Source organism: Cajanus cajan, chromosome 7, assembly GCF_000230855.2.
Source record: "Cajanus cajan strain Asha chromosome 7, NIPB_CcT2T_4, whole genome shotgun sequence".
Lineage (NCBI taxonomy): Eukaryota > Viridiplantae > Streptophyta > Magnoliopsida > Fabales > Fabaceae > Cajanus > Cajanus cajan.
The window spans coordinates 57,767,268-57,838,135 of NC_138523.1; the positions used below are offsets into that span (position 1 = coordinate 57,767,268).

General features: G+C 30.5%; 8 protein-coding genes and 1 long non-coding RNA gene across 20 annotated transcripts in view; 1 reads left to right on the forward strand and 8 right to left on the reverse strand.

Annotated features, from left to right (window-relative positions):
- LOC109813068 (uncharacterized) overlaps positions 1 to 1,782 on the reverse strand; it is a 6,986-nt gene extending 5,204 nt beyond the window's left edge. Inside the window, exon 1 of the mRNA XM_020377186.2 lies at positions 1,689 to 1,782. Within this exon, the coding sequence (XP_020232775.2) occupies positions 1,689 to 1,782 (94 nt within the window). The remainder of the gene's footprint in view (positions 1 to 1,688) is intronic.
- Positions 1,783 to 2,031: 249 nt separating this feature from the next.
- Positions 2,032 to 9,023, reverse strand: LOC114915748 (uncharacterized). 4 transcript variants are annotated; one of them, XR_014428025.1, is made up of 3 exons: positions 8,705 to 8,963; positions 6,653 to 6,703; positions 2,032 to 3,647 (listed from the first exon to the last, which is right to left on the reverse strand). It is a non-coding gene; the product is annotated as an uncharacterized LOC114915748 (long non-coding RNA). The 4 variants fall into 4 exon arrangements; XR_014428024.1 differs by having other exon boundaries at positions 6,653 to 6,692; positions 8,705 to 8,962; XR_003803831.2 differs by lacking the exon at positions 6,653 to 6,703 and having other exon boundaries at positions 8,705 to 9,023.
- A 9,002-nt stretch (positions 9,024 to 18,025) lies between these two features.
- On the reverse strand, positions 18,026 to 21,328 carry LOC109813077 (Zinc finger C-x8-C-x5-C-x3-H type family protein). Of its 2 annotated transcripts, none has more exons than XM_083060269.1 (3): positions 21,018 to 21,328; positions 19,954 to 20,713; positions 18,026 to 18,845 (listed from the first exon to the last, which is right to left on the reverse strand). In XM_083060269.1, the coding sequence occupies exons 2-3, from the start codon at positions 20,704 to 20,706 to the stop codon at positions 18,516 to 18,518; spliced, it is 1,083 nt and encodes a 360-aa protein (XP_082916395.1). In that variant the 5' UTR covers positions 20,707 to 20,713; positions 21,018 to 21,328; the 3' UTR covers positions 18,026 to 18,515. The 2 variants fall into 2 exon arrangements, with proteins under 2 accessions (XP_082916395.1, XP_082916396.1); XM_083060270.1 differs by having other exon boundaries at positions 21,059 to 21,327.
- A 2,717-nt stretch (positions 21,329 to 24,045) lies between these two features.
- BBX27 (B-box zinc finger family protein) lies at positions 24,046 to 30,882 on the reverse strand. Of its 4 annotated transcripts, XM_020368790.2 has the most exons (6): positions 30,697 to 30,881; positions 30,367 to 30,439; positions 29,284 to 30,012; positions 26,927 to 27,289; positions 25,756 to 25,983; positions 24,046 to 24,518 (listed from the first exon to the last, which is right to left on the reverse strand). In XM_020368790.2, exons 3-6 carry the CDS (start codon positions 29,770 to 29,772, stop codon positions 24,312 to 24,314), a joined length of 1,287 nt encoding a protein of 428 aa, XP_020224379.1. In that variant the 5' UTR covers positions 29,773 to 30,012; positions 30,367 to 30,439; positions 30,697 to 30,881; the 3' UTR covers positions 24,046 to 24,311. The 4 variants fall into 4 exon arrangements, with proteins under 4 accessions (XP_020224379.1, XP_020224387.1, XP_020224372.1 ...); XM_020368798.2 differs by lacking the exon at positions 30,367 to 30,439; XM_020368783.2 differs by having other exon boundaries at positions 30,367 to 30,881.
- Positions 30,883 to 33,344: 2,462 nt separating this feature from the next.
- LOC109788540 (Ubiquitin-like superfamily protein) lies at positions 33,345 to 36,493 on the reverse strand. 2 transcript variants are annotated; one of them, XM_020347288.3, is made up of 7 exons: positions 36,353 to 36,493; positions 36,204 to 36,276; positions 36,004 to 36,065; positions 35,778 to 35,920; positions 34,972 to 35,179; positions 34,570 to 34,742; positions 33,345 to 33,720 (listed from the first exon to the last, which is right to left on the reverse strand). In XM_020347288.3, the coding sequence occupies exons 1-6, from the start codon at positions 36,356 to 36,358 to the stop codon at positions 34,575 to 34,577; spliced, it is 660 nt and encodes a 219-aa protein (XP_020202877.1). In that variant the 5' UTR covers positions 36,359 to 36,493; the 3' UTR covers positions 33,345 to 33,720; positions 34,570 to 34,574. The 2 variants fall into 2 exon arrangements, with proteins under 2 accessions (XP_020202877.1, XP_020202883.1); XM_020347294.3 differs by lacking the exon at positions 36,353 to 36,493 and having other exon boundaries at positions 36,204 to 36,282.
- Positions 36,494 to 40,608: 4,115 nt separating this feature from the next.
- APRR6 (pseudo-response regulator 6) lies at positions 40,609 to 43,896 on the forward strand. Its single transcript, XM_020355104.3, has 7 exons — positions 40,609 to 40,972; positions 41,181 to 41,395; positions 41,609 to 41,828; positions 41,960 to 42,036; positions 42,722 to 42,854; positions 42,961 to 43,297; positions 43,399 to 43,896. The coding sequence occupies exons 1-7, from the start codon at positions 40,858 to 40,860 to the stop codon at positions 43,406 to 43,408; spliced, it is 1,107 nt and encodes a 368-aa protein (XP_020210693.1). The 5' UTR covers positions 40,609 to 40,857; the 3' UTR covers positions 43,409 to 43,896.
- A 1,371-nt stretch (positions 43,897 to 45,267) lies between these two features.
- Positions 45,268 to 50,014, reverse strand: LOC109818144 (amino-acid permease BAT1 homolog). Its single transcript, XM_020383552.3, has 8 exons — positions 49,772 to 50,014; positions 49,430 to 49,690; positions 47,142 to 47,160; positions 46,789 to 47,008; positions 46,515 to 46,696; positions 46,078 to 46,367; positions 45,852 to 45,981; positions 45,268 to 45,739 (listed from the first exon to the last, which is right to left on the reverse strand). The coding sequence occupies exons 1-8, from the start codon at positions 49,873 to 49,875 to the stop codon at positions 45,398 to 45,400; spliced, it is 1,548 nt and encodes a 515-aa protein (XP_020239141.1). The 5' UTR covers positions 49,876 to 50,014; the 3' UTR covers positions 45,268 to 45,397.
- Positions 50,015 to 55,509: 5,495 nt separating this feature from the next.
- On the reverse strand, positions 55,510 to 59,534 carry LOC109818131 (amino-acid permease BAT1 homolog). Of its 3 annotated transcripts, none has more exons than XM_029270665.2 (8): positions 59,031 to 59,534; positions 58,688 to 58,898; positions 57,360 to 57,378; positions 57,023 to 57,242; positions 56,742 to 56,923; positions 56,313 to 56,602; positions 56,105 to 56,234; positions 55,510 to 55,984 (listed from the first exon to the last, which is right to left on the reverse strand). In XM_029270665.2, the coding sequence occupies exons 1-8, from the start codon at positions 59,080 to 59,082 to the stop codon at positions 55,643 to 55,645; spliced, it is 1,446 nt and encodes a 481-aa protein (XP_029126498.1). In that variant the 5' UTR covers positions 59,083 to 59,534; the 3' UTR covers positions 55,510 to 55,642. The 3 variants fall into 3 exon arrangements, with proteins under 3 accessions (XP_029126498.1, XP_020239133.1, XP_020239128.1); XM_020383544.3 differs by having other exon boundaries at positions 58,688 to 58,874; positions 59,031 to 59,533; XM_020383539.3 differs by having other exon boundaries at positions 58,688 to 58,948; positions 59,031 to 59,530.
- A 5,919-nt stretch (positions 59,535 to 65,453) lies between these two features.
- The window catches only part of LOC109795525 (amino-acid permease BAT1 homolog), a 10,423-nt gene continuing 5,008 nt past the window's right edge, over positions 65,454 to 70,868 (reverse strand). For both annotated transcript variants that reach the window (XM_083060271.1, XM_029273061.2), the window contains 6 exons: positions 67,556 to 67,574; positions 67,217 to 67,436; positions 66,936 to 67,117; positions 66,505 to 66,794; positions 66,297 to 66,426; positions 65,454 to 66,176 (listed from right to left, as the gene is read on the reverse strand). In XM_083060271.1, the coding sequence (XP_082916397.1) occupies positions 65,835 to 66,176; positions 66,297 to 66,426; positions 66,505 to 66,794; positions 66,936 to 67,117; positions 67,217 to 67,436; positions 67,556 to 67,574 (1,183 nt within the window). In that variant the 3' untranslated portion in view covers positions 65,454 to 65,834. The remainder of the gene's footprint in view (positions 66,177 to 66,296; positions 66,427 to 66,504; positions 66,795 to 66,935; positions 67,118 to 67,216; positions 67,437 to 67,555; positions 67,575 to 70,868) is intronic.

Here is a 70,868-nt window from a genome sequence, read left to right on the forward strand (position 1 = left end):
TATTATACCGCTCAATAACTTTATATTAAATATAAATTTTGTAAATCCAATTGTTAGATTGAAAGTTCATATCTCTTAGATCATATATACAAAATTTTATATTAATCTAAGATGATTTGATACTTCATTTTTATAAAACAAAATTGACGTAATATATTCATTTCAAAATATACTAAAATATGAACACTTTGATTACCCTCAAGTTGTTGTTCAATTTTAACAAAATTTGATATACACGTATAAAGTGATATGAACTTTCAATTTAACGGTTGGATTTACAAAATTCATAATAATATAAAGTTATTGAACGGTGTAATACTTAATAAAAGTTACACCGGTGTAATTATAACCTCCTTCGTATATATATATATATATATATATAGAGGAGGGTTCAAACGACACCGGTGTAACTTTAACTAAGTGTTACACCGCTCAATAACTTTATATTAAATGTGAATTTTGTAAATCCAACCGTTAGATTGAAAGTTCATATCTCTTAGATCATATATATCAAATTTTATATTAATCTAAGATGATTTGATACTTCATTATCATAAAACAAAATTGATGTAATATATACATTTCAAAATATACTAAAATATGAACACTTTGATTACCTTCAAGTTGTTGTTCAATTTTAACAAAATTTAACATATATGATCTAAGAGATATGAACTTTCTATCTAACGGTTGAATTTACAAAATTCATATTTAATATAAAGTTATTGAGCGGTGTAACACTTAGTAAAAGTTACACCGATGTCGTTTGAACCCTCCTCTATACTAAAAGTAAGTCTACCTATACTAATTCTGGTTAATAATTTTTTTATATCAATTTTTAATCATTCAACCGTTGAATTTAAAGATCTTAATGCATAAATCAAGTTTGTAAATTTTTAAAAATTTGAAGATCATTTAATATTTTGTTTCATTAATTCAAATTAATGTATAAAATGATTTTATGATTATTCGTTAATTTAAATTAATGAGATAAAATATCAAATGGTTTTTAAGTTTTTTAAAAATTTGTAAACTTGATTTATATATTAAAAATTTTAAATTCAACAAATGAATATGAGTTATTGAACGAAATATGTCAATGTTGGGATACAAACAAGTCCCACATCGATAAAATAACATAACAAATAACAACTTATATAATACAAACATACTTCAATGATTAAGAGGCCTTTTGGGTGATGACCAAAAGCAAAACCGTGAGGGCTAAGGCCCAAAGCGGACAATATCTCATTATTGTGGAGTATGTTTGTGTAATAACCTTATATCTCATCATTGTGGAGTATGTTTGTGTAATAACCTTATAAAAATATTTTATAAAATATCCTCTCAGACAAATACCATAAAAATAACCCCATCAGTCAATAATTCTATGTAAGTCTATATAGACTTACTCCTAAAGTAAACAAATCTCTTTTTTATATATATAGATAAATATATAAAGAGAATATAAATCAATTTAATTAAAAATAACTTAAAAGAAGTTATTTTTCACCCTCGATCAGCTTTAATTTTTTTTAAGCTAACAATTTTAAGATCCATATTTAATCATTAGATTGAAAATAAAAAAAATAAATGCCATGGTCCACATAATCCCTTCTTTTCAAATGTTTGTTAAGGTCTTTCCATGATTGTTACTTACTAGAACATCACAGTTCATACAAACATACCCCGCAAAACTTCACCCTTCTCAACAATGCTAGCTTCTCCGATTTTTAAATTTCGCCTAAACGATAAACCAACAATTTTATCATCTTCTATCATATTCTTCCGAATTCTAAAGTTTAATCACTTTAGACATAAGTCCTTTTAACTTTTCTAAAGTTTAACCTTACTCCTTGATAGATGGAGTATGTGTTTCGATTTATTTTGATTTTAAAGTTATGCGGTTTTTATTCGAATATTTTTATTATAAAAGCAATTTATAAGTAGTAAGAATAATTTTTTTATCCGAGCAAAAGTGGCCTAAAATCATTTCTAAACTTTCTAACATGAAAATAGATATGTAAAAGATTACCTAAAATCACATTAAATATTATAAACTAAACATGCACATAGTTGTCCATTACCCTAATGGCATCAACATTCATTAAAAATAATGTTATTTTATGAGATGGGAAAAAATCACATCAAAAACTTAACTGTCATATATTTCCTTCATCATTGTCATCTTTTTCTTCTTCCAACAATGACAACTCCATAACATGTTTAGAAAATTTATTTGACAAAACCAATTCTAGCAGTCACCACAAAGCAAAGCCCCCTTACGGGGGATCCTCAGACATTCAGCAACCAATTTCAATGTGGAAGGAGTGCAAGAGGCCAATCAGAATCCCAATCCTTTTGCTCCGCTAGCTACACAGAGGTTACATTGTTGACCACCAAAGCATCATTTGCAAAGTTTTCAATACTTGGAACACCACTATGTTATGGTTGGTGAGGGTGGAAGGGTCATCAATAGAAACTACTAACCTTTCTTTTTAGAACTTTCACCAACACATGTTTGGAATTTGTTAGACTTGAATGTGAGTAAACCATATCGTACAAACTAGTAATAAACTTATATTATATTATAGTGAGAGTGGATGAATGTACTCCCTTATTTTAATTAAATTATTAAAGTATATTTAAAAAATATTATATTTTTCATTTCTAATTTTATAAATTGAATTCATTAATGATTATTTTTTACATTTATATTTTATTTTATTATATATATATATATATAATGATGATTATTAATTTTTATTTTTTTAAATAAATTACTCTCACTCACCTAAGTTTTATTTGGAATGTGACTGTTACAAACTCAAATGTGACAATGACCAATTTTGACTTCCATTTCCTTTATTAAGAAAGTTCTAGCTTCTCAAAGCAAATATAATCTAACACTCATAGCCCCCTGTAGTCGTGGAAAGTTGTGTGCCTTGGACTTGGTTACTAGTTGTTGCAATGTGCATTTTAATATTTATTAGTCAAATCAAGATGGGGAGATGGAAACACCGGGACTCGTGGCCCTCGATTTTTTTGTTGAGCTTGAGGGGAGAACAAATGTTAGTGAAAACTAGAAAGAGGATGGGGAATTAGCTAATAAACACTCGTCATTCTGGAATGAATATGGATGCAAATTGTAATGTCACCTAAGGTGACAAGTCAATATTAAACGCTAAAGCATTTATGATTACTGTTGAGTTTTAGTAAGGATAATATTAAAGCATTTGACCCTTAAATTCTTAGAAATTAAAATGAAGGACCGTGTCAATGTCACTTACATATTTCAGAGATTAAAATTGTTGTTTGCTGGAAAAATATTTTGTAATTTGAAAACGGGTCCTTTTAATTTGATATTTATTTGTAAGAGATTACAATTAATGGTTTTTATTTTTATTTTTATGCAAGTTGATTTATATGTCAATTCTGTAAGTGTCTTGAATTTTACAAAGCTAGTGGTTCATCTTTTTGGTGTTGAGAATTCAGTGGTTCCTTAGGTGGCTAATAAGGGTGTTTGAAACAATTGAATTCCAGAGTTGTTCTTACCGAAAATTTGTTGTAAAGATGATCCGCCAAGTAAGATTGGTGAGCCTTTTTCACTGGTATGTTGGTGTTCCAAGATGGGGGTGGTACGGTACCTGCAAAAGAGATTCCGATGCCAAAATTAGGGTTTGTATGAGTATGAGTCTTGTATAAATAATGCACGTACCTTGGTGCGAATTAGGGTTGTGTTGGGCCTTGGGCCCGAGATTAGTTATGATTTGATTAGATAGCGGATCTCGCCTAGACCGAAATCGCCCAGCGCATGTCCGAGGTCATCCTGCGCTGTGATACCGAGCTCGGCATGGCGGTACAGATAGTAAACTAGCCCCCCGAGTTCCAAAGACCGTAGGTCGAGGAGTTAAGACCGAGCTCGTCTAGTGGCCGTGACCCTTCGCGCACGCCTGCCTGTCGAGATGCCACGTGTCGCAACTATTGTCTCGTTTTTGAAAACGTACATGTGGCGCGTGAGTGAGGGTGACGGTTATGCGATTATGACTGGTGCTCGTCATAATGGAGGTCGTTAAGTGTGTCGCCAGCTATGCTCCCTGGCTGACACGTGTTGTGACCATTTAGATTTCGGAAAACCCTCTTTCTCTCTCTCGCGCCCTTTCTCATTCACTTTACTCTTTTTCGCCCTTTCAGCTTCTTGCGCACGCTGTCTTCCTCGCTTCCGTTAATCTTTCATCTTCGTCTTCTCTGTTTCCGTCGCCATTTTCGGTAATTGGGTTGTGCTCTTTCTTTACCGTTCTTTCGTTTGTGACAAGAGTACCAGGTACTTCGATTACTCTGTTCTCTCTTTCTTCTCCAATCTTCTCCTTTTTCCAGCCATCAAGAAAACAAAAGACTCGAAGAAGGAGAAGATTGGAGAAGAAAGAGAGAACAGAGTAATCGAAGTACCTGGTACTCCTGTCACAAACGAAAGAACAATAAAGAAAGAGCACAACCCAGTTGCCAAAAACGGCGACGGAAACAGAGAAGACGAAGATGAAAGATTAACGAAAGCGAGGAAGACAGCGTGCGCAGGAAGCTGAAAGGGCAAAAAAGAGTAAAGTGAATGAGAAAGAGCGCGAGAGAGAGAAAAAGGGGGTTTTCCGAAATCCAAACGGCCACAACACGTGTGAGCCAGGGGGCATAGCTAGCGACACACTTAACGACCCCCATTATGACGAGCACCAGTCATAATCGCATAACCGTCACCCTCACTCACGCTCCACCTGTACGTTTTCAAAAATGAGACAATAGTTGCGACACGTGGCATCTCGACAGGCAGGCGTTGTAACAGCCCAAGAACCCGCATGTAGATATTGTCCGCTTTGGCCGCAGCCCTCACGGATTTGTTTCTGGCAATGGCACGCATGCCACCCCAAAACGCGTCTACACAAGGAAGGTGTCCACACCCATATATATGGCATGCTTCGTTCTCCTTCCTAACCGATGTGGGACTATATCCACCCCCCCTCAAGGGAGTCCAGCGCCCTCGCTGGCACACCGGCCCGGGAACCGGCTCTGATACCAATGTAACAGCCCAAGAACCCGCATGTACTATACATATAAATAACCCTCTTTTCTCCCGTACCTGGATAAATAGTAACTTGGGCAGAACCTCCTCCTCTTTTTCTTAAATCGGAACCGGAACTAGGGCAGAATCTCCTCTCTTTCTTTCTCCCTTTCTATCTCTCTAGAATTTCCTTCTCTCTAGAATTATGAATTTTCAAAACCCTAGGCCCCTATTTATAGAAATTTTGAAATTACTATGCACTATTCATTAAAATAATATTATTTAATTAATTCTAATATTAAAGGCAGAATCTCCTCTCTTTCTTTCTCCCTTTCTATCTCTCTAGAATTTCCTTCTCTCTAGAATTATGAATTTTCAAAACCCTAGGCCCCTATTTATAGAAATTTTGAAATTACTATGCACTATGCACTATTCATTAAAATAATATTATTTCATTATTATAATATTAAAGTTACTATACACTATTCATTAAAATATTAGAATTAATTAAATTTTTAGAATTCTGAATTCCGCATCCCTCGTAGCCGCCCCTCATGCGCAGCCATTCACTATGCATGCATAGTAGAATACTATTCATACATACGTATACATGAATAGTATTCTACTATGCATGCATAGTGAATGGCTGCGCATGAGGGGCGGCTACGAGGGCTGCGGAATTCAGAATTCTAAAAATTTAATTAATTCTAATATTTTAATGAATAGTGCATAGTAACTTTAATATTATAATAATGAAATAATATTATTTTAATGAATAGTGCATAGTGCATAGTAATTTCAAAATTTCTATAAATAGGGGCCTAGGGTTTTGAAAATTCATAATTCTAGAGAGAAGGAAATTCTAGAGAGATAGAAAGGGAGAAAGAAAGAGAGGAGATTCTGCCCTAGTTCCGGTTCCGATTTAAGAAAAAGAGGAGGAGGTTCTGCCCAAGTTACTATTTATCCAGGTACGGGAGAAAAGAGGGTTATTTATATGTATAGTACATGCGGGTTCTTGGGCTGTTACATTGGTATCAGAGCCGGTTCCCGGGCCGGTGTGCCAGCGAGGGCGCTGGACTCCCTTGAGGGGGGGTGGATATAGTCCCACATCGGTTAGGAAGGAGAACGAAGCATGCCATATATATGGGTGTGGACACCTTCCTTGTGTAGACGCGTTTTGGGGTGGCATGCGTGCCATTGCCAGAAACAAATCCGTGAGGGCTGCGGCCAAAGCGGACAATATCTACATGCGGGTTCTTGGGCTGTTACAGGCGTGTGCGAAGGGTCACGGCCACTAGACGAGCTCGGTCTTAACTCTTCGACCTACGGTCTTCGGAACTCGGGGGAGCTAGTGTACTATCCGTACCGCCATACCGAGCTCGAGCTCGGTATCACAGCGCAGGACAACCTCGGACATGCGCTGGGCGATCTCGGTCTAAGCGAGATCCGCTATCTAATCAGATCATAACTGATCTCGGGCCCAAGGCCCAACACAATCCTAATTCACACCAAGGTACATGCATTATTTATACGAGACTCATACTCATACAAAATCGGAATCTCTTTTGCAGGTACCACCCTCATCTTGGAACACCAACGTACTAGTGAAGGAGGCTCACTGATCTTACTTGACGGATCATCTCTACAGCAGATCTCCAGTAAGAACAAGAGTTAATAGGAATTTCAACAAATTACATATGAACAGTGAGAAAAAAGAGCATACATTACATGCATGGATGCTTATGCTATTTATAAAGGCTGCCTTTATGATATCAGAGCCGCGGAAAGGAAGTGACAATCTATTATTGTAATAAATTTGGCATTTAATTATTTTTTTAGAGTAATACTGTTCAGTACCAAAAACACGTATACAAAGCAACTATTTTTTGATATCTGTCAAATGTTAAAATTTATCTTTCCTTTTTATAATTTTCAAATATAGCAAATAAAAAACAGCCACATCTATTAGTATTATTAGATTCGTGCGGTTTTTCTTCTTACTAGATAGCAAGTCACTAATTTAAAAAGGTTTTAGTTAAGTTTTTAACTTTGAAGAAGATGCCATTAATTCTTTTTAAGCTAATTTTTTCCCTTAAAATTTGAAGGATTATTTCCACTTTTCTACTTCAAATTATTTAATTTCGCGAGTCATCGGAAAGGCAAAGCCATTTTTTGGGGGTAAGACTATATCTTTGTAGAGGATTGTTTTAGGTACAATCACATTGGCTATTGTCATATCGGTGACGGTGAGAAACGAAGCTGTTTCTCCTTTGTTTTAGGGTTCTCGAATAAACTTTAAAATTGCAGAAATTCATTACTTCATATATGGAACCTTATATGTTGAGAAATAATGAACCCAATTTATATATGTCAGTAAAATAATGGTTCTATTGGGGTAACAATCAAAATAAATTGTTATATAACTCAGGCTAGTTTCTACTGCTCCTAATAGAAATTCTTGAAATTTGTCCAGTCTTACATTGCTTTGACCCATAAGATTTGAAGAGCTGAAATCAAAGATTTGAAAATTACTATAACGTATTCTATATGAAGATTTTTATGGGTTTTAGCATGATTGGCTAAATATTCTCTTCATAACAGATGGAATTCGACTTATTGTCTTTACAAGATTTTGCTAACTCAATCCCTACCGAATGGTTTGATCTAAGCATTTTGTACTTCTCAGTTTAGAAAAAAAAAAGTTTAATACCCTTTTAATCCTTTTTATTTTGAACTTTACTCGTTTATATATATCATTTGTTTCTTTTAGTTTATATAATTACATAAATTCTACTTTTTAATCTATATAGAAATATGGGATGGTGAATAAAAGAGAACTAAATAATATTATAAGAATTAAAATGAAACATTTTTAATTATAAAAATTAAAAGACAAAGTTCATAAAATTACAAGGACTAAAAAAATAACTAAGAAAATAACAATTGTGTCTGCTATTAGTTCAACTTTAAAGTTTAAGCTAGAAAACATCGTATTGGAAGATTGAGTCCTGATGCTTAGTACGAAGAAAAGTCACACGAACCTTATGCGAATAGATGTATAGCGTGTTTGCATTAGTGTTAGAAACGTGAAAAATCACGTTTGATCAGAAGCAATAAACAATAGTTTCTGCGTAACATATTTCCAAAACACACTAGTAGTCGCTTTTTATCGGTTATTTGAAATTCCAAACACACTAGTAGATCGGTTATTTGAAATTTTTTAAAAAAAATTAACATTTGACAGAAATCACAATGTTTGCTTCGTATAAGCCTGTTAAGGGTCCGGTCAAATATTTTTGGTACTAAAGTAACTAAACAGTATTACTCTTTAAATTACTAAACAATTAAAAACATTTTAATAGAAAACCTAAAAAAGAAATCTAGACTCTTCAGAGTAGAGTTTTAAGGTAGATTATTAAAAACGATTGTGGTTGATACATGTACGGAAATGGAAGAATTAATATGAACCATGAAGAAAAGATCCAAACATACTAATAAAAGTGTGATAAACGTAATAGATTGTGGTGAAGATGAATCCAAGAAACCGATATAAGAATTTGTGTTTGTTTTAGTTCATATAGAGCATGCAGAAAGCAGAAGTATATGTTTGTTTATTGAGAGGGAAAAAAGAAAAGAAAAAGAAGAGAAGATTACCAGATGAGGATGGAAAGGCAGCATAGAGAAAAGGAAAGAGGAGAAAAAGAGGAAAAACAGTGGTATGGGAGGTGTAGGGAAGAAACATACAAACAGCATGTCATGTTATAAGCCTTAATTCCTTCCCAATCCCCCCATACCCTTGCCTTTCCCCTATTTTGTCTCCCTTTTCCCCTCTCTCTCTCTCTCTCTCAAATGCCTCAACATTCATTGAGAAGGAGAATGAAGGCTTTTGAATTGAAGTTGAAGGAGGGTATAAGATGTAATTATAATACAAGAAAGGGTGGATAAAGGTCAAGGAGCCTTATGTTATACAATAATGGTGCATGATGTCGACAAAAGTTGTTGGGAGTAGTGGAAAACGAATCTTATCTCATAATGGGCCCTCCCTGTCTCTCTATTATTACCCATCACGGCCCATTCTTCAACATTTTATACTACTCCTCAATGCTAACAGTTAATAAATTAATTCGTCAAATTTAACTAACAATAGTTAAATATATATAATTTTATTTGAATCAAGTTTGACTGGAAGAATCAATTCTCAAATTCTCAGCATGAAAATACATTCTAAAATTTTAATTATTAATAATATGTATTCTTTACTTTACTTGTATTAAAAATTTAATAAAGTGTTATTATTAATATAGAAATAAGACAAATTATTTAAATTTAAATTATGATGATAAAAAAGAGAGAAAAAATGACAAAATTATTCTTTGAAGTGCGACATAAATCTAAGAAAAAAATGTTTTTATTTGTTTTTATTAGCGCAGCTTGGTAGCCTGTATAGAAGTAAAATTTTCGGTTACAATTCTATATCCAAACCGGAAAAATAATTGAATTTTATCAAGAAATATAATTTTATTTCAGTATATTTATAGTGTAAAATTTTGGACACTATTATTTATTCACATTGTTACGTATAATAAATTTATTAATTTTGAAAAAATATATTTTAAATTTTTATGTTTTCAATCAAATATAATTTTTATTTTATAATAACTATCTTAAAAATTACTTTGGAGAGGATTTTGAATGAATTGATAGTAGAAAAAATATTAATTGTGCGATAATTAAACTTGAAAAATATGAATCTTTTGTCTTACCCGAGCACCCTTTAAGAAAAGGTTATTGGATCATAAGTCTCTTACCTTGGAAGCCCAGCCCAAAGATTGGGTCATAGAAAGAGAAAGACTTTGAAAAGCAAAAGGCGTTGACGTCACGTGACTATGTTGATTGCGCTAATAACACGGAACGCATCTCTCTATACTCGTCGCCTTCACTGCTCCAACCTTTCTTAATTCAATATTACTGCTTTTAATTAAGCTGCTATTAAATCATCTCAACTTCTCTCATCATTAATCACTTCATTTTCATTCTTTCTCTTTGTATTATGCAATACTTCCAACTTCCAACCCTCTAACTTTATGATTTTTTTAATAAATTATTTTTAAACTAATATTCAAATTCTTTTTTAAGTTAACATAACTTCACTTACTTTATTTTTTAATTATGTAATTTAAAATATATTTTTTTAAACATTATATTTATTTTTTTAAAATTTTTTTTAGTCCTTATATTTTAAAATATATTTTTTAAGTTTCTATAGTTACATTTTTTTTATAAAAAAAATAGCCTTTATTATTAATTTTTTAACATTTTTTTTGTTTTATATTGATGCGATATAAATTTTCATTTTAAAATAATAAAAAAAACTGTTTTAATAATAAACGTTGCATGTAAGCGTACATATAACAAAAGACATAATTAAAAGTAATTTTAATAAAATATTGACATCAAACGCATAAATTTAAATTAAGATTTCAATCACATTAATAAAAAAAAGATAATGTTAAAAAAAATAACAATAAAGACTAAAATAATTAAAATAATATAAGCATAGTTATATATATATTTTTATATAATATATATTTAAATTTAAAATACTTTTTATATAAAGAGTCATTATTTATTATATCACTTTAAATTCACGAAATGTCAGGACGGACCCTGATAAGTTATATTAACTTTATGTCTTAAATATTTCAAGAGACAATTTTGTAATTTATAGTAGTTTATTTAATTTATGAAGTTATAAATTATTATAATTAAAGGATAAAAAATGTGTAAAGAAGTAAACCATATCATTATCCAATAGAATATCAAAAGTTGTTAACATATGTAATTCAAAGTATTATTGTGTTAAGTATTAAAATTCAATCTACACTTTGAAGCATGTGTGATTATTTCATAACAAAAACAAAATCACAAAAACCAAACTAAACTTCAATACGTGATAATTAAACTTAGTGAGGCACATGTTGGTTGAAGTTGAAGCCTGCATTGGCCAATAAAGAGGCGAAGGATCTCAAATGTACGTAAAGGATAGTTCCAAACCTAATACAGCTTGGAAACATACTCGTTGGAATCAGTCTCAAGCATGATCATAGTCTGGGTTGCGGGTGTGACAAATAATGTTCTACGAAATGAGCCCAGAGAGTGTTTATTTTAGCAAACTTGAAATAAGTTGATAGAGAAAATTCATTTTTTTTAAGTGATATCTTGAAATGAGTTGACAGAGAGGGAACATTTTGAGCAGAAAGGGTGAAAGTGTCTTGTATTAAGTGGGCACTATATATGATGAAGCTGTTCAAATGAGTGGCCATGAGTAAAAATTTAGTGTTATGCACAGTTTAAGTTAATTTAGCAAAATAATTACCGTTGAATCTCTCTAGATAAAAATCAAACGAATATTTAGTAATCAATTTATTATTGTGATTGAAATTGTGTTCGGTGAATGTATAAATATTTTATACTTCGTGATTCAAATTGCATTCATTCACAATGAAAATATTTTGAAGAAAGACCAAAGATGGACATACTCTTCAAACCCGTGTGCATGAATCGTGTTGTATAACATGATCGTTAAAGACAAACGATATAGATATGTTGTCATTTTTTATATATTATGATTATGTATACAATCACATATCAACAACTAAAGTATTTTATGTTTTTCATCACAATTTTGCAAAATATTTACAAAAAAAGGGTACATGTTTGTGAAAAATAAATTTATTTAATGTCAATTGTATGAACCACAAAATGAAACCTCAAATATTATGTAACATAAGGCTTATAAAAATAAGTTGAAGAACTCATTTAAAGAATCAAACATTGAAATTGAAGACGCTCTAAAGAGTATTCGTAAAATATAAATATATAACACTTGTCTTAAAAAGAAATAAACATAGTCTGTAAACTAGTTAATTAAATGTGTCCATACCTAAAGTATTGAACAAATCACTCAAATGACTAGTATCTTTGACAAAATGTAAACAGCAGGAAATTGAAATTACGGGGAAGGTTCCACATAGGTTTAATTAATAATTTTCACAAAATGCAAACGGTAAGATTCCATATTGAAGAATAGGGGTGAGCATTAAACCGACACCCGAACCGAACCCGAAAAACCCGATAAAAAATATTGTTTTTGGGTGGGTTCGGGCGGGTCTTATGGGTAAATCGGGTTAAAATTTTGATTTTATACGGGTTATATTGGGCGAGTTCGGTTTTAAATTTTTAAACCCGCCAAAAACCGAACCCAACCGAAAATGAGATAAGTTTAAATTTTTATTACTTTTGTATAACTAAATAACAATGGTCCAAACTTAAAAGTTTTTATTTCAAATATAATATAGCCATCAATTTGTAACTTATTTTTTTCCTTTTTCTCATAACTTAGATATTTATTTTGTCTTCTCCTTCCTCATTCAACTTCTCAACACACTAGTCCATTTTTAGAGTTATCTTTTTGTTTCTTTCTTTGTCTTTCTTTTCCATCTTCTTATCTCCATTTTGAGTACATTTTGTGTGACTGTGATTTCTTATGATTTTGTAATATAACTTTATATTTCTTTTTCATGTAACAACTATGAATTTTGTTATCTTTTATTTTTGCTTCTTTAGTTTGTAAATGTTTCAACTACGAATCTACTTACACCATCTATTGTCACCTTCATTCTATTTTTATACACTATTTTAAAAATATTTTTTATCGTTTTAAGCTTCATCTTCCTTAAGATAAATTGGTTTACAAAAAAATTCAAACCCGATTATACCCACCCGCTTAAATCCGAATCCGTTTCAACCCGAACCGCCTCAAATCGAAAGCTCAGTCGGTCGGATATGGGTCACATTTTTTCAAAGTCGGTTAACAATGAGTTGGACATTTTTCACCCGAACTCGACCAAAGCCACCCGTTGCTCACCCCTACTGAAGAAATATTTGTATATTATTACTCAAGCTCCTTTGAGAATGAGAAGTCAAATTACTCAAACATTTCAATTGTATATATACCATTGCTTTTTTTTTTACTAATCATATATTGTAGGTGAAAAAATATTTACTATTTTTTATCAGAAAATTCATCTGATCACTTTTAATAGAAAATTTAGCTTTTGTTTTTCTATCTTCAAATCTTTCAAGTCTTATTTAAAACAAAAAAAATGACATTTGATAGATATATAACTGGTTTTTCCGATAAAAGGAAGCAATGACATCAACAGATAAGCATTTCGCATATTATTTCTCAGAACATAATACCGAACTTTGAAAAATAACAAATAGATGACGAAATAACAGATACGTTTTATTGGGTCAAAAAACACTGCTCGTTCATTCCATTTAAATTAAATGGCTCGCAAAATCTGGTTAGTTTAATCAAGAATCTATGTAACTTGGATAAAAATCTGGAATGAACTTTATTACATGTTATAGTACTAGTCGTCCCAAACTATTAAAAATGTGGAGTAAATTGGAGTCATAGATCTACGAATCAACCCAAGATTGAAAGATCATATGGGTTTAATAAATTAACATCTGTGTATATTAAGATCTTGTGGATCTAATAAATTGGCATCTGTGTGTAATATATCATACGCATCTAAGTGATCTAACTGATCATCTATAACAACACATATCTACTAGATCTTAGATAATTTGTTAACCCATAAACATGGAGAACGATAAATAATGAAGGGTTTCTTGTTTTTTAACGAAAGTTGGTTGTAGAAGCCACATGTCCAGCAAAAACAACAAAAGTTAACACGACATAAATATTAAAAAGAACGATCAGAGGACCCTTCATTCTTAATTTCTGACACCACTTGCCCTACTGCATGCGTTGTGTCTTAATCTTATCTGTACTCAAATTCAAATTTACATTTTCTGTAATCAATCAAAAAGTGCAACATCAATCTCTACCGTTCATTTTTCTTATATTAAAGTTTAATGAAATATAAGTTTAAAAATACTTCAACCCTTCGATTATGAATGCAAGACCTGAAGTCATGTAATCAACTGCACAAAATCATACTCCATTAATCTGAATTCTGAACAGTTTTTAAACATCAATATTAAGTAAACGACTTTATTAACATAAATATTTAGAAATGAAATTAAATAAATAAATAAAAATAATTAATGAAAGATCTGATCTGACGTTCACGTATATTTTCTCTCTTCTGCATGGTACATTGTTGATCGAGTTGATAAAATTTACTATAGACAGTAAAATAATATTTTTTTTCTCTAAATATTTAATATAATTATATATTTAAGATTCAAATTCAATATTATTAATTAAGCCAAAATAACCTTATAACAATTAATTCACATGTTGGTCAGTAAAGTAAAACTATTTAAGTTTAATTATTATTTTGGCTACTGTAATTTTATAAACTTTCTTTTAGTCTATTTAGTTAAATATGTTTTATTTTAATTTTTATACATACTCTTTTTTTTTTAAAAATAAAATAAAATTGACGTCTATTACTATAAATATTAAAAAGTAAAATTTATGAAATTGAACTAAATAAATACAAAATTAATAAGAATTAAAACAAAATATTTTTTACTATAGGAACTTCGATCGACATGAAATTTACCAAATTATAGAAATCAAAATTTTAATTAAAATAAATGTTTATAAAAAGTATTTATTACAATTTTATAATTTTAATGTAATAAGTATTTAATTTTGCGGTTAAATAAGTTGACTTTAAATTATTATAACTTTATTGTTTTTTTTAATTGCCATACAATGCTATTAAATACGCATTAAATTAAGTCATTCAATTATTCAAAAATTTATTAATTTTTTATCAAAAAAATATTAAAATGTTGACAATGTGCTTTGAATTTAATTCTATATATATATATATATATTATCCAATTTAAGCATTAGAAAAAATGTTTTAAAATACACAAAAGTATTTATTTTTAAAGATAAATCATTAGTTTAATCATTAAAGTATTTCTCTCTCCACTAAATAGTCTTTAAATAATGAAATCAGATAAGTAATTTATGTGCAACTTTGATTTTGATGCTTGCCAATTTTTGTTGTTTTTGTTTTTTATTTCTTTAAATTTTAACATATTATTTTTTATCCTTGTAATAAAATGACTGAATTTTTATTTTAATCTTAATAAAATATTTTTATTTGATCTTAATCTCTCTAAAATATGAATATATTTATTGTTACAATAATCATTTTAAATTAAATAAATAATATACAATTTAGGAATTTAAAAGTTATCAGATAACTCTCATGTCACTAATCGATGAATCTTAACTTTCAGTTAAACATATGATTACTTAATGAGTGTCATATAATGGTAGGAACCAAAAAAAATAATTTCATATTTTGAAGGATAAAAATTAAAGAATTGTTTTTTATAAAAATCAAAAATAAAATTCACTCATTTTATAAGAACTCAAAACATATTTAAGTTTATTAAAAAAGTATACTACATAGTCTCCTAAATATTAAAAATTAAATATATTTAATGATTATTTATATAATTTTATAACTTTAAAAATTATTTATAAGAAAGAATAACACTCAAAGCACTAAATTAATTATTTATTCAATCAAGAAGATATAACTCAAATGATTGAGTGAGGATATAAGTATTGTAAATCCTTGAGTATTTAATGCGAGGTCTAGAGGTGGAGGAAATTGTTTCCCCTCCACCTGAGGTGGAGTCTGAGGTGTTAGCGGACATAGCTGGAGGTCCGTTTGTTAGATTGTAATTTTGTTTTGTTTTTCTTTTTGTCGGTACTTTACCAAAAAAAAAAAAATCCTTGAGTATTGAATTTGACTCCATATTTTATATATATATATATATATATATATATATAATAATAATAATTATTATTATTATTATTATTATATTATTTATTCAATTTTTAATTAAAGATGAATACCAATGTTTGTTGTTTGTTGATTCGATTGGTGTTGTGGTTGGCCCTGTTTAAGATATAAATAAGGTCTCATATCGATAAAATAAAAAAAGAAATAGTAATTTATAAGACACGTATACTCCAATGATAGAAAGGCCTAAAAGCAAAATCGTGAGGACTTAAATGTAAAACAGACAATATCTCACCATTGTAGAGTTATGTGTAAATTAACTTTAATATAAATATATCCAAACAAGCCTTCAAAAAATAACCCTAATAGGTCCTCAAGCTTTAAAGTCTTAACTTCGAGTATTGGGTTTGATAAAAAAAAAATGACCCTCAGAGAGATAATCTTAATGTAATTGAAGTTCAACTAATCCCTCTTATACCTTGTTTAAAATCAAATTTGTTTATAATTTTCTTTCCACTTTTTTTTTTGGGTGATGACTATGCATTGTTAATATAAAAACTTTTACACGGTGTAGACTAATAAAAAATATTATTAATATGATTTTTAAGATAATTATTATAAAAAAATATAAAGTAATTTGTGATTAAAAATCCAATGTTTTACATTATTAATGCATTTTTTTTATTATTATCATAATTGCGTATAATTGTAATAAATTAGGGAGTTGCTCCTATAAATTTGAAATATTGAATGGTTTTGAAAGGTTTCCTATGTAGATCAATTAATTAAACAAATGTAAGATAATAATGTTATATTAACTTTCCTAATAATTTTTCTTTTGTTGATAAATTCTTTTCAATGAAACCTTAACAAATCGTAAGATATTGGTTTGAGATCAAAGTAAAAGAAGATAACAACTTGAGATCTTTCCAAAATTAGCATCAACTTTATCTTCTTTTTCTCCCTCTAGTAGTTTTGGCATTGCGAACAACTTCTAACCCTTGTTCTAATATGAAGATTTTTTTTCACAAGAATACGAATAATGGAAGTAGACATAATAGCGAGCACTAAATTTTAAATCGAGTGACAACGTAAAAAATAAAAGGAGGTAATAGTAAAGAATTTTCAATTGTAGGGTGTACATGTTTAAGTTAGAATTTCCAAAAATTAAAAAAAATGCAATTTTTTTTGTAAAAAATTAAGGACCAAATTAAAATATACAATAGTTCAATATTAATACAATGCAAAGTAATGATTGAAAATTGATGACGTGACAAAAAGTCAAACGACAATTCTAAAACCCTCTCAAAATGTTAGGATAAGGTAGAAATTATCAATGTTATAGACTGAGATGTAAGTAGACTATTTTTAATGATAAATTATTAATATATATTATATTTTTTCAAAAACAAATGTTTATACAAGTTCTGTAAAATGTTTATACAATTCAAGTTCTAAAAAATTAATGAAATACTTGGATATTATATATTGACTCATTCATGGTTATGAAAACAGCGAATATAAATTTTACATAAATATTGTTACCATAATATTTTCACACGTAGTTGTTTGCGGATTCTGCTTCTATTATGTAGCGCTGCTTTTGAAGGAAAAAAGATGCCGAAGAGCTTCTACTATAGGTGTCTGGGTTCTCACTTCTAAGCCTGGCCCAATTCAAAGATGCGTCAATATATCTACAGTATCTCTTAGTTTTTGTTGGTCTCTGTTTATATGCACAAGACCAGCTCGGCATATTTTATTGCATAGATAAATGTTCGAAGTCTCTAGCTAGGCTACCAGTGTCAAGTATATATGTCCTATCATCTGGAAGCCCAAATAAACATGATAGCATATCCTAACTTAGTTCAGGCCCATTTATTTCACAGGACAAGGAAGGAGTAAACTACTATCTTGAGTCAGGAGACACCTAGACCTAGAGATTAGTTAGAGTCAGATTACTGCATGCCTGTTTATTTTAGATTTTCAACATTATAAACCATGATAGAATAGAAGCTATTAGTTATAATTTTTACATGTAATTTTTACTTTGATTCACGTTTTGAACATGGAACCAAATACGCACTAGGTAAAAGTGCATGCTTATTTCATGACCTGATCTCTTAAAACCTAAAAGGACATATAAATTTATTTGATAAACAAATGGAAGTGAAATATATTCGTATTAAAAAAAAAAGTACAGGCAGCTAAGAAATAGACTACACTAGAAACATTACAACCGCAATGAGAAGTTGCTTTCTTTGCAAAGTATCAAATGGTATCATTGCAAAAGTACCAAAAAAAAAAAGTAAAACCAAAAAAAGTAGTATGATTACAAAGAATACTTTCTCTTTGGTTGCTTGGATTGGGAACATGAGACGTATTATGTATGTAAAGTTCAAAAATGAAAATGTCAAACTTGACGGGAAGAAAAAAGAAAGACACGATCGACGACTACTGACCACATTCTCCCCCAAGAATCCTGCTCTAGATCTCATCTTGCCGCAAGCCTCCTATTTTTGTTTTGTTTTTGTTATTTTAGGCTTACTTTTCATTGGAAAAGTAATTATTATTTAGGTGGTGGTTGTCCATGTTTGTAATTACACAATGAAGAATATTATTATGTACCATTTACGTTTACTCTGGCCAGCAGACTATCTTTCGAGCTTCATTGTTCTGGGCTTAGGCTGTGATACGACAGCTTTCTCTTGCTCAGTAAGTGCATGGCGGAAATGGCATCTATGGCCATAAGGGCAGACAACCCCAGCAAGGACCATCCTGCAGACCTCAGTTTTGTAGCGTGGGTGGCGGATGACTGGGCGAAGCTCCCCAATACCGTGAGCAAATTGGCAGTGGTCTCCATATGGGCATGTGCCAGTTTCTTGCCACTTATTGCACAGCTCAGTCTTGAACATCCCTTGGTTATACACTACCATTTCAAGAGGCTCTTCCTCTTTCTGCCCTCCACGCACATATACCTTTTGCTGTACCATAGCATAGCAACATACACAAAAAATCAACAACCAAATAGCATAAATTAACAATTAAAAACAAATAAATAATCCTCCCTATTCTTCAGAATGGCAACAATCAGATCTAGCTAAATTAGATATATATCATCGACGTATTCTCACTAAATGTTCCATTTACAACTTCAACCATATAATTGTCAAATGGTTTTCTAGATTATATGCTTGATTATGCATTTATATTTCGGGATCCACGTGCACAATATATTATGTATACCTTCCACACGCACTAATTACGTTAGCTACTAAAATGACATCTTTATGTTCTTGGCTGACAAAGACTTTTCATCATACAATAAAATATATTTGCATCAATTTCACCCTACCAATAAAAATCGATAAAGTCATCTCACAGGTCATTAGGTATTTTTTGTTTGTGGCTATTAAAACGTTGAACTTACAAACCACTACCAACAGAATGACAGATCTTCACAGTGCTTGTCTATCATAAATATTTTAAAAATTTAGAGGTGCAAGAATAATAATAATAATAAAACTATTTAGTGGACGTTGTATGGCTAGCTCCATCTATATTTTTAGTCTTGCTATTTTATATTTCAAAATTCAGAGATTGTGAAAAATAATTATTCAATCACTTAGATATATAATACTAAATACCTATGGCTCCATGTATCCAGAATAATTTTACTCGGAACATGATAGAACCCCACCTAACGACCCAAAAGCCCAGGATGCTGGCCACCAAACAGGGTTACAACTGTCACAGAAAGGTTTGGGCTACTACTACTTTCTTTTATGCCTCACAGCAACTTGAGCTAATGGGTCCGGTGAACCCGAATGCTAACTAGAGTTGCACACTTCCAAAACAAGCACACGCAAATGAAAACAACAACCACAAACCACTCCATTCGTTGCAGCTACCAGGTAATGACATAGACAAGCAAGGTTTTACTTCTTTTGAAAGGAAAATAATTAGCAACTAACAAGCACGTCAAGTACGGTAAATAACGATAAAATCAATAATCTCACCGCAAAACAAATAAGATAATAATAATATCAATAATTAATAAAAAAGGAAGTTAGCATGTGTGTGTGTCCTTACAACGGCTTCAGGTGGAGTGGCGGAGGTGCGTGGACGAGTGGCACCTTTGTTGCGAGAGGCGTTATTGTTGGCGGCTAGAGCCGCAGACTGAGCCATCTTCAAGTAGCCATTGGACCTCACAGATATGCTCTTAGGGAGAGAGAACCTCTCCACTTCCACCACGTTATTCTCAATAACGCTCGTTGGACTCTCGTCTGAAATTTCCTGCAGCTCCTTGTTGCCATTACTATTCATGTTGTTATGACTATTATTAATATTGTTATTGTTGTTATTCCAATCGGCGCAGTTCTCTTTACCCTCTCCAATGTGCAGGCCGCGGAAGCTGTGCGCCACATCAAACAGCGTCGGTTGCGGCTGGCCGGAGGAGCCGCCGCCGCCATACTGGTTCTCCAGCGAGGCCTGGATGACGAGGTGCAGCTGCTTCTGCAGCTCCTTGTTCGCCGCGCGGAGCTGGCCGTTCTCTTGCCGCAGAGCCTCCACCTCTTTCGAAGTCTCCACGAGGCGACTCAGGCACATGCTGTGACGGTTCACCATGTCCTGGTGCTTCTGAATCACGCCCGAGTCGTACTGAGTTGACTCGGAGTACGGATACAGCGAAACGCCACCGCCGTTCGCGGAGAGTGACGCAATGCTGTCGTTCGACAAGGCCGAGTACAGTGAGCTGTAGACGCCGCCGGGTGACGAAATTTGACCGGCGGTGACGGCGCCGAATCCGCCGTTGGCGGAGGGGGAGCAAGCGTCCTTATTATGCATCTCTGCGCTGCAAGATCAGGCAATAAAGATAGTAAGAAAAATTTCAGAAACGTGACGGTCGTTTAATTAGTTAACTGGATCCTTCGATCGATCGAGCATTAATTAAGTCATGTTTATATAAAATTTCAGATCATAATAAATTAATAACCGGTTCGTTAAAGTTTCAGAGAGTGCGATCGAAGAAAATAACGAAGAACTAATTAGGATTATTCAAGAAATGTCGATGAAATGATCGGTAAGTCCAACATGCAAATTATTGTGTGAGAAAGTTAACTCAGAGGGAAATTGCGTTGAGATTAAAGAAGCTATACTCTCCGAAGAAGAAGCGGAAAATCTGTTGAAAAGCGCTCACCTCGCAGCTGGTTCTGAGGTTCTCTTTTAGAGTGAGGAATTTTAGAAAGAGAAAGCGATTTGAGAGAGAGAGAGAGGTGGAGGGAGAGATTTTATAGTGGTGATGGTTGAGGCGTGTGTGTTTGGTGCGAGGGAAAGAAAGAAAGAAACCGTCTCTGACACACTTCCTAACAGAATGCTCTTTCGGACCTTATGCTATTTTCGCGCCTTCCCCTAATTACCCCTACTCATTTCCAAAGATCGGAGAAATCTTTTTGGCCTTTTTTGGTATTTTAACTTGGTGTCTTCCTTCAAACTCGAATTCCTCTCTTAAGTATTAGCGGGTCATAATATTCTTTCTTTTTGTTTTATGAAATAATAATAGTGTTCAGTTTGCATCTTACGGGTACTAATTTGATTCCTGCAACCCTTTTCATTTCGTCTAAACTCAATTCACCCACATAATAAACTATAATCTTTTTAGCAATTATTGTTATATACATCCTTTTCTATTCATTTGTTCTTAAATAATACTATATATAAATTAATGTTTAATGTCGAATCCATATGCACTCACATCAATAATTACTTAATGCAGAAACCAGCTAGTACGGATTTTTGTTAATTACTGTCTTTGTTAGGAAGCACTACTATAAATAAGATAAATACATTATTAATATTAAATATTATATTTTTAATTGAAAATTCTATTTTAAATTTTTTGAACAGTACGTACCTTAAAAATAATGGCTGAGAAAATCAAAGTAATATTCTATATAAGTAAATGTATCACTTGAAAATTGTTGATACGACCAAAATATGTAGTTGAACCGGCTCAGCGAATTGACATCTTGCACGGATTTTTATTCACCTGAAATATTTCTTTAAGCGCATCATACATTTTTAAGAATTCAAATTTTAAATCCAAGTACTAATCATGGTAGAAGTTAGATTGATGTTACATATAAAATAATCATACAACAAACACTAAATTTATAAATTCTTGGAATGTTTTTTAAAAACTAGTGATATCGATGTGATGTTTATAAGTTAATTCTTATCATTAAAGGACATCAATTTGGTCATAATAAATAAATAAATTTTGGACAAAGTAGGTGTTAAAGGAACTTATCATTTAAGGACGAAATGGATATTTTAAAAAGCCTTCAAAGAACAAAATGAAAGTTTTCTTAAAATCGCATATGCAGATATAAACTAAAACTACAGACGCCAATAGCTGGAGTTGGAAAAATAAAATGTTATGGTTTTTAATTAGTCTAATGAAGATTCAATCACATCAAATTGCTACATTGGGTCCACCTTATATGATTTTGAACATAAGATAAAAAGAAGTAATATTTAATTGGTTGTAACAGAAAGATAATAAGAGGCGGAAAGAGTTTAGAGGGCGTATTCAAGGTGCAGCTAGTTGCGGTTAGAGCAGCATTTGATTATATAATGCTTGAATTTGAAGTTAGTAATTTCATGGAGGGTAGTGGCTGGTGGTCTAGGCTTTGCATTGGTTTCCCATTTTCAAGTCAGGAAGTAAGTGGATTAAGACACTTCCACATTAATTCATTTAAAGCCCATCATGGTCTTTCTTTCTTTCTATATGGAATTGGAGGGATTGCTTCCTTATCACATTTACAACAACCTCTTCCTCTATTCGCTACTCTATCAAAGTCTGGTATCGAAATGTTTGTTGAATAAAATAACACTCATCCAAATAGATGCTCTCGTTAATTTCTTTCTCGATAGGCAAAACCCAAATCCCTTCCCACGTGTCATGGTTGTTAAGTTAGCCATACAATTCTTCTCAAATAATATCTTTTCATAAAACAAACAATGGTCAGGTTGTCTTTCCCTATCATTACAGCTTTGGTCACACTGCTAAAAGCTCAATTAGTTGTTCTTAAGTTTCATCAAGTCTCAAGACCAAATCGCAAATCTCCCTTTCTCTACCAGTCTCAATGCGCATAGCTGCAACTGAAAATGGCTGCTTGTATGCACAATCTCCTAAAGTTGAATTGAATTGGAACACAACTGAGTATAGGTAGATTATTTGGTAAAAGGGGTTACGATGGGTAAGGTAACATTTCAAATATCAGGTAAAAATGCAAAAAGGGTTGACTAAACTTAACTATCAAGAGACCCCAAGATCTGCAACACACATGATTTACTAAGAATCAAAAACCATAAAAACGTCTGCTATGGTTAACCAGTAATATTTATGTACGTATATAGCCATATAGGTTTTTCATCGGTCCATATATATATGAAAAATAACAACTTACTCTTTTAAACATATTCTTTGACTAAAATTTATTGAAATTACAAAATTGTGCTGGTCTTATTTAAAGTCTCACTTATAATTTTATAATTCTCAATAAATTTTAATGAATAATACAATAAGTTTAAAAATAATGTGTTGATTATTATGAAAACAATAAATTGAAATCATGTAATCATATATGAATAGTAAAAATTATAAGTGAATTGGTGTTCACATGACTATTTTAAAAAGTTATACATATTTTTCTTTTAATCTTAATCATCTAAGAATGATCGTATGATTGAATGGTAAGACTTACTCCCTGTGTATATAACCGACCACATAACATAGGAATCGATTTATTAGACTTTTAACAGGAAGTGAATTGAAATTTAGGGAAGAAATTATTCAGAATTTATTCCTATTAACACATCAATGATTAACTCTTTCGGTATGGGGTGTAATAATATGTTACGATATTTTTTATGCTATATATTTTACAATATATAAACGGACAAAATGTGCATGAAATTGAAAGAATCAGTTGATGAAGTGAACATAAGCTTCATGATGTGGAACAGTGTGGGGTGTAGAATAGAGAGAGATATCTACATTGCAAAAGTCAATTGCTTTCAGCCTTAGCAATGCCTTTCACTCTCTTTCTTACATTAGCTCCAGTTTTCCTGGATAGAAGTCGAAATTGCTTCTCATGCCTGGAGGCAAAAAGAATATAAATATGATAAAATACATATAATCTAAAAATATTTCCAGGGATAAAATGCATAATTGCTGGTACTAAATCAATGTGGTAGCAAATTCAAATGTCAAAATTGACAATACTAAGATGAAGATCTAACAGGTATGTGGCGACAATACTGGTATTAAAGCAAGGCTAAAGTAAGGCACTTAGCACTCAGAATTCACAATTGAGATTTTTTTCTCTTTATAATATACTTCATATGACATTTCCTTTAGGCTCCACATGTGCAGTCTCCAATTCAACTTAACTACTTGAATAAGCCTTCCCTTCACTGTAGGGAGAAAGAGCACTGTCATCATGGTCAGTGCAACTGCTTTCTGCATTGAATCTCAAAACAGAGAATGGTTGAATTGTATCCATGCTTCTTGGACAGTACTGGTTGAGATGATTCATATCCTTGTTCTCATTATCGGATTGGGAGACAGTAATGAATGCAGCTGCTGAAGAATCCTTTCATGACAGAAAAATAACACAGTACCATTAAAAGGTATTTTACTTTGGAAGAAGGGTATCTTATTGATGTTAATTTAACTTCTTACACCTTAGCTCAATCAAGTAACTACCTATGGATACATAATTACACCTTAGATCGACTGGAATTAACCTTAAACTACAAAATGTCATTTTTATTCTAAAGCTTACTATAAAGGCAAGAACAGGAAGTCTCCACACATGTCACCATATACTACACATTTATGGAACTAAACCATTGGATCATATATGGAAAGCGTAAAGTAGACAACCAATTCTTCTTTTATGGTATTTCAGTAAATTGCTACCGTTGATAGGAAGTGCAATTTTAGGCAAACTCAATATTTAATATAAAGTAATATTTCACCAGGCTTGCTGAATCTTGAATGTAACAATTTTTTAATATATGTTCGTAAATATATATTAAAGTATTGTTGAATCTTGATGGAGGCAGAAAAGGAGTGTAAGGCATTGCTAATGTAATAATATTTTAATACTCCCTCTCATTTTATTTAACATTCAAGCTTTTGCTACAATAATTAAGAATTGTAATTAATATTTTAAATTTTATAAAAATTAGTATGTAATTTCTTAATATATTCTTTATCTTTCTTATTAATTAGATTCTCTCTCCTTTATACTTCTTTTTTAATTTTCTCACTCCAAAATAAATAAATGATTAAGAAAATAATTGGGGGAAATTTTTTTTAGTTTCGATATAAAATAACATCAAAATGGGACAATTGTTTTTCCTTCCAGAACGTCAAACAAGATGGGACCAAGGATTAAAAAGAAGGCTTGATGAATTTTTAATGTAACATTTTACAGTTTCTATAGCACCTTTCTGACTCGATTTACGTGTTTGAATGCTTTCCAAAGAAATGTTTGGTATAGCCAATAACAAATTAACAATGAGTGACAAAAAGTCATTTACACCAATTTTATTCAAGTCTAAACTTGAATAGTTTCATATTTTCCTCTTTAAATGGAGCTAGTCATTCATATGCCACTGAAAGGAAATTAAACTGATGGAGTACACTTTTATGCACATAATGTTTATTATCATACTATTTTCATATTCTCCTCAAGTTGATATAAATAACATTGTGAATCTATGATACTCTTCCATTATCTTTATTGTCGGGTGTAGCCCTATAATTATCAGCGGACTAAGAGGAAGTGAAAATGTGTTAACCATAAAGGAAGAAATTCAGACCTCCATTGTATTTGGATTTTCAATATCTGACTTGTCAACTGACTTATCCTTCTCTAAAGAAGAGCAGGAGACATCTTGATCATCAAGCAGTATACTAACTGGATCTTGATCTACTCCAAATAGTTCTTCAAAGTTTTGGAAACTTAAGTCAACATCAGGTATGTTAAAATCATCTTGCCAAACGAGTTCTTCACATATCCCGAGGTCTTGAATATTTTGGGACCACAACTGCAAACATCGACAAAAAGAAATTTCCACTTTCATAAGAGGTATAAAGTTAACCAGGTGCTTGAGACCTAATAATAATATAATGTCAACCAAATTTAAATGAATCAGATGTTAATGCAGTCACCAACACAAAGCAAAATAAATGTCTGCTTACACTGCTAAATGTCAGACATTCAATTATTCATTTCTTGTCATTGACAGAGATTGGGAGGCAGGTACTAAGATTAATATACATCAGCACGCAAAGTTTTTTGTTTTTTGGTGGATCATCATGCAAAGTTTGAAATAGAAAATATCAAAACTTTATAATACTGATTTAATTTTAGTAACCCGGTCTAGAGCATGTCTGAATGATTTCCCATTTGTTCAACTTCAACCAATTTTTCCTTTTAAATAGGGTTGGCCTGGAAGCAACAAGTTGAAGCCTTTGCATTTGAGAATCTTCAGGTAGAAAAAGCCGTGTACGGATATTAATCTTATATCATAAAATTTATACCTTTTTTAGTAATTACACGTGTAAAAGTAACGTCCAAACAACAATACTTGGTCAAAATCACTATTGAAATAAAAGAATAAATCATGTTACCATAAACTCACTTTTAACCAAACTTAATTTTGCAAAGTCTAATCCAAACATGCACCTAGTATGTACTCCTGTTTTGTTTCTTGCATAATGTTGATATGCCTTTCATAAGTCTGATTTTTCTAGGCACCTAATCAGTTCTGTTTGATTAATATATAATATAATCAAGGAAAACGCTATTATAGACAGGTATAGAAAATATAACCGAGTTAAATATGATGCTTAGCTCATGCATAGCATCACAGCAAAGTGCAAATTAGGAGAACAAGTTTGCAGTTTCACAGTTTCGTATCTAGAAGAACACTGGTTAAAAGCAGTGATCAAAATATGGCCTCAACAGTGGACAGATAATTCTCTAACCTGATTACTTCGGAGTGGACTTTTGCATGTCCAAAACAACTCTCCATGCAAGGGAAGATCGACAATTGCAGAAGAAGATAAATTATCAAGTTGAGAAAACGTTGAAGGCAAAGTTTCAGGATTCAGCTGCGCAATGGAACACTCATTTTCCAGAACATTAGTAGCAAGATCCTGAGGATTTTGTGCTTGCTCGTTGAATTTTTCGTCCAATTTCTTAAGAGTGTGATATACTGAAGGAGATAATTTTTTTTCTTGTAGCCTATTGATCTTTGCAGAATAATCAATCCCCTCATTCAGTTGAAGCCATTTTAAATCAATAATCTGCTGCACAATAGTTTGTCGTTCTTGATCACTGTACAATATCTGCAAGAAGATGTATCACATCTTAAATAAATTTGGTAGAAGCTATTCCTATTGACTTTTGTCTTCTTTTTCCTTTTGCTAATTAATTAGACGTGTATATTCAAATTATATTATATTTTGTCTTGATTTATTGAATCAGGACTAGAAACAAAAATAAAAAATTTCTTAACTTGTGTTGTGGTAAAGACCATAACAGAGTATACTTTTTTTGATTCAGATAATAGAGTATGCTTGTTAATCCACGTGTTTGGTGGTAAAATTTTCACAATTTAACTATACTCTAAGGTAGGAGTGTGAAAAAAATTCAAACTGATCTTAACAGATCTATAATCAATCCGATCCATTTTGAGAAAAAATTGAACTAATTCATTTTGCAAAACTGGTTTAGTTACCCAAAATGGATTAGTTTGATTTAGTTCGATCTTAAAAAAAACGATTTATATATAAGTATAAAATAGATAACTACACTATACCAAACCTATCTAGTTTTAAAAAATCCAATCCATATTTTTAAAAAATTAAATCGATCCACTTTATAAAAAATCGAAGCGATCCACTCTATAAAAAAAAAAATCAGTTAACCAATCTGTTTTTATAAAATGAATCAATTTAGATTGGTTTATATTTTTCAAAAATCCAATCTATGAATACCTCTAGTCTAAGGAATATATTTGAAATTATACCTTGCTATAATTGTTGAAAATTCCTAAATTTAAGAATGCACTAAACAGTTGGATTTGCTCAAAATTAAGAAACATGTACTTTTCAGTTTTCTCTCATTTATCCAATAGTAAACCATCAAATCCATTCCTAAAATTATAGTTATCAGTTATTTTTAGTCCTTGAAATAATTAAAAGAAATTTTAATCCCTATGTTAACGATCCCTTAATTTCAATTTAGTTTGAAAGTCAGTCAATTTGGTTTCTGATTGTAGTGTGTGCATCAGTCAATTTAATTTCTCACTTTATTCTGTATTATCATCAGTCAATTTGGTTCCTAAAAAGCCGACAACCAAATTGATTGGTAGTTGTTAAATTAAAGGACTAACTTGACAGAGATGGTTAAATTCAGGCATTAAATTGATTAAGTTTATAATATTAAAGACCAAATGAACTGTCGGTGCCAATTTTATGGACAAAATCAATTCACAGTTGTTAAAATCAAGGATTAAATTTTCTTTATTATAATATTAGGGACTAGATTAACCTTTTTTTTTTTATTTTAGTTGTCAAATATCATTTCATTGCATCCATTCCAGAGGAATTGAAAGCAACAAAGTATACATCCTGTTCAACTCTTAACTCAATAACTCCTTTAATCTTCATTCCTCTCAAAGTATGGAAGTAAACTTGCACTAGTATCTTACGATCTTACTTCTGTATATTCATGTATGTGCTTTTAAACTATGCCTTTCACTGGTTCATATATTTTTAAATCAATCACTTAATAAGTATTAAGTAACATGTAGTTTATAACCAGTGCCTTTTATTAAAATGGAAAACTTGGTTGACATAAAAATAAACTTTATATCATGAGGGCATTAGCTATTGACTTAATTTTCAAATGACAGAATTCTAAAATTATACTCCCTCCGTTTTTTATTCATAATCATTTAAGATTTTGCACGAGACTTAAGGAAATGATTGATATTTTAGTTTTCAAAAATATTTATTACTTACTTTCCTATTCTACCCTCTATTTTTTTATAGTATTTCGTTAGAAACATATTGTCCTTTTAAATGCAACATTAATTTCACATAGGGGATTCAATAAAAAATAGGTAGACATTAGAAATAAATAGATGCATTATTCAGTAAACATACATTAATTATCAAGGGTAAATATGAAGAAAAAAAATTAATAAATCATTAATTTTAGTAAAATGATAATGAAAAAAAATAACAAATTCTGACAAAACAACTATGAATAAAAAACGGAGGATTACATCTCATCACAATAATAAACGAGGTATTAAAACTTCTATCTTGCATACCTGACCTTGTTGACCAGCGGATCCCCCATCAAGTTTGGCCCTAGATTTCATTGAAGGGACCCCAGTTTTTGTGGCAGGCTTTCCTGAGAATTGTGCCACATTCATATCGGCAGAAACACAAGAAACCGAATCAAACTGATCCTGACTGGAACAGTTTTCAATCTCATTCAATTCAAGGCCCCAAAGTGCTGCAAAGTCTTTAGCAGAAGGGCACCCCATGAAACTTCTGATAGCTCGTTTCTGATGTGGCAAAGAAACATTGTGCAACTTTTGATCGCAGTCTCTACAGATTAACATTTTGTGGTCCAAACACAGAACATAAGCAAGATGGTATCCGCATGAGTTACACACAAGGTTCCGGAGGTGCCGGCCAGACAATGCATTTGCCAAATGCACCTTCGCATCACAAGATAGGCAAAGATATGCTGCATCAGCCTTGCAGTAAACAAGTGGCCTCAAAGCTGTGCAGAATTCACAAACCTTCTCCATTTCTTCAGTCTTCAATTCCAAGTATCCAAAAAGCTCTAAATTTATCAAACCTCATACTGTATAGGCAACAATTTAAATAAAGAAGAATCCAGATATCAGTTCAGCTGGTCTATACAAGGTTGCAGAAATCTTTTCCGGAAAAGGTAATCGCATCTTATATCAGTTGTTGTCCTGTGTAGTAGGTTTAGAAGCTGTGAAGAAATGGGACAACAGCTTTACATCAAATGCAGTTGCATACACCTGTGGAAGCATAAGAATACTATTAAGAATGTTTTAAACAGTCCATTGAGAAATTTTTTTGAAAAAAAGAGTTTAATTTCTATGCTTTTACACCTTCAACCAATCAAAATTACATGATAGATACTATCATACTATTTTTAAGGTAATTATTATAAAAGTTAATAAACATTATATATATAATAATAATAATAATAATAATAATAATAATAATTTGTTATCGGATGAAATCGTAAAGAATAACCTTCCTATAAATCCTCCTGCTGCCTTACAGTACAAAAAGTATTAAAATGAATAAATAATGCGTTTAATGTCTTAAAAAATATAAGATGTTGGAAGAAGATTTAAAATTATTACCAGGTAAAACCTCTTTCACTGTTAATGCACAAATGTTGATCGGAAAAAAGTGATTGAAATGTTGATCTCTATCCTGTAGCTCCAAATTTATTGGAAATCACAAAGGAACTATTTTAAAACTCCTAAATTTGACACATGGCTAATAACTCCAGAATTTGTAATATAAAGTATAATACGAACATGTTATCACTCATCATAAAAAAAAAAACCAAGATTGGAAATTCAGTAAGTGACCTCCCAAAAGACAATAAAGTTGAACGGAAGATAAGAAAAAGAGAAGCAAACAAAAAAAGATTTGAATTGAATGTATAAAAAAGGGGAAGAAGAAACCAAAAGAGTAGAAAGCAGTGGATGCAACAAGCGGAGAGAAGGAAGCACAAGGGACTAGGGTTGACTTTAGAGAAGGACTTGAAAACTGAAAAAAGGAGTGAGTTAGCTGCGCCTGCGAGTGTTTCCCAATAAAAGCAAAGCAGACAGCAGAGGACGTTTTGGGTTGTGAAGAAGCATGAGTCATGCGTTATAGCAGGCTAAGGCTTTACCCAACTGGGGTGGTGACGTGTGCAGCAGAACTTTCCAGCATGGACAAGGGATGTGGGGTCCACCAAGGACGTTATCCAATGTATAGTGCTGCGCATGTGAATGTGGTGGTTACGTAATCCGAAAGTTTAGCCTCGTTGGGCCAATCGCAACGCACAATGGGATGGGCGGAGAAACTAGCCCGGGCCCACTCACGAGTCCATTTACGTTTACATCAACAACCAACACTTTTCATTTTTCTTTCATATTTTTCTATTATTACATTAATTTGGATGTATTTCTTTTACTGTATTAAAATCGAGGAAAGTGGCTGAACCTCATTATTTGACACTCAATCATAATAGTGGAAATGGAAATCAGAATGGAAAATAAAAAAGCAGTGAATACAATAAATGTTGTTTAGACATGAAAAGGCAGTGATGGAAATCTTGAACTATGATTTCCGATAACGTAATTAAACCCCATTGTACTGCATTGAATGATACCATCACGATTCAAAGTTTTATCACCGTCTATCAGAAGAATTACGCATACATCAATTGCAACTTGCAAGCAAATTTTTAATATTCTTAAAAGAATTTAATTACAATATAAATATTTTACAACATATTTCTATTATCATGTTCTTTATTATAAGACATAATTTAAAAGAAAATTATAGTTCTGTCTTATAATAAGAATTGGAGAAACTATCTTACTTTCTTTCTGTTGTATGTATGTATTAGTTGTGATTTATATTTTCAAGATATTAAATATATTTAATTTTAATTCAATGTTTTCTATATAAGATAATAAGAAAAATTATAAGAGAATAGGTAAGATATATAGAATATTTTCAAATTTGTCAATAATATATAAATTACTTTTTAATAGTGCATTAAAATTAATTTTTTTACAACGAATAAATATATCAATACAAATAAATCATAAAATTGAATTAGATAGAAATTAAATATATATATATATTGACTAGTCCAAAAAGCTCACAACTTGCATAAAGTTATATTAAAGAGTGTTTCTACATGGTAGAATCCCCTCTAGGAATATAAAGTTTTCATGAGGTTTATCTTGAGTCATCATTCATGCATGAATACTTTCGTTTAATAGAATATTTTTATGTAGAATGTTTCAAATTCAAGAACATGCGCTACGTGGATTTCTTGAGAAACAAACTTTCTTGAACAACGTGGAAAGTTTCAAAGAGTTGATATTCAAGGTGCTACAAAGCTGGGAGTCTAGTGAGTAGTGAGGCCACATAGTTTGCAATGTTGCTATGGAATATGTGGAACAGTAGAAATGGAAAAGTTCGGGAAGGTTCTCCCTAGAGTAATTCGGCGATAATATTGAGAGCAAAAGAGCAACTGGCCACTGGGAGATTGGATCCAAGCCCAACAAAAAGTAACACCGAACAAAGATGAAAATGTACCCAAACAAACTCATTGGCTTCCACCTGCAACTGGCTACGCAAAAATGTGATGTTGATGCAGCTTTATTCTCAGACTCGGGAGATAGTGGCTATGGGATGTGCTTACGTGATTATTGGGGTACATTCATCCAAGCAAATCCACATGAGAGTGAAGCTTTGGCATTGCTTGAGGCCCTTCACTGGATACACTCAATGGGCCTTCAAAACTTTTACTTTGAATCAGATTGCCAAACGGTAATCCATGCTATGAAGAATGAGACACGTGACTGCTCTAAATTTGGTTGAGTTGCAGAAACTATCCTTCAACTACCCAATTCAATTTCTTTATCATATTTTATTTATTAACTAAAATTTAATATTTTAAAATAAATTATCAATAATTAAAAATCATTTTATGTTACAATATAAATTATCTTACATCAAAAATATAATTTGTTTTAAAATATATATTTGTACAAAATTTCCATATAATTTACATATTCAAACATTAAATTTTTTATGATTTATTATAAAATTTAGTTGTATATAATAAATATTTTTCGTGTGAAAGGTACAAACTAAAATTCTACTTTTAAATAAATATAAATCATTTGATATTTTCTATTTTCAATATATTTTTTGTAAAATAATTCCCCCATTTAAAATTTAATTATTACTATTACGAAAAGGCGAAAATATTGTAATTTCAAGTCTCTGGGAGATATACTCAATATGAATTTTATACTATATCGAAATTCTTCGTTTTCAAACCATAATCGGATTCATATTGTTAGCATATATATTAGTATTTAATTGTATATATTAGAATTAGAATTATTAATATTATATTATTTGAAATTTCTTTATGTTTTTAAACAAGAATCGAATTAACAATGTTAGAAAAAATAATTAAATGCCAAAAAACCTAAATTTGTGCATGAATACATGTGTTGAGCTTCTAAGTCCATAAAATGACATGTACCACAGTGTAAACAGTTATCTCTATATGTCATTGCAAAAAATCATTATGCACGTCTATCTAACTTCGGCATCCTTATCAACAATAATTAATTATAGTAATTTGAACAATTAACCAATACACCAAAGAAGCATCTACCAAAAGGCTGTTACTAGACGATGCTGTCAAAATGTGTGCTATACAATTAAGCTCAATATTGCGAATACATTGAGAACTAGAATTGTTTTTGACTTTCTTCTTTTACTAAAGATACTAAAAGCAAAAGGCAAAAAACTTTCTTGGGTAATGCAAATCCCAAACGTAGACCAAAAATGTCAGTTTGAGCTCCGAACCAGAAAGGTATAGATTATGTTCTATATTTCCAGCAACGCGGCATTAGTTTTGAATCAACCGAAAGGCTACTGGAGTGGAGCAGTAGACAAATGATACTTTACTGCAGAAACAAGTCAATGACAAAAAATGAGCAAATATGCGGGTGACCATCCCACCCCACCACCCCCAAAATAAAGAGAGAAAAAAATGTCCACAAGTCCAACACCAATCAAATAACGAACATTTTTTCGATAATTTATTTATGCTTCCCTCGTACACAAAGTAATTTATCTTCCAGCAACAGTAGAAGTCATATTTCCTAAGGCAAATGTTAGAAAGCATCCCCCCATAACTTGTACAAGGAAAGCCCAGAAAATAACAAGAAGTTAATTATCCCTTAATCTATCTTTGTCTAGAAAAATAGGAATAACTTATTTATCCTTTCATTTTTATCCTCTTTTATTTATTTATCCTTATCCTTGGGAAAATCTGGGAAGGGAACCACCATGTCTACAGAGCAACTCCATTGTACTTGTCATGATTTTTTGATAACATTGGATATATATCAGCTAAGAACAAAGATATCAATATTTCTCATCATAAGGGATATTTACCGCAACCTAAATACGAACATATTATACTTCAAACAACCTCATTGCACTTGATCATTGTTGACAAAATTGAAAGCATTCTCTCTTGGGGAACCAGAACATTATACATAACTCATCACGAACCCACTTTTATTTCTATGGCATTCACTGTCAATGAAAGGTCCTTGCTTTTGTTTTTTTTTATATTTTAATTACCCTCCCCCATGTCATTTTATTTAGATGAATCAAAATCCATCATAATGACAGATGTGAAGTTAAGTCAAGTCACAATTACATTACCACTATTTATGATATCTTGTACTGGACCACTACAAGATATCCTAAATTTCTCAGAAGCAGGAAGATAGAATATTCCTCACCTAGATCAACTTGATTTCACGTGAACTTCAATAATATCCTCGTCCTCCATCCCAAGGCTAGCAGGGGTTTCAGACGAACTTATTTTATCACCATCAAAGGACAATACTATCTGTTTCAGGTCACACTTGATTTTCTCTGCATATGTTTTGACAATCCTTTCGAATTTGTCATCCTAGAGAAAATTAAAAAACGTATCAGATATCAAGTGAAAAATTGTATTTATTTCGGAAATATGTTCAAAGACCTATAAAAGAAATACAGCTTTAAAAAAAATAACCAGTAACACAACTCTTATATTCCAACATATTACAAGTAGATGTTACCTGAATAATAATGTTAACATCACAAAATATAACAGTACATTGACAACGTTAAGTACATCTGCTGAAGGAATTATATACCATGAACATCCGAATCTGCTTTGTTCCAGCCTTGTCTTGAACAGAAATGAGAATTTTTGCTCTTTCAGAATGCTCAGAACTTTTCTCCTTTACAACATCCACAGAAGACTGCAATGAATCACTAATTTCAACTTTTGAAGACTCTTCAACATCTTTTAACAAATTTTTCGCTGATTCAGCAAATGAAGCAATTTCTTGCTTCTTTAATCTACGCACATAAATAACACCCCATTAGAAACTGTAGAAAACAGGTGCTAGGAGCTGGGGAGTAATTATATGATAAAGTAAAACTATTTTCTTTACCCAATGCATACTTTTTCTATTAGAGCACCAAGCACATATATCAATATTCCAACATCCTACGTAATGTTGACATGTGGAGCAAGTCTAGCTCCAGATGAAACCAGAGATGCTTAACTTTTATAATTTTGTCATATCTAAAATGTTTTCTTTTGTTGCTTTCGTTCTTGACAAAAAGGAGAAGTGTAGAGAAAGAAAAAGAAAAAATAGTGCAAGGAAATCCATTTTAATGATTTTATCATTGCATTTTGTGATTACGGCTAAGTTAGCTATGTATTTTTTCAAGAAAAAAAGACAAAGGCTAGCACTTAAAATATATACAGTATATAGATGTATGCAATATTCTTATCCTACAATATCACTGTTGTAGCAATCGTTCCCAGCTTAGAACAATCATAATCATGATATAAATTTAAGGTTAAAAAAAAAACAAAAAAAACAAAGCAATAGCAAGCAGCTAGGATTTGGCATTTGAAAAATTCTACAAAGAGTGAAATGTTCACAACCTCAATTTTTTCAAAGTTGAATCATCTTCAATGTTCCTCTCTGCATTACATGAGATTTTTGGTGGGGGAGGTAACCAGTCATCATCCTTGTCCTCAATGTCCACCACAGGTACTGCTTTCCCACGAGTCTTCTCATTTCCAACCTAAACCCCGCAGCAGTTTCAATAGTTATAAAAACCATTAGTAATAATCAATAAATAAAAATCAGAGCCAAAATAATCATTACAGGCTGAGAAGTCTTCCTCTTAGTGCCAACGCAAATCACATCCTCGTCATCATCACAATCATCTGCAATCAGAAAGTCAAATTCAAATACTGGTTAAAACCCCATCCCGTAAAATTGCACCTACGGATGAGGTGATGATAAAAAGAGTTAGAAATTTAGGGTTTGAAATTGTGGAATGTTGGATATGAAAAGAAACGAACCATCGAGGCAGATGGGGTTCAGAGGTTGAACCCGGGTGTAATCAAACAACGGTTCCAACTCTTCGGTATCGTCCTGCATAAGAAAAGAAGAAATTGAGATTGCAGTTCCGAGAGAAACCCTAATTTGAATTTGAGTAAGGGAGCGTCACCGTCATCGTCGACCTCTGTCGCTGGGTGTCTTCGGATGTTGGCACTTGGTATTCTTTCTATTTCACCCAATAGAATCCTCTACGGAACTGAATACGGTGCGCTGCTAGATCCTGTGGTCAGTGGTTTTTACAAATTTGTTTTCTTGTACGATAAGAATTTTAAAGGTGGAGGATTGTTAGCAGTGTTGTGGAATCTGTAGACGATCCCGTCCCCGGTTTCACTGTCCCGCTCCAAACTTTAAAATTTAAACACATTTATTATTTTCAAACACGTTTGATTGTGGACTGGCCTCTATTAGTATTAATTGTGTTTGTAATTTATTTGAAATAACTAGTAACTAAACCTTCTCCGATGTTTTCTTTTTGTGATTATTTGTAAAATAAACTTTGTTTAAATAATTTTAAATTTCAGACATGACATAATATAAATTTGTTAGTATATTATATATATATATATATATATATATATATATATATATATTAAAAATCCCAAAATTTAATGTGTAAAAAAGGTTAAAAATGTGATTTTACTAAATTAAGTAATATGTGACAAATAACTTTTGAAATGAAAATACCATGATTTTAATATAGTGTGAAAGAGAAATTTATTCCCATAACATGTTCTTAAAACAATATTCACATAAGTATCTTTTCTTTTGTTACTTTCTTGTATATAACTATTTTATAGCTAAGAATTACTTTTCTTTTTTTATCTTGGTGACTTTATTTTCTTGCAACTCAATTATTTTTAGTGAATATAATTTTTAAATCTCATAATTATTTTGGTAACCTTTTTGTAACTGATATGTTGCAATTTTTTATCTTTAAAAGTTAGATAAAATACACCAAATAAAATGAAAAATGAAATAGTACAGAAATTGAAGATAAAAAAAAAAGTTAAATACTATTTTATTTGAACTTAATATCTATTTTATTATTTTTTAAAATATTTTAAACTTTAAATATAAAGTGCATCATTTAAATAGTTTTTAGTTTAGTTGTTTTGTTTTCTTATAACTAAATTATTTTCTAGTGAAAAGAGTTTACAAATTTCATAATTATTCTTATGATTTTCTTTATCTAACTATCTAAAAAATTTAATTATAATTTTGTAGATAAATTTAATAAAATTAAAAATATCTCATATGTTAAAGTTTAAGGTTTAGGATTTATGATTTTAGGGATATAGGATTTAAAGTTTAGTCTTTAGTGTTTAGTTTAATGACTTAATTTTCTTATAGTAAAATCATTTTTTAATGAAAAAGGTTTACAAATCTTTTAAATTTTAAGAGGTTCCTGTGGTTTCGACAATTGATAGTGGAATCACACTCAGGTTGCGAGCTGATGTTGAGACCACTATCAAAGAACTTGACTAGTTAATGCTATCTTAACTTTCGCTACCTCTGATGTTCCTTTTGCTCTCAAATATTTTTCAGTGTACAAAATCCACCAATAAGCATCATATGTTTCATCAAACAATGAAATCTCCATTTTTTGACCCAATTTAGTAGAAAACAGATCGATAATGAAATAATTAATGAGTAATAAAATATTACTATATCACTATTCCTATTCCTACCATTAAAGAGCTAAAAAAAATTATAAAAAGATAAAAATAAATTGAAATATTTTCATTCCTCTTCAAAAATTATGAAATACTTTATTTATAACTCAATAACCACAAAGATAATGTCACAAATATCGTTATTTACTATTTAAAAAATTAAAAATATAAATTATACAATATTAAAATATCATCCTATTAATTCACTTGATTTAGTTTCCTTCTTTTAGGTTTTCTATGACCATCCTATCATACACATGTCTCATAAACCATTTTTTTTTTTAATTCAAACAATTGTCATATTATAAAAGAAGAATTTGCTTACCTCTACTCTACGTCGAACTCCTTTAGGTATTTTTTTTTCTAATTACGCGAGTCATACATGCAAACTAGCTTTAATAGGAAGAATATCTACTTTATATAATAAAACCTTTTCTTTTACGTCTATAAATTTATCTTTCTTTTTTTTTTTTAAATTGTAATTCCTTTAAAATTCTGAATTCTGAATTCTGAATTCTGAATTCTGATCCACCTATAGACGCTAAAGATACTCTTTTAAAATAAAGCTATCACATGAAACTAGTATCCTTAATTGCATATTGACAGACTTCAAGTCTTCAACACATTTTGATCGCATATTCTAACAACGGGGACAGATGTTTCATTTTATCACAGAAAATCCGCGCAACAATTCTAAAGTTAATGAGTTAAATTTAAATTGTTTGAATTTTTAAATAAAACCGAATTTCTTCATAAATTTTGAACAGGCTTATAATTTATTGATTTTTTTTTTTCAAAGACATTAACCTTTCAACAAAATTAATAATTTTTTTCTTTTTCTTTTTTTATTCATAAACAGAGTTTACTCCGTGTTTTAAATTGACAATTAAGATAATATGATATTGAATTAAGTAGATGTGCATAGTACAATTTAAAATAAAAGTTTCATTTATTCTTCAAACTATTTAGTGTCACGATATTGGTATTACAAACCAAAGTGATGTTGTGTAATTGATAAATAATTTATGTTCTTTAAGTGAGTAGTTAGAAATTCGATCTTAAAAATTTATTGAAAGAAGATAGTTTTTAAAATAATTCTTCGTACCTTTGAATTAGTCTCTTTCTTAGTTAGAAGTTGCCTAAAAAAAATTGGTAATCAAAGCTATCCATTCTATGTAGACAAATGTGAATGGTGCATTCTATTTTTCGTAACGTCTGAGTAATTATCATTAATTTCTTTAAGTTGATAAAGTTTCCTGTGGACGGGCTTTAGTATTTATTTCACAATGGTCAGCATGTTTCAAATTGACTTTTTGTTTGTTTGCTATATCATAATTATTTTTTACTTGTTCCGACTAATAACATAAGACGGTGAGTAATGAACTATCTCTCACAAGAACCTGAGTTTAATTTTCATATTAATAAATAATTTATAAATATATTTATAAGCGTTATTATTTCAAAATCCAATTCACTTAAACTTTTTATCAGATAAAAACATAAATAACAAAATTCTCTTTGTAAAAAATAACTTCATAATAATCACTTTAGGAGACATGGTTAGAGTATCTTGTATTTGGTTTACAACGTCAAATTTAAACTTTATCCAGTCACATTAATTATAACAAAGTTAATGATGCTACCTTAACAAAATGTTGAGGTTGCCACTGGTCAAAAAACCACTCAGTACTATTCAATCCCTTTTCCTAAAGCACAATCTGTTTCTTTCTCTTCGGTCTAACCTATTAATATTTTCTTTGCTCATTCTATTCAGCTCCTCAGGCATTTATCCTTATAATGGAAGATGAGTCAATATCAGTGAACAATTTTGTTCCTAGCTTTGCACGAGGCTTTAACCTTCTCCTAGTACATGATGACACAATGTCTCTTGTGTACCTCTCATCACTGCTTAAGCTATATTCGTTCAAAGGTTTACTTTTATAGAATTTTAATTCCCTTTATTACATTCGCTGCCCTGGTTTGTATCATTTCATATACCCTTTTATCTGTTTTAGTCCTACATTGAATCTCTTTGGTGCTTTCAATCATTCATGTGTGCGTCAACTATCACTAGACTAACAAAATTAAACGAACGGGAAAGATTAAGATACAAAAGATCTAGCCTTTAAGATCCAAAGAGTAAAGCTAACCACGAAAGGAAAAATTGAACCAATTTCAATAAATTTAGAAATGGGTTTGAAATGATCTGATAGTAGACACACGGGATGCCTGAACCTAGGTTTACTTAATAGGAAGTCCAATTTGGTTATTTGTATCATTAAAAATTAACACTATTTGATATTGTCTCTCATTTTTGTAAGTTTTCATGTACATGCATCTTAAACATATACCTTAAAAATCAAAAGCACATTTTTTTTGTTTTTCAATTCTTAGGTACAAATAACATTTTCCTAGTAAGTCCTTAAATTTTACATTTGTGGCCGTCACCTGCGAAATTTGATTGATGATTGATGATGATGTTAAACCCATCACTGTTAAACCATTAATGATTTACTACCGGATCTATATGCCTTGGTAGCTTACGTGTATAATTGTGTTTTCTGAAATCTTTGCTTTGAATTCTGCTTCTGATATATAATTTCTTTTAATTCATAGTATCTTTTCAATTTGGATGTTTCAAGATATTTGCATTTTCCTTATCTGTTTATTCATTTAAAAGCTCAACAACAAATCAACAAACAACCTTTCTCCAATTGGTTTTGTATGACTTGATAGTGCATCTTGAGAAATTTGTCACTCTTCAATGGACAATTAGAACATTCTATAATAGGTAGCTAATCTGCAACAGTTTATGGCAATAGAATTAAAAATGAAGATGTGGTGTTATTCCCATTGCTTGATTAATGTGAACAATAAATAACAATATAATTTGTTTGGTTATTCAGTAACTGCTACGACTGACACATCAGCAGCTGCATCCATGATTTTCCATCATGAATGCAGGTTCAAACTGATCATGGCTAAAGCTAAAATGCCAGGCATGGATGCCCTTTCTTTTCTTGATATAGTGCTTGAAAAAGACATTCCTGTTATCTGTAAGTTCCATTTCAGATCTTTCAATTTACTAAAATACTATGGTCAGTGAAAAATTGGGATATATATAAAGGATCTTAGATTTGAATCTTATTGTTTTCATTGTAATTCTTATAAATAAATAAAAAATCTTTCAATTCACTTAATTTCCTCCAATATTTTAGTCTCATTTAATTAATGTAGTAATACATCGTTTTATATAATGTACAGTTATTTACTCCGGAGGATTTGATGATGTAACTCAGAAAGCTTTAGCTACAGGACTATGTTATTTCCTTAAGGAACCAATCTGTGCAAATGATCTCAAATATTTATGGCAACATGTGTATCACTCAAGAGCCCATTCAGCCAAAAAAATCCAAAATGCGTACTTTCAGAACACGAAGTACCATGCAAAGGGATTAGAGAATATGAAGATGAAACAGGTAAATAGTTATAGAATTTTGTCAATAAATCTACATAAGTACAGTACATATCACATACCAAATTCAGTGTACGACGTACCAGGTTATGGCATGTGTAAGTTTTGTAATAATAATGTAAAACTCGATAACTTGCATGATTGAGAAGAATCTATCATGGAATTTAAGACTTCAGAGTACTTGCTTTTTAAGCAGTTGACAACTACACAATGACAGGTTCTTAGAGGAAATGGAGAAAGAAACAAAGATGGTAATGAGGACATGGCCAAAAAGAAGAAAATAGTTGATGAAAACACAGAGCATGGTTCATTGAGATCAACCCAGATGGAGTTCAACAACAGTTATTATAGCAGTGAGGAAAAGCGTGCAATTGTTTGGACTCCTGAGCTGCATCTAAAGTTTACAGAAGCCATACATATGTTAGGAGGAGAGAACAGTAGGGTTAATTTTATGTTCTTGAATTCATCCTCCTTTTATGTCTTTTTCTTGATTAGGTATCATTTATGGATTTAAGCTCCATTCTTGATAAGGTAACTAGAGATGACTAATTCAATGTTTTTATACTAGGGGCTCGTCCAAAACAGATATTGAGTCACATGAATGAGCCTCTCCTGACAGTTCGCCAGGTTGCAAGTCACCTGCAGGTTATTTTCTGTTGCTTCAACTTAGATACAATCATGACGCCATAATTTTTGTTTTACAAATTTATAATTTTTTATGCTTCAGCCTTGACTCATAGATTTTTTTTTAATATTAAACTGTTTGTTTTAATTATTACACTAATTAACACAAAGAAAATATTGGGTTTACTTTGGGATTTGTCTACATAAATTTATCACCAAGCTCTTAAAGAAAAATAAATAAAATTAACTTTTCAATAAACTAAAATTATCTTTTATATAAATTAAAGTGAGGGAGTTTCTAGAAATTAATTTGCATATAATTTAAACTTTTGAATAAATCAATTTTTTTTCTATAAGTGTTTACAAAGAAATTTATCCAAACAAACATATAATATGTTATTTTGACTTTATTTTAAACTTATTAGGAAATGTTTTAAGATATAAAAAAATATAACAATTGAAACTTAAAAATATAATTAAATAATTCGTCTATAAATAAAAATTATAAGATTTTAAAAAAAATTAAAAAAAATAAAATTATGATACCTATATAGATTTCAGGTGTTTTTGACAAGCATAGCCTAATATTAATATGTATACATAAGATTAGGAGGGCATTCATGATTGTTATTTGAATGGGAAAGGCCAGCGTGCATTATTTTCCCTTTCCCGTTTGCTTCATTGTTTAGCCTTTCTTCCTACACAGAAACACCAGTTGCGGTTAAAGCGTAAAGAGAATGCCCGCAATTCTGATTTGCCTCTGGTAAGCACGTCATCATCCTTAAGCCGCAAAGCCAAGTTTTTCTCACCATCTCAAGTGACCAACTTCGGAACAAAAGGTAGTGCTAAAAGATAAACTCCCCTTGCATTTCACTATTCTTAGATTGCAAACCATCATTTTTGTTTGTCACCCATTCGTAACTTTAGACCATAATTTTGATCTAGGTCTCCCACCACCAAAGGTATCCTTGAATGAGAGCCACAGTCAAAACCAAAAGTTTCTAGTGAACAACGCTGCAACTGAAAACAACGTTTGTCTAAGCCAACGTCTAGATTCTACGGTAGCACACCCTGTGCTAGCTGCTTCAGTGGATCAAAACCACCCTGAAACTGAGTACCACGATTTCATTAAAAAGTTTGTGGAAAACTGTGACAATTTTGATTTGTCTAAAAATGAAATTAATCCTGGTGATGTTGATCGATACTGTGAGATGCTAAGAGCAATTCTAGATGGCAACAACTCCACTCCTTGGGAATTTGATATGGACAACACCAACATAAGGTTTGTCCCTTTATCATGTCACAATTCAACTAATGTAAGACCTATGCTGTGTTACACTTCAGATATGTAAGATATACAATTTTTCTATTGGATTTTTGCAGGATTGACTGAACCTTCAAATGGAAGCGTATTCGGAGCAAATGAAAACCTTTCTCTTATGTAGCAATTCGCTTCCAGGAAAAGACATTATAATTCCTATATGATATGTAGAGAGGTTTCTTTCAAGATATTGGAAGATGATAGATACAGTGTCTATCGTTTTCTTTCATGTGAGAAAGCATTAAGACATATATAATCTTATGTAAATACACTATACTGCGTAAATATATACTTAGAGACATGCTTTTGTAAATATTTTATTAAAAATGCTATGTACTTCTTTTTAGCAAACAATATTATGCAAGGTTTGATTGTGAAATTATTTTATGTAAACATGGAATATAATTAACTATTATTTGTAAATGCAATACAGTCAATGAACAATTTTGAGTACTAAATAAACGAATGTATTTCATTCTAATATAACAAATGCCATTTCACTAGATTCTCTAATTATCCAGTAAGAAACTAGAAGAATAAGCAAACATCCAACAGCAACAGAAGTGTAATTTAGTGTCTCTTCGGTTATTGGGTACGATACAGGCAACGAGAAGAGTATGGAGATGGTTAGGACCCAAAGGACAGCAACCCAGCCCGTAATCACTCCATAACGGCCCAAGTTGAAAGGCCCAGGAACAAAATGATTCCGTGGCAATGTCAGGTTAAAGAATATAGGTAAGGCATAAGCAATGTAGAGAGCAATGGTTGCTATGGACACCATTGCCTCGAATGCCACTATGCTTAGCACATGGTGCATTTGACGGAGCCTTCATATACGAAATTCATTTCTTGAGTAAATTGCGAAGCACATGGCAACATGTTCACTTGCCAAGCAAAACTGCACTATGCAGCTACCTTTCCAAATTACAAACTTTCCTCGTTCCCTCGTGGTTTCTAGTGCCAGCTACCTTTCTTTTTCTTGAAAAATAAATTAGGAAGAAAATAAAATAGAGGTAAATGTGATAGATGAAACAAATAATATGATTAAAAAAATGAGATATAAGGAAAAAAAATGAAGTACATATTACTTATTTTTAACTCATGCTTAGAAAATTTGTATATGTCCATCCCATATTATGATAGATGTAAGGATGGAGGGAAAAAGATATATAATTATAAAAACTTAGAGAAAGAAAATAATAAATTATATAAAAAAATATATGATGAGGTTAACCTTGATAACCAAACAATAAAATTAGATTAATATAAAATAATATGAAAATAATATATTTTTAATCCTTTTAAATTTAGGATAAATTTAGTTTTTAAATTCTCAAATTTAAAACTATAATTTTTTTTATTATAATTTTTCAAAATCTTGTTTTAATCTCTCGATCACTAATAACATATTAGAAAGTAATAAATTGAGATAATTATACACCATTAACAAGATTTAATGTGATATAAATTTTATACGAAAGTATTTACCAGATTTTTTAATAAAATTTAAATATAAATACTAAAATAAATTTTTTTGAAATTATAAAACTAAGAAAATTAATTTTAAATTTGAAATATTAAAAATAAATTTATGAAAAAAAATATTTAAATCAAATATTAAGAGTAGTCGAACTGAATCGGTAATTAAACCGGTAAAAATATCCATTCACAGTTTATTAATTGAATCATGAAGTCAAACCATCGTCAATAAAAAAATAAAAAAATAAAAAAATAAAAAGGTCGAGTTTTTCTGTCTTGGCCGTCATCAATCAATTTTTAATCAAGCTAAAAGTATGAGTTTTTTTATGGGTTGATGAATTGGCTTCTTTGAGCCCAACCCACCAAAAACAGCAGCTTAAATAGACTTATAGGCTAACTCAACAAGTCTAAGCCATTTTGTCACCCATACTATTCAATTCCCGTAATAGTCATTCTTGAAACCAAAAGAGTAATTAAGTTTATTTTTTATTTTCTAAATACATTGAAAGATAGATAAATTCCACACAAATAATGATATTGAGATGGAGTTGGATTCGCTAAACACGTACACAACTTGGATTTTTATATATTGGTTATAGGGCCTTTAAACCAACGGCGACCACAGATTATCCAGTAAGAAACTACAAGAATAAACAAACATCCAACGGCAACAGGAGTATAGTTAAGATTCTCTATGGTTATTGGGTACGACACAGGCAACGAGAAGAGGATTGAGATGGTTAGCACCCAAAGAACAGCAACCCAGCCCACAATCACTCCGTAACGGCCCAAGTTGAAAGGCCCAGGAACAAAATGCCTCCGTGCCAATGTCACCCTAAAGAAAATAGGTAAGGCATAAGCAATGTAGAGACCAATCGTTGCTATGGACACCATTGCCTCAAACGCCACTATGCTTCCAAGAGACTGCCAATACATTCACAATTCAGTTAGAGTTATGGCTAAACATATTTTTACACTTTTTAATAAACAACTAAATTTGCAGCTTATAATAATAATAATAATAAAATACACATACCGTTAGTGCCATGCAAAATGATATAAAAACGGAAAGCCAAACAGCATATATGGGGACTTCTTGCTTGTTAACTTTGTGCCACAATGATGACAATGGCATGGCCCCATCTCTAGAGAAAGCATAAGCCATCCTGAACAAATTTTAAACATCATACTTTATTCTCAAGTAACTTGAGAAATTAAATCCCTATCAAATGGAAAATACACAAACTTAGGCATGTTTTTACCTTGAATTGCTGGTAACTGAACTCATACCACAGAAAAAGATGGCAACAGCAACAATTAGTAAGCAAATAATACCCCCGGTTCCATTGCCATATCTTTTCTTGAATACCTGATAAAATACTTCAGCAATGGCATACCCACCAGCATCATTATCTTCACTCAAAAGGTAAAGGATGTCAGTGACTGCAAAGGTAATGCCTAGTATGTAACCCCATCCAACAACAATTGATATCCCAACAGCACTGATAATTCCTTTTGGTCCATTTCTATCAGCGTCCTTCGTTTCCTCTGTCTACATATACACGGTACAGCAAACAGAAAGTCTTAGTCTAGAATCTATATCATTTTGTAACTTCAATCCATCTATGGAAGTGAAGAGCTCCAAGTTTTCAAAATTGGAATGAGTAGAAAAGGAAGAATATGAGTAGAAAAGGTTCACCATATGAGCTGATGCATCAAACCCAGTTAGGGTATACTGACTCATTAGAAGTCCCAAGAGAAATATGTAGGGTTTGCTGCTGATTCCATCCCCATTTTCAGTATTGAAATGAGTGAAAACAAACTTGGCACTGGCCCTTTCCGTTGCAACAGAAGGAATGACAATAATAAGCACAAAAACACCTAAAAATTTGCATTTCCAATTAGGGATTCAGATAGAGGTTTCCAAGGAGAGCTGAATGCAGAAAACAATCAAACAGGAGATTTCTTCATACCTAAAACATTCCAAATAGCTGCCAACTGTCCTAAGAATGATAGCAATGAGATAGGTAGGCTGTTGATTATACCATGTAAGAACAAAATTCCTCCATGGAAAGCAATAACTACATATTTAGATGCCTCATATCCACCACCATTTTTCCCACCAGTACTAAGGAGAATGATAACCTGAATCAGTTGTGCAAGAGAAAAATCTACACTTGTTGTCACTGCCCACTGCAAATGAAAAGAAACCAAAAATTGAAGCTTCAAATGAATTCATGGAAATCTCCATCCCACACAAGTTTAGAACTTGTAGTGAAAAGCGAAGGATGTTTAAATTCTAAAATAGGTGTCATTTTAAGAATACCTGGCCAACAATATTGAACCTGTAAAAACAGATAAACCACCCAACACGCATCAGATAAATAACTGTGGGAAACCAAATATTGCAGAGTATCTTGCTATTAGACTTCACAGGTTGATTAAGCAATAAACTGTGTTTTCAAACTATATGGTATTAAGGAGAGCTACAAAATTAGGCATGTGTAGTCAATTGTATGCCGGTTAAATTTTCAAAAACTTGGTTGAACATTTTACATCATAAAATTGAAAAGTTAACAAATTATGCATCATATCATCAATTATAACTCTCAGTTTTGCCAGTGAATTTAACATGAGTTCCATGTTGTTAATTATGATTAAATCTATGAAATATAGCCTAAACTGTCGTTCAAAATGTTCTGTGCATGTTTCTGGTTGATGTGGCTTTTTGATTCACCAGTTATACAGATATATAAATGCAACTCGAATATCTTTAATGGAAAATCTTGAGACAATGAAAAATTAGAAGGAAAAAGGAATTTGTGACTTTCTACGATAGATTTAACTATCAATAATATCAATTATTAGTGAGTAGAATGACATGTCTGCTGCACACAATAGTAGTGCATAATACAATCCTCAAAAGTAAGTCACTTCTCTGGTCAGAATGATTAAATGATGATTCTTCTTGTGCCTAACTTAAGGTTAGAAATAACATCCTTCAATTATGCCATAGATAAATATTCTACCAACCTACTTCCGCACCCTCTAACTTTCAATTCGCCCAAAATCTCACCATTAAATTATAAAATATTAATTTGCTGGAAGTTCACAAATTTGAGTTAGTTTATCAGAATGCACAACATGCTCATCAGTTTCTCTAAGATCACCGACCAAGGTGAGAATGGGACTTCAAAAATTTAAATGCAATGAGGCCCACATAAGATCCTCATATAAACTACAAAGTTGCATGGTGGTCCGTGGTCGTTAATAATGGTTGCTAGCCACGCAAATCAAGACATGGTCAACACGTTATTAAAAAATTGCCAGTAAAACATTTGATAGTACCTCCTCCATGTGGAAAGTCTGGCATTTATAGCCACTTTACATATCTTGAATTATGCACAAGAAAATTTTAGATGCAAGTATTAACAAAGAACCATAGCGTGACAGTGATGACTGATATGGTTTAAAATAAAAAGTAGACAAGTATAAATTATAACATACCAGATAATCTTATTAAATTATTTTTTATGTTTCCATAAATAAATGTATTTTTAAATCAATACTTTTTAAGTATTAAATTAAAATAATTATATAATTTTATCTCTAGAAAAGACAACTCGTTTTATATTATTATAGTCTCAAAAACTCTGTCTATACAAAATTACAAATTCGCCCTCGAAAGAATAAATTTGGTATATATTAATTAACTTTAGTAGGGTGAACAAATTTTCAAATTAATAATTTAAGGGGCGAATTTGTAGTGATAAAATCTTTTAAAGATTAAAGCAAAAAATAATAACATTTTTCGAGCATCAAATATGCATTTGTTTTTATTAAAAAAATATTATTGAGATGATATATCAAATAAATTAATTTTTTTAAGATGAAAAGATGTGTAAAACAAAAAAAGATATTCACTGTTGTCTGTTGGTTTAAATTAAAATGATTCATAAAATTAATATACATGTTTAATTTTTCGATTCATGTAAAACGTCACTTTTTAAGAAAAAAAAATACATCTGGCTTCAGAAAATATATATTACACAGCAACAATATATTTAGTCGTATTTAATAGGAAAATGATAGGTGAATTGAATACCACCAATTGCAAAATATCAACTAATGTATGAGATTCTACCTTGAAAAAAAAAAAAAAACTAATGTATGAGATTCGAGAAGTAGTTTCAGACGATACGGAACACCAAGCATAAATGCATCCAATCCAAATGCATTCATACCAAAAAGAAGAAGGACAAAGGGTAGGTGGCTGATGTTCAGAAGATTATTGCCAAGTTGAACAAGAGGTGAAAAAAGGACTTGAAAGGAAAAAAGAAACACATAAGGGAAAATATAGAGAGAGAGAGAGAATGATGTTTGTTCTAAATGAATTATAATTCTACAAATATTGTCCCTTTGTCATTCATTTCATGTTAGCCATAATAATAGACATAAAGCAATTGGCAATTATGTTGGATGGTGAGGGAGAAAAATAAGTGATTTTGCATTGAGAAACTAAATTGAACTGAAAAACTTTTGTCACATTAATGAAACCAAATAGGGTTAATTATAAAATGAATGGAGAAGATCGAAAGGAAAATTATGTAGTACCAGCCAGTAATCCAGGAAGCAAAGGGGGCCCAACCAGGCCCAGCAAGCTTGGCGCTCCAATAGTAAAGCCCACCGGAAGTCGGGTAGGAAGAACAAATCTCAGCCATTGAGAGAGCAACGATCATGGTGAAAGCTGATGCTATAAACCACCCATAGACGAAGGAAACAGGGCCTCCATAGTTCAAGCCAGTGTTGTAAAGAGTGGTGACTCCAGTGAGCACTGATATAATAGAAAAAGAAAAGGCGAAATTCGAAATCACCCTGCAAGAGGAAAAATAAATATATATGAAAAGAGGAGAGAGGAAATGAATAAATTAAAGGAAAGAGAAGTTGAATAATTACGAGAGATCACGCTTGAGTTCTTGTTTGTAACCGAGTTGTTTGAGACGGGCATGGCCAGAATCAAGTGCGACCACATGAGATGGGAGCACTTTGTCGGAGTCCATGAATATGGTGAAGGTGGTCAATGGAAGCTTGAGAGAGAAGAAGTGAATTGGAATGCGAATATGTTAACACGTGAATGACGTACTAACTTGCGTCTCCTTCTCTTCTCTCCAAATATACACAATAAGTGTACCCGTTTGTTCTTTCTACTTCTTCTCATCATACCATTTACTTAAATTTAAATTCAATTCAGATTTTAAAAATACGGAATCAAATGGGTTCAATAGTGTAATTATTTTTTACTCCTATCCTTTCTTAAATTTTACATTTTAATTCTTATAATTAAAATTATTCCAAATTATTTTTTATACATACCACTTCTTATTCTTATAATTTCATAAATTTTGTATATTACTCTTTATAATTTCATAAATTTTACGTTTTAGTCTCTATAGAAATAAATAAAAATAATTAAAAGAAAATATATTAAAATTATATATATATATATAAGAACTAAAATTAAATATTTTAAACTATATAGACATAGAGTCTAACATCTACTACAACAAAATTGTTATATAGTGATACACACCCTATAATGACACTATACATATCACTAAAAATTACTTTTACCCACATAATAACTACAATATATGTTGGTATATTATTAAAAAGTGTGGGTATAGACTATAGTGACACACAAAATATGTTGTTAAATCTCATTCAAAATCAACACTAAAATTGTGTGTAACTATATGTCAAATAGACATTTACCTACATATATTGTACCTATAATGACACTTTTTGTATGTCACTATATATAACATTTCTTATAGTGATCTATCTATTTTAGTACCTATATATATTATTTTTATTTTTTTTAATTCCTAACATCGATTTGTTTATACGTGAAATGGTAGATAGCATGTAACACTGTACATTTTTAATAGTTGTTGTTAATTTTATTAAAACTTGTGTTATGTTGATTTTTTATTAAATTGTTGATAAGCTCTAAAATTAAGTAATTTATATGAGTTTTAAACATTTAAAAAGTTCTTTATGCAAAGGTCTAGTTTGACCTTGAGATAATATATATAGGATTTTCTTTTTTAGATTTAAGTTTAATATATTCATTTTGTGAAAAATTGGAGAGATGGTGGGGAGTGGAGATTTGGAGTTTTGAAGCTCTTTTATTTTTTTATCTTTCCTTGTTGATTCCTTTTTTAACTCCTTCCCTATAGTTGATTTGAGGTGATTGAGTTGTAAATTGAGTTTTTGAGTAAGAATCAATTTCATGTTGGTGGTGGTGCGGAGTTCTCGAAGCTCGTTGTTCTTCAGCTTCCTTTTCCCTTGACTTTCTTTGATTCCGAGATAAGGGGAGCTAAACTCGATCTTTCTTGATTTATGAAGTTTCGTGTTCTTGTGTTTGTGGTATTTCTCTTATGAATTGTGGTTGAATTGAATCATGCAAAAAGAGATGAGTTGTTAATTTCTTGTATTTTTTTTATATCTCTCAGATGTATGATGATTTATGCCTTGATGTGTTGTTGTATGTGTTATTTCTTACTATAAATGAGTTGTTGACAATGACTATGAGTGTATGGTTGTATTGCATGCTTGGATCTTATGTATTTCATGTGATTTGGACAAAATTTGTAAGTTTGCAAGTATAAAATTCATTTTCGCATCGAACGTACCTTTAGGGTGTCGAAGGTGGCTCAAATTAAAGGCCTTTGTCTCACTCTTATCTAGTACATGATTGATATAGCGTCGACATGCGTGAAGTGGGAGAATTGATTTTGCTTGGTTTGGCCCTAAGCATTAAAGGAGGGATGTTGGGCATAGGAAGAAAAAATCATCTATGTCTAAAATGGAATTGAGTGTTAATTTTTTCACATTAGGTGTGAGGTCCCAGGAGTTTCCTATCTCATCCATACTAGACGTGGGTTGCATGGCACCCGACATGTGTGAGGTAAAGGACTATTTGCCTCAATGGCACTAGGCGTAAGGTGTGTGGTGCTAATCGCGATTTTGCTTTGAAAATTCTTGTAGTTTAATTAGTGATATGATGAACATGAATATGTTAGGTGAATCTATTACATGTTATAAGAAGAATGTATTGTGTTATATCTCATATGTTGATACATGATGTTGAATCTTTACACTTTTGGTGTAGTATATTGTATAAGCTTATTTAATGGTTGAGAGTTGAAGTGAGTGGTTAATATTATAATAGTTTAAGAAGAAAATATAATTTTAAGATAAATTTAATATTTTCAATTAAATTATCTTATTAAATTAGTATTAATAAATTATATAATTGAGTCTTGTAAATATTTTTTAAGAAAATAAGTTTCTTTAAAAAATTATAAAACATCAAATTGACTTAAAGACTATCTAAGATATAAGTCTAAACTATCTTCAAAGTATATCAAGTGAGATTTACTTTAATAATATAATGAATTATTTATTGATAAAAATTAATATTAAAAATTTTATGTATTAATAAATAAGTGAATTCTTTAAATATATATAAAAATGTATTTTATTAAAAAATTATACTTATATTCAGGATACCTTTTGAGATACCAAAACATATATTAATTTATATTTATTAAAATACCGGTTCACATCAAAATATACTAATAATATTGTTAATATTAACTTATTAATAATATTACTAATACCAACTTTTATTTATCAATAAATATATATATATATATATATATATATATATATATATATATATATACTTGAATATAAATTATAATATATATAATTGAAATAGGTCAACAATTATAAAATATAAAAGTATTATAAAAAGATATACTAATAATATTATTGGCATTAATTTATTAATACTAAAAAAAAAGGTACTATGTTTCTTTGTAAAAAAAAAAAAAGTGGGTAATTATTTTTAAATGGATGACCAGTTTTTTTTTTTTCAATTAAAAAATAGATGAGTAGTTTTTTTTTTTCTGCATACATACTTTTTTCTATTTCATCCTTGACATAGATTAAGAAAAATATAAAATAAGAGTATAATTGGATTTTTGAGAATATACCATGAGAATGTATCTCCTTTTATTTAATAGTTATAAATATGTAACATTTCAATTCTTATTTAAATTATACATTATCACCTTCATATGTTTTTTTAAAAAATTATTTATTTTGTGATTACATATTGTTATCAGAGTTAAAGGTTAAAAATTTAAATATATTTTTAATGTTTTCAGATTTTTTTTAATTTGTTTTCATATATCATTTCATCATGTGACACAACTGTCATATAATTTATAAATCTTTCTTGTTTTATAATAAATGTTCTAAATTTTCGAATACAAATTAATAAAAAATAATAAGTAGATAAATGAAAATAATAATTTTGTAAAGTTAATTTTTATTATTAATTTTTTCTGCTGAAAACGATGTAATACGACAATTTTTTTAAAAAAAAGTTGTTAGATATATGCAAAAGAAATTAATAATAAAAAAAATAAAATGATATTTATATTTGAGACGATTTTTTTCTTTTTCACAAAAAACTTGTGAAAAGAGGGAAAGGGTAATTGTTAATGTTTGATGCCAGAATCTTATGGGTAGTCTCACTGCTATTAATTATTCTTTAATTACGGTTTGAAAATCTTTAATTGCCCTTTCATATATACCGTGACTTATTATTATCGCATAATAAAATAAAGTAAGGAATTTTCAGTATGTCAAAATAATAATATTTAATCCCTTTTTAACATATTACAGAAAGCATGAATGACTATATCTATAAAAAGCTTCAATTTGAAGCTTGCGGACTTAAACTACGATTCCCCAAAATTATTATTTATGGATCTATGAGCTTTTGTAGGATGCGACATATATATGTATGGTTCATATTTTTCCAGCAGCCACTTAGATGGGTAGAGAACAAGAAAACTATATAACACATTTCTTTGACTTTGGTTCATGTAGAAATATTTTGTTTTGGGGACCACATTTCACATTTCTTTGGCCCTCTTTTTCATACTCCATCCAAAATTTGAAACATGTTAATGTAGAAACTCCAACATAATTGACTCCATTTTATAATATTTTATTCATCACCTCACCGTTTTCTCATAATCCACGCAACGCACGGCACATGTTTGAATGTGTGACAATACTTTAAAGCGGAAATTGTTTTTTCCCCAATAAATTGATAATATTCAAGAAACAAAATCACATTATAAAACAATTTACATAAAAATTAATTAGAAACATGTTACTTCTGATGATGCATAATTTATAATATAAAAAAACTAGTATTTTAATATATATAACGTATAGGATGAATTTTTAGTTTATATAGCAAAAATTACAATAATAAATACTTTTTTTTATATAAAAATCATATTATAATTAAATTTATATTTAATGAATATTTGTAATTATATAAAATAGAGGTGGTGAATGAATTCATTTATTTATCCATTCATCCAAATCATCTACGAGTAAATCCATCTATTACAATAAAAATAAACAATGAAACGAATTTAATTTATCTATTTAATTTTATGGATGATTAATATTTATAAAATTTATTAAATTATAATTATTAGATTTAACTTTTAAAAAACTATTTTGATATAAAAAAAATCTTATAAATTTTAAAATATTATATAAAAATATAATGACTTGTTAAAAAAATAGTTTTAAAAAAATTATCTAATTTCTAAACTTATAAAATATTTCGTAAAAATTATCTAAATTATCAACATTATTTTTATAGCTAGTGGATAAAATCAACTTCTCTCAAAATAAAAACAAATCACTATCAAACTAATTTCAACAAAATCTCCTCAAATCTTCAACCAATTTTTCAATTTAAACAATTTAAACAGAAATATTTAATCTTCTATTTCTTTCCCTTTTTCAAATGTGGACCATTCCAATGTGTGTTCAAGCATTTCAAATAATTTTATTTATATCATTTAAATTTTTGGTACAAGTAAAAAATATAATAATATTTCACAAACAAAATTATTTATTTATTTGATATAATTAAAATTTATAATTTAATAATAAAGTATTAAGATAATTTATAACAGAGATTAAAACACTCATTTGTGTGTGATCCTGTAGATTCAATACTAAGTTGATAATATATTAATAAAATTAATATATTAATCAAGGTAGGTATCTAGTAATACTCTTTAACACCCAAATTACATAAAGTGATATTTTACTTTTAAGAATCAATAGAAGAATAATAAAATAATTTTGTTCCATCATTAACTTTAGAATATAATTTTTCTGTCAAACTCTATTAAGTTAACACATATTTAAGAAACTCATTTCTTCTTTTATTTAATATTCCTAGCCAGGATATAATTTTATTCTAGAGCCAAACTCATTATCTAGAGTTGATGGGTCCCCTTTTTGATCAATCATTAATTCTACAAGCATTTAATCATATCTAATTTCTAGTCAACTAATACCTCAAGGCATTAGGTGTCCAAAATTAAAATATAATAAACAACTTGTTAATTACTATATTCAATAAAGACATTTACATATATATTGATCTATCCGGATTATTGTTGTCTTATTTACAACAATCCTACGACTAAAAATAATTTAGATTAAAATAATAAAAGACTTTATTTTCTCATTGTCATAATCTCTATCATGATAAGATGTCTATAATTTTAATCAAAAACTTTATCAAATAAGATAAATTCATTGCATGATAGATTGAATATTGGACACACCTAATTATTCTCCAACAATATTATCCCTTACCGATGACGTTCTACATAGAGATCACATTGAAGATGCGGTCAGTTCACTGAATTAAAGATTGACTATTGGGCCTTTAAACCAATGCCTGGCACTAAGTATCCAGTAAGAAACTACTAAAACGAGAAAACAAGAAACCGCAACGGGGGTATAGTTAAATGTCTCAATGGTTATTGGATATGAAACAGGCAACGAGAAGAGTATGGAGATGAGCACCGCCCAAATAACAGCAGCCCAGCCCACAACGACTCCGTGACGGCCCAAGTTGAAAGGCCCAGGTACAAAATGCTTCTGTGCCAAGGTCACCCTAAAGAATATTGGTAGCGCATAAGCAACATAGAGGTCAATCACCGCTATGGACACCATTGCTTCAAATGCCACTATGCTTCCTAGAGACTGCAATAGAGTTACAATTTACTTATGAGACCAATGAAAACATATAATAAAATTTGCAGCATTTTTTAAAATGAAATAATATACTAGTAGTAAAGTTTTAAAAAATTATGTTTTTCATACCGTTAGTGCCATACAAAATGATATAAAAACGGAAAGCCAAACTGCAAAGATGGGAACTTCTTGCTTGTTAACTTTGTGCCACAATGGTGACAATGGCATGGCCCCATCTCTAGAGAAAGCATAAGCCATCCTGCGTAATTTTCAAGCATCTTATTATATTCTCAACTAAGTAGAGAAATTCTCATATGGAAAGTGCATTATCTATTACCTTGAATTGCTAGTGACAGAAATCATACCGCAGAAAAATATGGAGATAGCAACAATTACCAAGCAAATGATACCACCAATTCCATTGCCATATCTTGTCTTGAAAGCTAAATAAAATATTTCAGCAATGGCATAGCCACCAGCGTCATTATTTTCACTCAAAAGGTAAGGGATGTCAGTGACTGCAAAGGTAATGCCTAGAATGTAACCCCATCCAACAATAATAGATATCCCAACAGAGTTGATAATTCCTTTTGGTCCATTTCTATCAGCACCCTTCGTTTCCTCTGTCTGAAAATTCAAGTTTGTATGGTCTAATTCATTTCATAACTTCTCCATCAATGCAAATGAATACAACAAAATTAACAAAGTGGAAAGCAAGAGCAAGGGTACACTGAAAAAGAAATTTTCTAATTGAAAGCTTTCATACCAGATGAGCTGATGCATCATACCCAGCAAGGGTATACTGACTCATTAGAAGTCCCAAGAGAAATATGTAGGGTCTGCTGTGGATTCCATCCTCGTTTTTATCATTGAAATGAGTGAACACAAATTTTATACTAGCCCTTTCGGTTGCAACAGATGGAATCAGAATCATAAGCACAAAAACACCTAAAAGTTTTCCATTCAAATTAGATATTCAATATATAAAGGCTTTTCTAGAGAACAAAATATAGAGAAAAAAAAATGAAATAGGAAATTTGTTCATACCTAAAACATTCCAAATAGCTGCCAACCGTCCTAAGAATGATATGACTGAGATAGGAAGAGTGTTTATTATACCGTGTAGGAGCAAAATTCCCGCATACAAAGCAATAACTACATATTTGGACGCCTCATATCCACCACCATTTTTCCCACCAGTGCTAAGGAGAATGATAACCTGAATTAGTTGTGCAAGTGAAAAGTCCACACTTGTTGTCCCTGCCCACTGCAAATAAAAAGTTAGTGCTTCAAATGGATTAAGAAATCTACATCTTACACGAGTTTGATCACTTGTAAAAAGTGGAGAAAGTTAAAATTCTAGAATGTGCCTTCTCTGGAATACCTGACCAATAATATTGAACCTGCAAGAAAAGAGAGACCATGCAACTCAAGTCAGGGAACGCCAGTGTACATATCTTGTAATTAGACTTTCATTAAGCTATAAACTTAGTTTTAAGCCGGAGGCATTAGTGAGGATGACAAAATTTGATATTTGTAATCATGTTGTACGTAAGGAATATTGCATGCTGGTTAAGAGCATTTTCAGAGCCAGCTTGAACATTGTACATTATATATCATGTTGTACATATATAAGAAATATAGCATGCTGGTTAATTGGATGTTTCCTGTGCAAAATATAGGTGCATATTACAATTATCAAATGTCTCCTCTTAATCAAAAAAGACTAGATGGGGATTCTTCTTTTATCATACTAAAGTTCAAATTAAAACCCTTTTATGATATTATAGATAAATTTTCTATTAGCATATTTCCACTTTCTCTGCTTTTCTAATCATCCAAATCTCAACCATTCAAGTGTTTCCATGGCATGCTCGTCTAAAACAACAATTACCAACTAGTGAGAGAATGCCACTTTTAAAAAATTTGAGTCCAATCAGGTCCTCATAAGATCCTTATATAAAAGTTAAAATTGTATGTTGCTAAATAAAATAATAGATAGTTGTATGCAAATCTCTGGGCTTACACATATTAAAACTTATTAAAAAGTAATCCATCGAAAGCCTAATGGGTAATGATAGCTCCTTCCCTGTAAGTGTGAGGTCCCCAACATTTATAACGCACACCTTAAATTTTTTATGCAAAAAACTTTCATATGAAAACGTGAACAAGGAACCAGTGATTAGGAATAAAACAAAAAGGAAATAAGTATTAAAAAACTTTAAAATGTATCTGAGTTTACATATAAAAAATCTTCTTCACAGGACATAATAGCTTTCTTTAAGTAGAATCAACGTTGATGAGAACTAACAATTTAGAACAAAAAGATCAGATTCAGACACCGGAACTTAGGAATCTTCATTCCTTGAGGGAGCACTAACTAGAAATAAGTCCATGATCAGTCATATGAAGATGAAGAATATACTGTTTTGACAGTAATTTAACAATTTTCTGCATCCTACTCATAATTTTTAATAAACATTAACAAACGACAAAAAAAAAGTTAAAAAAAGTGTGTTATTGACACTTGGTGAAAGATACTAAAAATATCACTTAAACTATAAACATAAATAATAACTCTTGAATCTAGATTTAAACATAAATCAATCATATAAAATTGACTTACAAAAAGAGAATCTTCACTTATATAATTTATTTTGGTCATATATTTATTTTTATTATTTTGTAATAATATGATTTAGGATAGAATACCAGCCAGTGATCCAGGAGGCAAAGGGTGCCCATCTAGGGCCAGCAAGCTTGGCACTCCAATAGTAAAGACCACCAGTTGTTGGGTAAGATGAACAAATTTCAGCCATTGAGAGTGCAACAAGCATTGTGAAAGCAGAAGTTAGAAACCACCCATATTGCATTGAAAAGGGCCCACCATAGTTCAACCCTGTGTTGTAAAGGGTGGTGATGCCTGTGAGCACCGATATAACAGAAAACGAGAGGGAGAAATTTGAAATGGCCCTGCGATATAAAACATGGTACCCATAATAGGAAATGAAAAACCAACAACAGAAAATAAAGTAAAGAAACAAGACAGCCTTACGAAAGATCACGCTTGAGTTCTTGTTTGTAACCGAGTTCAAGAAGACGGGCATGTCCAGAATCTAGTGAAGAAGCATCACCATTTGTAACTGCAACCACATGAGATGGGAGTGACATGTTTTCAGTAGCAGAACCCATGATAAAGTGTTGTGGTTTTTGATTTGCCAACTCAACATGAATTACTCAAACTTAGTATTATGTAGCTCTTTTTCTCTTTGTCATGTATCTAATTAAGTCAACGTCAAAGTCGTTCACCGCCGGCTCATGATAATCCAATTTATTTTAATGCATCGTATAATGTATCCTTACATTTGTTTATAGAGAAATTGCCATTCAAAAGTCGTTCGCTGTTGTAAGTATCTTTATATTTTTTAGTTGAATATTTATGTCTTGGATGAGTTTCAAACTTCTGGTGATTGTTTTCCTCTAGTAAATGTTTGGGAGTTTACTAACAAGTATTAAATGTTTGAAAACATGTTAGAATAATAAAAGTGCTACAATCCTAATTAAATTAACTTTTATTCCGTCGAAATATGCTGTTTTTAAGGAAAAGTACAAAATGAATATTTTTTATTTATCAGAATTACGATAACCATACCGATGATGAAACCAAAAATCCTCTGCGTATTACCTATCGCTAAAATACAAAATGTTTTGAATTGTCTTTCGTTGAATGGCGCATAAATACGAAAAGAAAATGAGATGTTTGCATGTTATTTATTGATATTGAATTTGTCTTTTATCCATATTAGTAAAAGAATAAAATTGAATTTGTCTTTTATCCATATTAATAAGAGAATAAAAAGTTGCCTCTTAATAAGAAGTAGACTATGGTCTAAATAAGAATCTGCTCCCCTGCTTCTTAAAAGCTGAGCTTTCTCTTCTACTTACATTTTTTTTTGTTCGAGGGAAGTGATTTAATAGAAAATGAGAAGAAAAATAGAGATTAATTTAAGTAGATTTGTGAGAAAATTGCTCTGGGCTCATATGAATTTAATTTCACCTTTTTAAGAGTGAATTTATGTGAAATTTTCAACTAAAAAATATATAGACAAGACTACTCTTACATTATTGTCTAAATAATTAATCACTATAAGATATAAATGTAATTGATTAAATAATTTATTTAATATAAAATTTAACTATATAAAATATATTTTTAAAATATCAATTTTTCTTTATTTCTCACCTAATTTCAGTATACAAAACAATTATAAATTTCACACTATTTTTCATTTATTTCTTATCATCAAATCAATTTTTATATATTATCTTTCATTCTTTCCCAACTTCCAAACAAAGCATTAAGCTTTGCATTTTCAACTTCATTTCATTTATGCTATTTATGTCATTGATATTTTTCTTTGATTCCCTTCAAAACTCTATAAATGTTTTGTTTAAACGTAAAAAAAAAACATTAAGATCTTAATAACAAAGTTTTATAGTTTAAGAGTGAGTTTTAAAAAATTCAAGGTCAACATATATATATTAAACCTAAATTATATTAATATATATTATACCTTAAAACTGTAGCAATGAAATAAAAATGAAGAGGGTGCAAACTAATTCAGCTAGAATTTTCACTTTTGTTGAATAAATTATTTTATAAACAAAAATTAGTAAATTAAAAGAAGCACAAATCCAAATCATGCATTTATTTATTTAATTTCTCTTCAGCTAATCTCAAGCGTGTGGTTTAGCGGTAGGGATCAGGGGTTCGAATTTTACCTTGTGTATGCAGCCGCGTTAAATCCTGGGGTCAGTTATCCCACCCTTTGAGGTGTCATAGTAGACTATGCTTGTACAGCAAAGAACATTTGAGTGAGTGAGTCACTCTTTTGTTAATATTTCGCCATCTTTGAAACTTAGTATGTAGATCAAGTTTAAGTTAATTTTAAAATTCAATTATCTGAATATTATTGTTACTACCGCTGAATAATAAAAAGAAATATTCAAAGAAAAAAGTTTTATTCTTTACCATGACATTTTTTGTCTTTCTTTTTTTAATTTTTATTTACGGTGTGTTCTTGGATTTTCTTGCTATAATGATATTAATTTTCTTGTTAGAGTCTTTACTATTTTATGTTTATAAAAACTTATTTCTAAAACATGAATTCTTTCATGTATTTTACTATTTTATTCATTGTATAAGTTAGAGATAGATGATTAAGAGAGGGTGAAAGTCTCATGTTTCTAATTACAAAGCTTTGATAAATGGTTGTATTTGAAGGGTAATGTGTGCAATAACTATCAATAGAAACTATGATGGTATATTATTTTCGATTTTTTTTTTTTGGTGCGCAATAACTATTCCGTTTTTAAAGATAAAAATATAAATAACCCATAATACAATTAACTATCCTTTCATACAAATTATTTTAATATAAAGTAATCTAGTAAATTATTTAACGATAATATTTCAATTATTTAAATAAGTAAATTAAATAAAAATATTAAATAAAAATATTAAGCAAACTTAAATAGATAACATCCTATTTAAAGATTGATCTAAAATAATATTTTTCTAACCAAAATTATACTTAATTTAATGGAATCCTATATACTTGTACATAAGTAAATTAGCTATAATGTAACACAATTATCTTAATTGGAGTTATTAATTTGATGGTGATGAGTTATTAAATTATTAAATTAGGCATCTTAAAAGGAAAAAAATATGTTATGAAAATTTGATTTAGTTTATACATTTATGAAAATTGTCATTGTAAAGAATATTTTTTTTCTCATTTTTTTCATGATTCAACGATAGCAATAAAAATATGCAGATAAACTAATTTTAAAAATAACCTGAAATATCGACATATTAAGATTAAGTTTCGAAGACAACAAAATATTAACAAAAAAATCAATCATTCACCTACTCATTTAACTATTCATCACTGTACAAGCACAAGTCTCCTACTTACTTCTATCATTATCTCTATCCTTTTTCTCATGTTCCTTTGGCATTGTGGTGATCATAAGTTTGTTATTGATAACCACCCTACTCACAAGCTTTGAATGCATCATTTTATTAGCAATTGAAACTTCTACATAATGAATTTGAGATGATCAAGCAAGAGTTCCATTGATCCGTTGGTCATCACATATTGATTACCATGTTCACATCACTAATTCAATCAATCTCCACTATAAAACAAAAGAAATTGAAGAATGGATGATCAATTTAAAAAATTTGAATTAATAAAGAATTATTAAATTTTATCTAAATGTTTATTTAAATATGTCAATAATATATAATTGAATTTCGCGTATAATAAAGCCAAACATATTTTTTTTTCAAAGAATACCAATTATTTGTTTTAGATGTTACTAAGAAATTTTTTTTTTAACTTAGAATAAAAATCGATATATTTGTTGACGGTATTTTTTTTATTAAAAAGTAAACTAATTAATTCCTAAAAATATACTAAGTCAGAATAAATTGTGTTACATATTAATTTATATTTTACACCTAAAATAATTAAGATAAAGCAAAAGGAAAATAAAGAAAATATATAGGTAGAAGAAAAACATTATTTTAATTATCTTAAAGTTTAACAACATTAATCAAGATCTTTTATTTATCAAATGAATACAAAAATATATATATATATATATATTAGCATTTCTATGATATAACTTTTAAAAATAAAATATTATATAAATAAAATAAAATTTAAACATAAATTTTTATATAAAATATCACATATAAAATTACATAATATATTGATTCTTATAATTAGGTAAATATCAAGGCAAAGGTGCTATAAACCATGTAGATTTGTTTATGATAGGATGAACTTTCATGTTATTATTATGGATACTATGGAAAGTTACCCCACCAAGATTAAAACTATAAAATTGATAAAAATGACTTCTCTATCATAAATAATAATTCATTTTCTTTGTCATTTTTTCTTTTCTTTTGTGGGTGAATATGATAGAAAACTCTAATTTTCTTTTAATTTTCACCCCTAATGTGTTTATCAAAATTTATTTTTATTTTATTTTATAACATTATGTATATTATAATAATATTTTTTATGTTAAAAACCAAAATTGGTCAAAAAAACTAAAATTAAAGTTTTTAATTCATAATAAATATATTAATTAAACTAGATATATTAAACACTATATATTTTATATCCAATAAGAATCTTGACATTATTAAAATAAAAATTAGCGTTTAAAATTCATAAATAATTCTTATAATTATATTTTAGGGGAAAATTGTTTAAATTGAAACATGTTAATGTGGAAACTCTAACATAATTGACTCCATTTTATTATATTTTATTCATCACCTCACCGTTTTCTCATAATCGACAAACGCACGGCACATGCGTGAGTGTGTGAGTGAAATAGTTTTCTCCTCCAATAAATTGATAATATTAGAGAAAAAAATTCACATTATAAATTCTTTTTATATTATTATTTTTATCTATCGCGTGAGTGACGAAAATTCTTCCTTTAGATTCGGGACTATGATTAGACTAATGATTTTAAAAGCTCAGAAGCATGCTCGGAAGATGACAGTGAAGCATAGTAATATAAACACTAAACACCAAAAGGTTAAGCATCTTCTCCAGCAGCCTAAAAAAATCTTATAAAAACTGAAGTAACATTAATGAACTTTTTAGTTGGTTTCTTTTTTTGGTCAAAGATCAAACTTTATAGTTATTAAGTTGATTGAATTGTTTTAACCAACGTGGCATGCCATGCCAAACGATTGACCATATAAAATATATATGCCAATCTATAGCATCATTTAACTTTAATAATATATATTCTGCCAAAATATTCACTAAGTTTATCAGTCCGTTATGCGACAATAGGCAATCACAATCACTAGGTCACAAAGTCATCTTAAAATGTGAAAAGATAAGTTCAATGAGACACCTTCAAGAAAAGTCCACCAAACCTGATTACATGTCGGACTTTCTATAAAAAATAAATAAAAAAAACACAACAACATATTTTCTCTAGGATTCAGCCTAGCCCAATACTGTGCAATGGCATGTATAGTTTAAAACTTTAGGGTATTTTTGGTAATAATGAAATGAAGGAGAAATAATAGAGAGAAAGATAAAAGAAAGAAGAGATGAAAAATAAGAGTTGTTTGATGCAGAGAAAATAAGAGGGAGAAAAATAAAAAGGAGTGGAGAAACTAGATAAATTGCGTCAGATGCAATGAAAAGATGTCTAATGTACATTTTGTGATAATTTTATTTTTGTGGCTAGCAGCCACAAAAAATTACTTAACTTACAATATCGAGGATTTGTTTAAGCAAATTTCTTTAAAAATATTAGGGAGAAAAATAAAATAAAATAAAATAAAATATTTTATAAATTAAAGCTAACTTATATATAAATTAATTTTTTTGAGAAACTATATAAGAAAACTACTCATGTATAAACTAATTTTACTTTAAGAAAAATTTATTCTATTTTTTCTTTATATTTTCCCTCCCATAAGTATTTTTGGAAAAAAAAAATGAATTTATTGGACAGTTTAAAATCGCTAAAAACTCATAACAAACAAATAATCAATTTTCGACAATTGAAATTAATTGTCAACCCCTAACAATCGATTATTTTCTTTAATAATTTTTCAGTTTGTAATTTTTTTTCATTTTGAATAGGCCTCCGATTTCCTAACCATATAAGGTGGGGAATGGGGACGGATTGATTTATGCTCGAACAATTATCAAAAGCTTATTTTCATATTCTTTTTAAAGGAAAAAAAAAAAGAGCTTATCTTCATCTATTACAACAACATTTAAATTGTTGGATTTGATTTTTTTTTTAATAATTTCATAACTTATTATACTTGTATATTTATTTTATTATAATCTCATCTGTTAATGTTACTACCAAAATTGTTATATCACTATTTATTAACATCTTAAATACACCTCTCACCTTAACAAAGACAAAGACAAATGAAGTATACACTATACACGAACCAGACTTATAAAATAGTGCATCTAGGGGTGGGCAAAAAAAACTAAACTGAGCTGAACTGAACTGAACTGGTGGTGAACTGTACTATAAAAAACTGAACTGTTTGTAAAAAAAACTGAACTGAACTATTTAAAAAAAATTGAACTGAACTGAACTGTTGTAAAGTTGAACTGTACTGAACTATAAAAACTAAACTGAATTATAAAAATTGAACTATTTTTATAAAAGAATAAAAATTAAATGTGTTTAACATATTATGTCTTAATAGATTAGCTCGATAGTCTAATAACCAAAATTTTAGAAAAAAAAGTGATTTGAAAAAAAATTATATCAATTTTGTTGAACTTAACGGATCAATTGAGCTATGTTGAACTACTTATTTTTAGGCTTAAAATTCACTGAGTTTGTTTGACTGAATTTTATATTTTTTTCCTTTGAAAAATTTAAATAAAATGGAAAATAAAGTAAAGTTGACAAATGTGTCCTATTTTGATAGATCAATGAGTCAAAATTGTTCAATTCAAAATATCATAACAGTTTAGTGCAGTTTAAATTGCAGTTCAGTTCAAGTTTTTATAGTATAGTTCAGTTCAGTTCAATGACACAAAAGAATAGTTCAGTTCAGTTCGTCTGAACTAATATTTAGTTTAGTTCAGTTCATATGAACTACTTTTAAGTTCAGTATAGTTTTTATAAGTTCAGTTCAGTTGAGTTCGTTTTACCCACCCCTAAGTGCATCTACGGAATAGGTTTACCAACCCTTTCCTTAGCTATATTATCCCTTACCGATGATGTTCTACATAGACATCACATTGAAGATGGGGCTCAATTCACTGAATTAAAGATTGATTATTGGGCCTTTAAACCAATGCCTAGCATTGAGTATCCAGTAAGAAACTACTAGAACGAGAAAACAAGAAACCGCAACGGGGGTATAGTTAAATGTCTCAATGGTTATTGGATATGAAACAGGCAACGAGAAGAGTATGGAGATGAGCACCGCCCAAATAACAGCAGCCCAGCCCACAACGACTCCGTGACGGCCCAAGTTGAAAGGCCCAGGTACAAAATGCTTCTGTGCCAAGGTCACCCTAAAGAATATTGGTAGCGCATAAGCAACATAGAGGTCAATCACCGCTATGGACACCATTGCTTCAAATGCCACTATGCTTCCTAGAGACTGCAATAGAGTTACAATTTACTTATGAGACCAATGAAAACATATAATAAAATTTGCAGCATTTTTTAAAATGAAATAATATACTAGTAGTAAAATTTTTAAAAATTATGTTTTTCATACCGTTAGTGCCATGCAAAATGATATAAAAACGGAAAGCCAAACTGCAAAGATGGGAACTTCTTGCTTGTTAACTTTGTGCCACAATGATGACAATGGCATGGCCCCATCTCTAGAGAAAGCATAAGCCATCCTGCGTAATTTTCAAGCATCTTATTATATTCTCAACTAAGTAGAGAAATTCTCATATGGAAAGTGCATTATCTATTACCTTGAATTGCTAGTGACAGAAATCATACCGCAGAAAAATATGGAGACAGCAACAACTACCAAGCAAATGATACCACCAATTCCATTGCCATATCTTGTCTTGAAAGCTAAATAAAATATTTCAGAAATGGCATAGCCACCAGCATCATTATTTTCACTCAAAAGGTAAGGGATGTCAGTGACTGCAAAGGTAATGCCTAGAATGTAACCCCATCCAACAATAATAGATATCCCAACAGAGTTGATAATTCCTTTTGGTCCATTTCTATCAGCAGCCTTCGTTTCCTCTGTCTGAAAATTCAAGTTTGTATGGTCTAATTCATTTCATAACTTCTCTCCATCAATGCAAATGAATACAACAAAATTAACAAAGTGGAAAGCAAGAGCAAGGGTACACAGAAAAAGAAATTTTCTAATTGAAAGCTTTCATACCAGATGAGCTGATGCATCATATCCAGTAAGGGTATACTGACTCATTAGAAGTCCCAAGAGAAATATGTAGGGTCTGCTGTGGATTCCATCCTCGTTTTTATCATTGAAATGAGTGAACACAAATTTTATACTAGCCCTTTCAGTTGCAACAAATGGAATCAGAATCATAAGCACAAAAACACCTAAAAGTTTTCCATTCAAATTAGATATTCAATATATAAAGGCTTTCCTAGAGAACAAAATTTAGAGAAAAAAAAATGAAATAGAAAATTTGTTCATACCTACAACATTCCAGATAGCTGCCAACCGTCCTAAGAATGATATGACTGAGATAGGAAGAGTGTTTATTATACCGTGTAGGAGCGAAATTCCCCCATACAAAGCAATAACTACATATTTGGACGCCTCATATCCACCACCATTTTTCCCACCAGTGCTAAGGAGAATGATAACCTGAATTAGTTGTGCAAGTGAAAAGTCCACACTTGTTGTCCCTGCCCACTGCAAATAAAAAGTTAGTGCTTCAAAAGGATTAAGAGAAACCTACATCTTACACGAGTTTGATCACTTGTAAAAAGTGGAGAAAGTTAAAATTCTAGAATGTGTCTTCTCAAGAATACCTGACCAATAATATTGAACCTGCAAGAAAAGAGAGACAATGCAACTCAAGTCAGAGAACGCCAGAGTACATATCTTGTAATTAGACTTTCATTAAGCTATAAACTTAGTTTTAAGCCGGAGGCATTAGTGAGGATGACATAATTAGATATTTGTAATCATGTTGTACTTAAAGGAAAATTGCATGCTAGTTAAGAGCATTTTCAGAACCAGCTTGAACATTGTACATTATATATCATGTTGTACATATATAAGAAATATTGCCTGCTGGTTTATTCTATGTTTCCTATGCAAATATAGGTGCATATTACAATTATCCAATGTCTCCTCTTAATGATGGAATCATGCCTAGGAAGGCAAGAGGTGACATATTGAAGGAGTCAAGAGGAGTTGGCTAGACATGAAGGTTTGGGCCAGTCAGGGCCCAATGGGCCTGGGAAGGCCCAAGTTGAACTTTTCATGAGACATATTTTGTTATAGCTATTTTCATATGTTTTGTATACATCATGTTAGTATAGGTATCATATATTTTGGTCTTGTATTTTGGACCACATAGAGTAGCATTTTAGGTTTTAGGCTAGTTGGGCCTAGTTTTGGGCTTCATGGGCCTTTGGGCTTTTGGTACCCATTATTGGGCTCATTTTCATTCTTGTAATTTTTCCTTTCCATTGTAATTGTTTGACCAATGTAACTAGGTCATTAGAATAGGAAAATACAAGGAATACTAAAGTATGCTAATTATGTTAAACTAGGTTTAATTTGGAAGCCATTTAAGTTACATTTGAGTCACATGTTTTGCACCATTGGTGGCTGAACATGTGACACTCAAATTAACCCTAAATAGCTCTCAAATCAGACCTAAATGCACCTTGGTACCTAAATTTTCGGACTTACACATGTGCACCAAAGTTTGAATTCAAATTTCAAATTTGAATTCAAACTTTAGGCGCCAATTTGTGTAGCTTTGGTCTAGGTGCCTATGTGCTTCATTTCCGTGCATACTTAAGTCCTCCTTTCACATTTTTGTATTCACTTTTGAGAATAATGAAATTTGAGAGCTTATTCAGCCAAATTTCGTTCAAGAGTCACCATGAGAGAAAGCTTCACCTTAGGAACCCTACTAGGTTTTCCTCCTCTTTGAAGTGAGCTTTCCTTTGTTCCTTAAGCTTGGATGCTTCCATCCATAGTATAGGAACCCTAAGTCCGAAAATCTTCACTCCTTCAAGTGTCTTACATTCGGATTTCAAGCTCCATTGAAGAGGTCCAAGCATTGGTGAATCCGAGGAGAAGAACACCTATCACTTCTCCTAGTTTTTGCCATCAATTTTGGTATCAAGAGCAAGGTTCTTCAAAGAGATAAGTGCTTCATCTTTTTGTGTCTGAATTTGTGTTCAATGTGTTCTTCTTGTCTTGTTTAAGTTTCGTTGTGGATCTATATGTTTTGAATCCTCTTGTGTTCCATAGATCCATTGGTTGATTGTTTTTGAGTTTCTTTCACAATCAACATGAATTAGGACCTTTTTGCTTGTGCTTATATTTTGTTTTCTTTGAGTCTCTCCATTCTTGTATGTGTCCGTGATTGGACCTCATGCATATGCATTAGATTTTGGTTTTTAATCTTGTTTTGTCTTAGAAGTTCATGTTTAGTCCTTATATGTTGCAAATTCCTTGAATAGCATGTTTAATCTAGTTTTATTTTAAATTTTGTGTCTACATGTTGCTCTCGGTTTGCTCTAATTTGTGCCTACCTATATGTGCTTTTTCTTTTACCTAATTGTGTTCATAATTTGCTATTAGTCCTAGCAAGTTTCTTTAGAGTTAGGTTTCCATTGTGTACTTGAGTTTTCAAATCACTTTCCATTGAAAAAATCTTATAAAAATTTTTGTGACTCAAAATTTCAAGTGCTTAATTCTACTTCTAGTGCACTCTTTCTTGTGGATTCATTTTTAAAAATAAATTTAGAGGCTGAAAACAAAGATAAAACAGAGCCTAAGGTTCAAAAAGTTCAAAAAAAAAAGAAAGAATACAAAAGGAATCCAAAACAAAACCTAAAAACTAGTGCACTAGTTTCTTTGTTTTTCACTTGAATTTTGACCTAACTTGTAGTCTCGGTTTCTATAGCTTGGAATCATAAAAAAATTTGAAACAAAAGGAAAATACCTTCTCTGGAATCTTAATTTGAATATAGAAAAAGAAATAATAAAAAAAAAATATAGAAAACAAATTAAAAGGAAAAAGCCGAGAGGTGTACAAGCTGAAAAATCTACTTGATTCCTTGATATTGTTTTGACTACTATTTGTTCTATACTTATCCAATTGTTCTCAATTTTTTTTTGTTTTGTTCATCTACTCTAGTACCTATCTAGGAATCTTCCTAACTGTGTGCTAGCTTTATTTGGAGTCTTAATTTTCAGTTTTACTTGTTGAACCTCTTTGAGTCTTGTCATATATACATATTACTCTTCATTTTTTGTATAAGCTTTTCAAATTGTGCTTTTATTGCTTGTCTTGTTTTCTTTCATTAAATTCCTTGTGCTGGAAGTGGCCTCAAATCCTTGCTTAAGGATCAAGCATTGCTCAACAAAGAGTAGGAAAAGTTTGGACACTAAGACTACAAAATTTTGACCTAATTTAGTGACCTAGCTTTTCCTAAACTTCCTTCACTTGAGTGACCATTCCTTTCACCTTGTGAGGAGCCTCCATTAACCACTTTTGTTGTGTTCATTGTGCAGGTCCAGGAGCATCTTATTTCAAGGATTAGTGGCGGATTAAAACACTTGAACAAGTGTTAGAAAAGTTGATCAACCAATCCGTCACTAATTGGGTCACAAAAGCCGTCATTAATTGTTTTCTAGGCTAGTTTAAATTTTGCAATCTCTTTTGTATTTTTAAACCAATGGTGAAGGAATTTTTTACTCTTGGCAAGCGGACCAAGCTTCGTTATAGTAATTTGATATCGTCCTCAGGGATTTGGTGATACTAGTAATTTTCTTTCTTGTTTGCGGAGAACATGAGTGAAGTATTGATTTAAGTTTGAATTAAAGCAATTAAAAGCAACAGAATGAATGTAATAGAAAACCTTATATGAGAAAGAGATTGGATTCAAATGTACTTACTAACTCTTTTAATCTTCATCAGATAAATATGATTCCACTTCTATCACTTTCATGTTCAATAATTAGCTCAACCAGATTCCTCAAAATTGAGCCCTAAGGTGGTTAACCCTAAACATGATTCCTCTTTGAATTAAGATTAACACCTTGCATTAAGACAATAACTTGAACCAAAATGGCTAACAAAATCAAGTCTATTCC

Coding starts and splice junctions, on each gene's coding strand:
- LOC109813077 (XM_083060269.1), bottom strand. CDS start 20,706: ATGCATAATAAGGACGCTTGCTCCCCCTCCGCCAACGGCGGATTCGGC. Junction 18,846..19,953: donor CCACTCCACCTGAAGCCGTT/GTAAGGACACAC, acceptor GCTATGGTACAG/CAAAAGGTATATGTGCGTGG.
- BBX27 (XM_020368798.2), bottom strand. CDS start 29,772: ATGGAGAAGGTTTGTGAATTCTGCACAGCTTTGAGGCCACTTGTTTAC. Junction 25,984..26,926: donor GTCCACTCCGAAGTAATCAG/GTTAGAGAATTA, acceptor CGATGTTTGCAG/TTGTGGTCCCAAAATATTCA. Junction 24,519..25,755: donor AAAATCCAAATACAATGGAG/GTCTGAATTTCT, acceptor CTGTCATGAAAG/GATTCTTCAGCAGCTGCATT.
- LOC109788540 (XM_020347288.3), bottom strand. Junction 36,066..36,203: donor GAACCCCATCTGCCTCGATG/GTTCGTTTCTTT, acceptor TTCTGATTGCAG/ATGATTGTGATGATGACGAG. Junction 35,180..35,777: donor TCAACTTTGAAAAAATTGAG/GTTGTGAACATT, acceptor TTATGTGCGTAG/ATTAAAGAAGCAAGAAATTG.
- APRR6 (XM_020355104.3), top strand. CDS start 40,858: ATGATTTTCCATCATGAATGCAGGTTCAAACTGATCATGGCTAAAGCT. Junction 42,037..42,721: donor AGGTTGCAAGTCACCTGCAG/GTTATTTTCTGT, acceptor CTTCCTACACAG/AAACACCAGTTGCGGTTAAA. Junction 42,855..42,960: donor GACCAACTTCGGAACAAAAG/GTAGTGCTAAAA, acceptor ATTTTGATCTAG/GTCTCCCACCACCAAAGGTA.
- LOC109818144 (XM_020383552.3), bottom strand. CDS start 49,875: ATGGACTCCGACAAAGTGCTCCCATCTCATGTGGTCGCACTTGATTCT. Junction 46,368..46,514: donor TTGATGCATCAGCTCATATG/GTGAACCTTTTC, acceptor GTGTATATGTAG/ACAGAGGAAACGAAGGACGC. Junction 45,982..46,077: donor TCAGTTACCAGCAATTCAAG/GTAAAAACATGC, acceptor AAATTTGTTCAG/GATGGCTTATGCTTTCTCTA.
- LOC109818131 (XM_020383539.3), bottom strand. CDS start 59,167: ATGGGTTCTGCTACTGAAAACATGTCACTCCCATCTCATGTGGTTGCA. Junction 58,949..59,030: donor GAACTCAAGCGTGATCTTTC/GTAAGGCTGTCT, acceptor TTTATATCGCAG/GGCCATTTCAAATTTCTCCC. Junction 55,985..56,104: donor CATTTTGTATGGCACTAACG/GTATGAAAAACA, acceptor ACTCTATTGCAG/TCTCTAGGAAGCATAGTGGC.